Source organism: Corvus cornix, chromosome 2 (genome assembly GCF_000738735.6).
Source record: "Corvus cornix cornix isolate S_Up_H32 chromosome 2, ASM73873v5, whole genome shotgun sequence".
Classification (NCBI taxonomy): Eukaryota; Metazoa; Chordata; class Aves; order Passeriformes; family Corvidae; genus Corvus; species Corvus cornix.
The window spans coordinates 105,388,462-105,449,409 of record NC_046333.1 but is presented as its reverse complement, the minus strand read 5'-3'; the positions used below and the strand labels follow the sequence as shown (position 1 = coordinate 105,449,409).

The window sequence follows — 60,948 nt, the reverse complement described above, 5'->3', positions numbered from 1 at the left end:
GATGATAATTCTTTTGAGACTAACCAGTTCAATACGATCCCTTGGCATGAATGCCATGACTGGTGCACTCTTTTTATCTGTGTTTTGCAAGATAGAGTTGATTTCCATAGAGTAGATACTTGGTCCCTCACGGTGCACAGTTATCAATGAATCAATCCAACTTTGAAAAACACAAGCATCACTTGTTCAAAAATTTTTTCTAAGTGTCACTAGATATGTAAAGCTGAAAAGTGTCATGCTGATAAAATATCTTTATTAGCATATTTTGTCTGAAATGGGTCATGTCCCAGCAGCATGCAAAGTGCCAGAGCAGCAATTGCAAGGGCTCAACAGCATAAGTTCTGTGCACACCTGAAGACTTGACACTTGCCTTCTTCTCTAAGTTTTCTGTGTGCTACCCAGATGTTGTCACCTCTCCATGTCTCTGCATGAAGAACTGCTGAAATTAATGTCAAACGAGGAGTTCTTCAGATAGTAAGGAATGAATTCCATCATATTTCTCTTTATTGCCTGGATAAGTTTTAGGTTGTGTCAGATTTCCTTCAAGGTTTTGCTAGAATCTTTGGGGCAAGCTTTGACAAAGAGACAAGTTTATGTTCCTGAATATCTTCAAACCAAACTTAGAGCCTTACCTGTTTCTTGGCCAAAATGAGGGTCGGTCAACTCAAAACTTATTTGGTTCAATATTTAGCTGAATGAGATTGAATAAGTGAAACTAAACAAATGAGTTTTCCCCTCTGGTGTGAAACAAAGAAGTAAAAACCATGGATTGGAACTGCAAAGCGCGGAGCCACGATTCCTCCTGCCCACTGGTGTGGTGTGAGTCACAGTCCTTCGTTCCCAAATCAAGTGTGGGTTGAAGAAATTCACTCGTGACTACAGACATGCAGCCCCCTGGGTAAAAGCAGAGCCTCTCTCAAAACCTGGTTCTTAAATTTCCAAAGTCACAAATCAAGGTGAGACATGGTATACTGTCATCTGACAATGACAATTTTTTTCTCTTGTGTCTGGCTTTTTTAGTTGAAATGAAGAATGAATTGACTAAACCCCAAACGGACTGCTTATATTTACTTGTAAATAAATATCTTGCCATTAGAGACTATTATATGTCTGCAAAGAAGTCTATTTTTTCCTGATGTCACAAAAGTAATTTACCAGAATATCTTTTTTTTTTTTTTTTCTCGGAATGGTGGTGCTTAATCATTTTACGAAAATGTGGGAAAGAACTGTCATGTGTCCTTTGCCTTGTAAAGAACCATTAAGATTTGGACCTATTAGCTGGTGTTTGGAGGTTTCATTTGTCTCTCTTTGTAGTTATATAATGAAATATTTATTGAAAAAGAAGAAGTAACCATTCCCTTCCATCAGTAAACAAGTGTCTCCACCTTGTGAAAATGTAGGATGGACGACTCTTCAATTAAACTACAGTGGATACATGGATTTGCTGAAGACATTTTATCTGGGAAGTGGAACATCTGTTCTACCTCTCACATTTTTCCTCAAGGAATTCCTCTTTTAAGCTATCACAGTTTTGCATTCTGCCAAGGATTTTATTTATCACTCTGACACATTCAAAACTGCTAACTTGAAGTCCATCCAAACTGTACCAAAGTAACTGTGGTAGCTGAAGGATTTTATACTTGGTTTTCTGTCCTAAAGTTTGTAAGCACCTGTTTTCCTCTAAGTATGTGCACAACTTAAATAATTCATTCTCTTGTGCCCTTTCTCATCAGACACATACAATAGTCACTTGTTAATAGTGTCTAATTTCATCTTAGGCATTTCTGTTTTGTGATCCTTTATATCTTTTTTTAATATGTGTCTTCCATTTCAATATTAACTGACACCACTGTGATGTTTTTTAGGCTTTTATGATGCAATTAAGATAAAACAGTAAAAACAATAGGAATACTAACCCCTGAGAGTTCAGATGCTTAAGAGAGTCACAGATGCTTTTAGTGCATGGCCGTGTCAAATTATTTCTCTAATAAAGTGTTATTACTTATCTTTTCTGGGATACTGTTTCAAACATACTTGTTTTCAACTACTTACTAAGAGACATTGTCAAAGGGACTCAGCATTCACCTGAAAAGGGATAATGATTGTCAAGCCCTTAAACACTCACCTTTGCAGTACTTTAGTCCAGATATTCAATAAACCCAGCACCCACTTCAAAGTGTGTGAACATCTGGAACTTCTTCTGATCTCCAAGTGAGAGATGGGCAGTCATGAAAGTCTATTCACATGCACCTTTTCTTTGACATCAGGCTCCTAAAATACAATGTATAGTCCTGAAAGAAAGTTGACTTGCAGTGTTATTAAACATAGTCAAAGTAAGTCCTGGGTTCCATTAAAAAAATCTGTTGCCATACATGGGAATCACCTAAAGCTCCGACAGTCTGAGCCTGTATTACATCTGACTGATTTCTGACACAGAAGTTAGTAGCACTAACCTTTCACCAGACATGGCAGATGAGTCTATTATGTAAACTCCTACCCAGTCAGCACATCTGAGCCTGACCTTTAAAACACCCAACCTTCAGCTGTTACTCCTTTTCTCATCAATCCCACTATTTGCTAAATTTCTAAATTTCATCATCCATCTTCATGGCAAGCGTTTTTGGCTGGGGAGGAATGGGAACTGAATTGAGCTGGTGGGGTGTTGAAGAGGTATCTCAACAAGAGATACTCATGATCACTTTAGGAAACTATAGTCCAACAGTACCAAGCTACATTCCTTTCTTTGCCTACTTCACTTGCTGCACTTGATGTCTGAGGACTTTGCTGAATTCTTTTTAATTCATACACTTTGGCTAAAATTTCAAGTAATAAAATATGAATAGAAAATTCTGCATATTAAATTTTTTTTATTATTATCTTAGGACCTCAAAGCAGATTCTAAGTGGTGTGAATGTGCGAACTGGGACCTTTTCATTTATGAAGTGGGTAGAGGAAAATATTGAATGCTCATTTCTTGTGTTCAACAGAGAATTTTACAATTCTGCTTGCTTAGCTGTTTTTCTCTTCTCTCAGTATCTTCTGTCAGTAATGAAATTAAATGCAGATTAAAGTGATATGTCTGATCTTTGAAGTACAATGTACAGAGGAAAATGTTCTTTTAAATGAAAAAGTACTGCACTGTCAATTCTTCCTCCTCTTCCATCATGTTTAAGGACATCTGATTTCAAACTGCCTTAGTCTGTAATCTCTAAACAATAATTTTCCCAGGAGAACAGGAAAATGGTGACAAGTATAATGGTATCCATTATTTTGGCAATATTGGTTAAATAGGATTTTGGTAGGCATTCTTATAGATCAGAAATTTGCAATTTGAAAGACTGCAACAGATATTTACAGTTTCATAAAAGTTGTTTCATTTAATGACCTCTCTTTCACTTCTGTGTCTGATCTTTTATTTTGCTTATCACCATTCAGCCACTCAGCTCCCACATCTGGTTTTATATGTCAATTAAACAAAGTGTTTGACTTACCCAAAACACCAGACACTGCAGATCTGAAACGAACCATGAGGAGCAGGATCAAAGCAATTTGAAATAGGATTTAAGTTGTATGGACTTCATCCCCCTGTACTTACCCAGGCACCTCTAAAATCTCCAAAAATAAATGATCAATTTTCAGAATCAAATCAAGCTTTTATGACAGTTCAGACAAGAAAACTGGGAAGGAATTGTTCATGCTTCCATTCATGCATCTGCAAATGTGTTTTCTTCCTAATTTTGCCCATATGCAGCTGCATGTTCTTCCTAATTAATGAATTGCCCTCAGGTTACTCACTCAGACACATCTAATCTATCTCTGTCCAAAATGACTAAACCCTCTATGCTGCATTAAAGATGTAAAAGGCCACAAATTACTTTCTTGATCTTTTCAACTAGATCACTGCTTACTGAATGGTGTTCTCTCCATGTGGCATTCAGGGTGATTTCATCACCTCAGGGCTGAAGCTTTCAGTAGAAGTGAAGTAAAACCTGTGCTTCTAAAAAGCGTCTCAGCTCAGACTCCAGTTCAGCAGAAGAAATGTTCACTTCAGGTTTACTCTTATAATAACATGAATCCAATAAAATGTGTAAGTATGCACTTCTTCCATCTTTAAAGCACTTTAAGCAAAGTTTCTTGAGAAAAATTTCCAACTCAAGTTATGTGATTGAGATGAATTTGCTACAGAAGGGTACTTTTTCCAGACCTTAGAGTAAGGAAATGTGTGCAATTAACATATAAAGCATATAAAGCAAATAAGAATAAGAACATGTCATCTTTAATACCAGCTGACCTCCGCTGCGGCATATGGGTGATACAATAAGGGTGCATGCAATTGTTGTATTTTTTCTTACATTGCTTAAAATTGTTTCCTCCTTAAGGCCTCTGAGAGCTAAAAAACACTTCATGGTCTTCTGCCTGAAATGAAACATCAACAGTACTTGATAGGCTAAGGGATTGGAAATTACAGTGCTGGATGAGAATTCCCTGCAGGAGTCCAGGCAGCAGGCATGCTTGATTATCACATTGAAGGCAAAAAATTGTCCATACAATTTGACCTCTCTTTCAAGTGTGAGCACCACAAAAGAAGCAGTTATCAGCACAGTAGTATCGAGGATTAGGTAGCAAGCACAAATTTGGCCAGAGAGTTACATTTAACAGAATACATTTCCTATGATCTTTAGCTGAAATTTGCCAGTGAGACCAAGCCTTATAATGCCCAAACCATAAGAAAAAGGAAGAGAAAAACCCCAGTTGTGTACTTCTAAGTAGTATGTTGAAAGAGAGCAGCAGATGTAGAGTTTATCTCCCACTTTGGGACCACTTTCCCTGTATAATCACAGGCAAGAAGTCTCTCTTGTGCTTACAGTTTCTTATTCATGCCTGTCCTCTCTTTTCAGATTGTGAAGCCTTTGGGTAAGAACCATTTCCAACAGGTGAAGTAGTGCCTGACAGAGTACACTGCCTGTACTAGCCAGCACACTGAGATTTGACCATAGCGGGAACAAAAATATGAGAGGAACATTGAGGAACTCTCTGTCAGTGTAATAAGCTAATATTGAAAAACATTTTCTGCTCTTTGTTTGGTTTAACGTAAGTTAGAAATGTGAGTGCAACAAATCCATCGCTTATTTAGAATGCTTAAAGGCTTTTGCTGGCTTCAAAAGTTTACTTTTCAAGTATCCTTTGAACAAATCATGCATGCAAGATAAAACTGTAACTTCTTCTTAAAAATAAATTAGAAGAGATTGGGTTCTGGAGAATGGTACCTGAAGCCAATTGTAAGAGATTTAACAAGGCGAAGTGCCAGGTCCTGCACTTGGGTTGCAACAGCCCCCCACAGGCTGGGGACAGAGTGGCTGGGAAGCTGCTCCCTGGAAAAGGAGCTCTGGCTGAACAAGAGTCGGCGTGTGCACAGGTGGCCAAGAAGAGCAATGGCATCCTGGCCTGTATCAGCAACAGTGTGGCCAGCAGGACCAGGGCAGGGATTGTCCCCCTGTACTCGGTACTGGTGAGGCCACACCTGGAATCCGGTGTTCTCTTCTGGGCCCCTCACTGCAAGAAGGACATTGAGGTGCTGGAGCATGTCCAGAGAAGGGCAATGGAGCTGGGGAAGAGTCTTGAGAGTGACTCATATGGGGAGCGGCTGAGGGAGCTCGGGCTGTTCAGTCTGGAGAAAAGGAAGCTCAGGGGAGACCTCATTGCTCTCTCTACAACCACCTGACTGTAGAGGCTGTAGCAAGGTGGGGATTGATCTCTTCTCCCAAGTAACAAGCACCAGGATGAGAGAAAATGCCCTCAAGTTGTTCCAAGGGAGGTTTAGAACAGATATCAGGGAAAAATTCTTCACTGAAAAGACAACTAGACATTGGAAAAGGCTGCCCAGGGAAGTGGTGGAGCCACCACCCTTGAGGTGTTCAAAAGGGGTGTGGATGTTGCACTTGGGGATGTGGTTTAGTGGTGGACTTGAAGGTTCTGGGTTAAGAGCTGGACTCAAACTTAGAGGTCTTTTCCAACTTCAATGAGTCTACAATTCTATGAATTTCTTTATTTTTCATTTAGCTACAAAAATTGTCAGTTTGGGAAAAACAGATGTGATACTGCCATGCTTTCCTGTTTTCTGAGCTACTTTTCTGCTCCTGTTGTAAAAAGTGGCTTGAAAATCATAAAGTCCACAGCTGGTGTGCTATATCCTTGTTTTGGTACCCCTCCTGATTGGCAATTCTGAACTGTTGTTATTCTAATGCTGTATACTGACTACCACTGTATGTTGCTGCTTTTCTAATTGTGTTTGGATTCTTGAGGAATAACTACAGTGTAAAGAATTCTGGACCTCAGGCACTCACCCAATATTTAGGACAGTGTAGTCAACCCCCTGGGAAGATAATACAGGAAAACTTGATTGCTGGTGCCAATAGGGTTTCTTTTCCAGGTCATTGCATGAAGTGAGGCCTGGAAGGTGGTTATTTTCCAATTTGTTTTTTTTTCTAGTCATTAAAGAGGCCAGATTAGTCACCTCCATCTTGTAGACCTTTCTGCAGGATCCAGAATTACTGTTCCTCAGATGCAGAATGTTCCCTATGTATCTTTTATAGTCTTCAAAGTTTAGCACATTTCAGTCTTTGTACGTAGGTGAGGTCAGTTTTGCTTATTCTTTGGAAATGTTGTTTTAATCCTGAAAAAAAAAAAAAAAAGAAAAGAAAAGGAAAAAACCAAACAAGAAAACACCACAGCTGAATTTTGTATTATGCGTTTTGCATTTTTTATAACCATAAAACTATCCTTACCGAAGGATATTCTCCAGTGACTGCCTCTGAGTTCCTGATACATGGTCAAAATATTGAAGCCCTTTTGGGATCTGTTACTGCATAGCACTGCAATGTAACTCTTACTGGCAGGTGTCAGGGTTGGCAGTCAACCTGAGCTCCACAGTCTTCAGGGAATGCATTGATCCTGAATATCTGAAATTTCATTTTTACTAGCTGTCCAACCAGGTTGGCTAATCTCTGCTGGATAAGGCATTGATGCAAGCTGTGGATTGCCATCTTAGAAATTGAAAAAGTTTTGCAAAGCAACAGATGACCAGTGGTTTTATCACTTGCATGATTATTTCTGGAAGCAGGATATTTTGGTGCAGACTGATTAATTTTTAGCTGCTAGCATCTTTGATGCTTCCTATTGAATGAACAAATAAAAACCTTTTAAAATAAAAAATAATTTGCTGTTTGGTACTATTCCAAACAGTGAACTCTTCCTTACTGTAATACTTGTTCCTCTCACCACAAAAAGTGACTGGCACATGATTCCTTCTCAGCAGTACCAACACTAAGATTTTCTAGTTTTTTCTTCCTTAACTGCCTGCTGCAGTGGCCAGAGCTATACGTTGTTTCCCAAATATGGAAGACACATAATTTATAAACTAACTGACTGTTTACTTGCAAATTCTGGTGCTGAAATGGCTCTGTAGGAAGCATTTACACAAGTTTTACAGTAACGAGATTATCAGAATGAAAGCTAAGAAAGAAGTTGCAGGAGACAGAACTCTGAGTGCTCATCCTATTTTATCAAAAATTGCTTCCCTAGTTGCTGAGAGATGAAAGGGTGAAAGTGGTGGCCCATCCATATGTTTTCCAAGAGACAGCAATGGCAGCATTGTACTTGAAGTATGTGAGGTGGGCATAATGCTTTCTGCGTGGCAACTTACTTCTTAATATCATCAGAAGCAGAGGAAAATCTCTGTTAGAAAAATCGGCTTTGTGCATCCTATCATCCAGTGCCAGGGTACCAATACATATGAATGAGGGGTAAAGGAGAAGAGAAAAGAAATACAGCAGAAAACTGTGACCCCTTGGTGACATGACCAGGGCCATGTGCGCCACATGCAAATGGGTCTCATAGTCCTCTCAATATCTCTGACAAAATTCCCTACAACAATTTTATTTTATTACTGAGGCAAAGATCCATGTGTTTTAATATCCATTTTGTGGACAATACGTTTACAAATTGTTTTAATAACTGTTATGTGCATTAATCTCACAATGCATTTTCTTACTCATGCAATTACAGAAAACATTTCTCTGAAGCCTGGTAGTAGACCAAGTCTGGAAAATTAAAAAAAAAAAAAAAAATTAAGAAGCACATTTCAGAGTTTGAAGACTCAAGTACTTTTAAAGGCAACTGCTATCAATGTTGCTTTTGTGTTGACAGAATCCTCTTAAAAGGTTTTGTGGCGTGAAAAGCACCTTTTAGTGGGTTTTCATAATGCACTGGGAGAGAACAAGAAAATGTTTTTCTCACCATGGCCAGTCACAGAGCGCACTTAGAACATCGTGTACCCAAACCGGGAGGCGATTTTCCATTGGGCTCGCAGGCACAGCCTGTGGGATCGGCACTCATGCCTGCCCCTGCTCGCCTTGGAGACTGTTTGCTGCTTCCCAGTGCACCTCAGGATGACTCAGGCCCCTTAATGCGCCTGTAGGAGATAGTCGGGGTGAGGGCTCACACCCGCCCGAAAGTGAGAGATTGACGTCCCCAAAGCTCGCAGGAGGCAAAAGTGCTTTTATTGTAAGAGCGTGGCTTGGAGCAGGAGGGGTGGCATCCCCCTGTGCCAGCTGTAATCCAGCAGCCACAAGGTGGCACGAGGGGTTTGCGCTTCCCCCGCCCAGTGTCTGCCATCAAGGAGCATCTGGCCACGTACTCCCACTGTGCGCTGAATTCCGCCGGCCTGCAGAGCTGTTTGTGGGACAGCATCTAAGGACTGTTGTGTGCAAAAACCAGGGTTGCTATGTCCTTGAGGCTGCTATTTCTCAGTCTGGCTAAATGAAAACCAGCCTGTGTGTACTCCTACTCCTGCACAAATCCTCCCTTCCTGCTGTCTCTCAGATCCCCTCGGGATGGCCGTCCCTTTTTGTCTCGTATGGTCCGTGGCATTGGAAGATGCCTCTCAAACATGTAAGATGTCAAGCCTTGCCTAAGCTGGCCAGACCCCCAGTGTCTGCTGGGACAAGTGTACCCCGTGCCCACAGCACTCCTGTGCCTACAACAGGTCTAAGAAAGTGGGCCATGAGAGAGCAAACAAACAGCAGATATTCCCAATTCGACTCTTCTGGTCTTGCTGCTCCCAGCCTAATCTGTAACAGATCTAACAGCCAGGAAAATGAGAAAATCACACAGGAGTCTGCCACAACCTTCTGCACCAGCACCTCGGTGATGCTAAGGTGGGAATAAAATTGGGTTTTCTCTCACAGATGAACCCCTCCTTGCTTTATTTCTGATAACTTTGTTGTGTATGATGCATCTGTGACACTTACGGCTTTCTGGAGGTGGACAGGACAGGACAGGATGGATGGATGCGTCTCATACTGCTGTAGCTTTTGCCAAAGCAAAACCGAGTGATGAGGATGTGAAATAAAGAGAGAGAATCCGGTGCTGAGTTATTAAAACGTGCACTACAGATCTTCTTTGCAATATGTCTGTGTGAATTTCATTGATTTCTCTGCAGTACTGCTTCATTCACAGACAGGGTTTTCCTTATAACTTACTTTCAGATGCTTTGTGTGAAAAATGTTTAGGATTTTCTATCAGAGGTACAGCTTCTGCTGGTCCTGTTGGGAAAGCAGTGTGAAGGTGTCATCCATAGAAGTTTTCCTTTCAATCTGCCTTAACATTTCGCCTGAAAAACAATCTAAAAGTTTAAGATACTGTGAAATAAACAGTTCCTACAGCCAGTACTATGCAGGTGCCCTTAACAGCCCAGTCCCAAGGAAGGCAAACATTCAGCATTCCTATTTGTTGTATTCATTTATTTAAAACTTGCTGCTTTTCTAAATAGGACTCCAGGCCATATAAGTATATTAGTGACATGGAATAGTTCACTGGGAGTTACACATATGCAGTGCTCAGCAAAAGTAAGGCAGCAGCTGTGAGCTAAAGCAAATATAAGTGCTTTGCTCACAGACCTCTGTGGAATTAAAGAGCTGTACCTGACTTCAATCCACCTTGCTTCTTCTGAAAAAACCATTTGAATGGAGAACTCCACCACCCCCTCACCTTTTCTCCATTTCTTGCGAGCTAAAAAAAATGGATTTTAATATCTCTGTGACCTTTCAGTTTTATAATACCTAACTGGAGCAGAGGAAATGTTTTCTTCTTCAAGCACAGCTTCCCTTTTGTTGCAGGCTCATTTTGGACTAATGTAGCACAGCACAAAATACCTCCAGGATGTACTGTTTTGCAACACTTTTCCCAGTTGACATCTCTGAGTTTTATAACCATGAATCATGCATTCTGGAGTGGTTTGTCTCCCATCCTGTGGAATCTATAGAAATGGTGAGGAGTGATCCTGAAAAAGTACTTACTATAGGTTTAAATACTTAAACTAAATGCAGATGTTGAAAACAAGAGGAATCATTGGGCATTACACTTTTCTTCACATCCTAATACCAAGTTTGTACTTTTTGTCTGTGGATCAATGCTTGGGAACTTTTACCATCTTTCTAATGCACTTCAGTGACTGTGCTGACTTTACCTGTCACTGTTTTCCAGAGAAGTTCTGTGCATTAAGAAAAAACATGAGGAAAACTTGTGATTCAGCTCTCCTTACTGCCTCTTCTTCCCTCATGAAAATCAAGGAAGGACACCAACTCTATTGAGTGTAATGACTAGCAGTATTATTCACTAATCAACACTGGAAGATGGGGAAAGATTTCTTTTGAAGGACAGCTTTTACTCAGTTGCAAAGTCTCCTTTGATTACCTTGTTCTCAGAGGATGAGTAATGTGGTTTTAATTCTTTTTAGTTTAGTTCATGGTTATTAATCATCTTAAAACTAGCAACAAATACATGAATTCACTAGTGTTTCATGTCATTGACTGTACATTTTCTTTTTCTTGGAGATATTTTCTTTGCCATTTTAGCGTTGATGATTTCTACAGGCCCTGGTGGAGACCATCACCTAATGACTACAAGTTTGGGAGCTGAGACAGGAATTTCTTCAACTAAAATCACTCTTCATAGAAGCTAAACACTAGTCTCCCTTGAATTCATGACAGAACTCACTGGCAGATATTTACTTTATAGATTATAGTGGCACTATAGATTAGTGGCACTGAGTACTTGGAGGCACGAGAAGTATTATTCCTGAGTGGTAAACTTTCAACACTTGCAAAAAATTGGAGTCAGATTACCAAAGGTGATCATCTGACCCCACTTAAGTAATCAGGATCTTTGCCTTTGACATCAATGGAGTCAGGTATTTGTTTTGGAACTATTAATGTTTTTTAGCTATGTGCTCCCAAGAAAGTCACTGAGTTTGATGTATTTAATACTTTATTGGATGAAATGGATGTAATATATTAATAAATATATGACTTACAAGAATATTGTAAGATTAGTGATAATGCATTCAGATTAAACTTATTGCATAATTGTAGCATTTTTTATAAGTATGAGGAACCCACATTAAGTATGGGCATATCATCACCAGACCACATGCAGCTCATCTTTCATCTAAAATAAAAGATAATATTTTTTTTCTAAATCTGTGACATGGAGGTTTTAGCAGAATTTTCTCAGTACTGAACAAATATTTTCCCCTTTCATAAACAGAATTTAATCTCCTATTCCAGTATTTATCTTGTAGTAAACAAGGTTTACTTTGTTGTACCTCTGTGATAACAATATAAAAATATTCTGCATTAGGAATGAGAGGAATGAAAGAAAGGCTATGTGGAAATAAACAGTACATCAGAAGCAATCCCTGTCTCAGAACAAAACTGGTAGAACTGATCTAAGGGTTAAGAGCTGTATTAAAACCAGAGTTATTTACTTTCCATAGAGGAGATGTTTGAATAAATAATGTTCTGGACAATGGCTTTCTTTTGAATGTGATAATTTTATCCCAGAAAGGTATGTGAAACATATAAAGGTGTCTCCTTGTGGAGTCCTGTACTAGCTTGAAAACAAACCAATGGAAGGCACCAAGTCAGAATAACAATTTAACAGGGAAATTAAAAAAAAAAAAAAAAAAGGCAGAAACACTGGTTCGAACTGACAGTCAGGATACAACCTGACACCCTGTTAGTCAGGGTGGCAGTAGCAGTCCGATAAAATGGTGGCTGTGGTTCTGTTGAAGAGTGATCCTGTAGAAGAGTCTGTTCTTCCTCAGAAGGTCCAGTGGTGGCTGTGTAGCTTCTGTCCTCCGGGAATCCAATGGAAAGAGTGTATGAGGTGTTTGGAATCTCAGATTATATCCAGGATGGGATGCTTGGTTCCTCCCTCTGGGTGGAGCATCTCACAATGGGGTAATGAGTCATGAGGCCAAGTGTTGATTAGGCTCATTAACAGAAGATAGTCCGGAGGGAGTTATCTCTGAGTCATGCGGCAGGACAATGATGGGCCATTAACAGAAAGATAGTCTGGGGGGAGGAGGCAAGGAAACACTGCCCCACCTGGTTTCAACAGCTCATGAGGATGGTAATAGAATACACTGCAATCCAAGACAAGTTCTTACTAAAAAAATCAAACCAGAACCAAACCCAAAAGCCAAAACACCTTTAAGTGTTAGCATTAGATGATAAGATGTTATTTCTTAATTTCCTTGCTCAAACTTCTTGTCTATTGTGTTTCAGAGCAAATTCATGTCACACTCAGGTATTTCATCAGAGAAACTAGCTAAAGTTATTTATGCAACGGTAAAATATTCTTTACAGACAGCTAAAACCAACATACCTTTTAGAACAATCTCAAGTGTTACTGAGGCTTAGAGGAAAATTGGGTTTGCTGTAGGGTAGCATATGTCAGAGAATCACCCCAAATTATATGCAAATAACTTATTTATTTTTCTTTTCTGAAGGCACATTTCAAAGTCAATAATATGATTGCACTTGGAAGCAAAAAATCCCCAGGAAATATATTTTCATTACAGTGAAAAATACCATATTTAAGTTTCAGGATTTAAAACATATCTACGAAGTATCGTGGTTTATCATTATGTTGCTGCTATTGACATATACAGTTACCTCTGGAGACTGAACACAGATCTGGGAATCAAAAGAGTGAGTTCAGTCTTGCAATGTCCTAGCAATTTCTGGTTTGTTCTGTGCTCTGCAAACTCCTATGAAATTCAAAACTGACTAAAGCCATAAGTATTTACATAATGAGCTCAATAGACATGTACCTGGAGTTATGAAATCGCATAGGAGTTTCTGCAGACAATCTTCATTCCTAATGAGAAGGGTCAATAAATCCAGTGCAGTTCTGTCTGAAATCAGTGAGTGGCATTACAAGGGTCAGAGACCGATTTTTGACATTAGAAGAGGCCATTATGAACATCCAGTCTGACCTTTGCATAAAGCAGGACAAAGAATGGCTCGATAGCTTGAGATCTTTTAGAAAGATAGCAAGCCTGACTTTAAAGATTTTCTAGTAATGGAGATTGTAATCCAATTCTGTTTAAGTGATTAATTGCCTCAGCTGTTACAGAAATACATTTTATTAGAAGATAGAGATGGATCGGACCATAAGGCCACACACAAAGAAATTCTTCGTGCTATCGTTAAATATAAAAACTAAGAACCACACATTTTCCTTTAGGCTAAGTAGGCTAGAGTACTTTATTTAAGTTATGACAACAGACAAAGATTATGTACTGTTTCCTGGCCCCAGTGTCTGGCTGGTGACCCCAGTGTCTGCTGTCCAGCCAGCTCATGGCAAACCCAGGAGGCCAGCAAACCCAGCTCCCCAGTTTCACCCCACACCCCACCCCACATCTCTGGAGCTGTGCATCTGGTGTCACACAGGCCCTTCTGTGCTGCCAGGGGATGTGGGAGCTCTCCCTGTTGCTCACTATGCACAAAACAGGGAGCTAAGCCACGTGAAGGGCTCCCATGCTCAGGGCAATTTTGGCTGTGGCCAGCATGGGCTGCAGCCCCACAAGGCAGAGGCTGCACTGCAGGGTGTACAAGCCACCAAGGACAGGCCTCTACACCCAACCAAACATCTTTTCTCTTTTCCTTAATGAGAAAGACTTTGTTATTCTCTCATCAGAATATGTGGTTCTGATTGATATTTACTGGGCTCTGCGTGACCCGTCTCTGTCATCTTTAGCATGGTTAATTGGAATTATTGAGCGGCGCCCGGCTCTGGCAGGCTGGGATTCACCCCTGTTGGGATGGTCCTCACCTGCCTGCCCTGGACTGCTTCTGTGCAGCCTTGCTCCCGTCAGACTGAATTAAGCTGCACTGTCAGGAGCCAGGGACCCTTCAACAGTTTTCCAGCACAAGCAACACTAAATTAGTGTTTGGTAATAGGCTGCACACTGTTTTGTAATAAGAAAATATGGATGGTTCTATTTATTCCCTCTCGCTCCCTGCGATGATAAGAAATGTTCTAATTCATTATTAATTTGTTCCAACTATTTCTGGTAAATCTAAACTATGAATAACTTTAGCTATGCCATTAGCAATACCTCAGAACTACAGATGGATTTTTGTTTCTGGACACAGGCACGTAGCAGTCCCACTGTTTCTAAAGGTGTACCCAAAATTCTGCCACATTTGGGTACAAAACCAGAACTTGTCATTCACCTGGGGCTACAGCTGCATCTAAAGCAATGTGGAAAACAAAAATATTGTGTCTGCTATTTGTACAGTATAAATTATTGTATCTTGGCAGCACTTGTGAAGCTTTGTATATTCAATCTGCTTAAGGGTTTACCTTCCCCCTGAACACTGGATCAAATGGAAATGAGAGTGGGTATATATCTGCTTCCAGTGCTAAAGCCTTTTTTCTGCCCTGTGGACTAGTGAGGTCTTTTGTGGCATTTTATATGTTGCTGGCTTTAGTGGAATAGGTCTTTGGAATATTAAGTCTTAAAAGAAGTCCTTTATTTGTTGTTGTTGTTTGCCTTTCATAATTTATTTTTCTATTTTTCATATATAAATGATTGATCAAAGAACCACTGTCAGAAAGCATGAAGGACAATTCTTTTCTTCTCTTGGAGCATATGAGTTTATCTGGGATTATAAATAAATCTATCGGTCATCCAAGGAAATTTTCTGTCACAGGCATAGCATGGCGGTACCTCCTTGTGAAACCAAGTCCACTGTTTGGTCATTCATTTATTTAGAAAGTGATTTTCTTGCCTTTGTGTTTGGATGGGAATGATTCTTCCTTTGTGTTGTTGAAGTCATCTGCCTTCATTTACTGCATAGGGGGAGGAGGACACCCACAGGGTAAGATCGAACACTGAGCTTCTGTGTGGGCAATCATGCAAGACACAGGCAGTCCACTGGCCTTGCCTCTCACTGTGAGTTCCAGGCAGAGGCAAGAGCAGAATGACTGGACTGCTGGTGCTCTTATGCTGTTGCCCTGGGAAGTACTGTTCTGCCTCCTCACTTCAGAGAGGGAAAGAAAAAAAAAAAACAGCCCATCTTTTTTAACTGTTTGCTTGGAAGTAAGGTTATAAAAGGAAGCAAGGAATTATCTGGAAGATTCTCACAGAGATTTTGCTAATGCTTGGTGGTCACATGCAAAGAGGCTGGCAAGGGTTCTGGCCACCAGGTGAGGCTTGCCTCTATCATCTCTTGAGAGATTTGTAGTTCCAGTACTGTCCCTGGTTGTCATTCTCTGGCTTTTTTGGAGTTTGTGCATCCTGCCCAGGACATCCCTGGGTAAACAAGCTTGTCTGGATTGCAGCTTTGTCCCTTTGGACATGATAAAGAACACAGATGTTTATGCTGCCGACAGTGTGCCTAAGCATTTTGCTGCTTTTACCTAAAGAAAGCATTAGGGGGAATGGTTTAATAAAAGAAAAACAACTCAGCGAATGAAATGCTTCAGCTGTCTCTGTTACTGAGTGGATTGACATCTAGCCTCCAGGAGGAAAGTGGGACTTTCCCACCTCTGCTGCAGGTGACATGTCTCAGCTGAAAGTGCTGAAATGTCTGCCAAGCTGTGCTTGAGCCATAATAACTTCTGTTGTGCTGCCAGACTATCCCTAATTAGCCTTTTTCAGATGACCACAGCTACAGCTGAATGACTTCATGGATAGGTTAACCTCCCCTCTGACACGTTCATCCTTCCAAGGAGCTGGCCCTTGGGGAGGAGGAGGAGTCAGGAAACCCAAGAAAAGGTGTTTATGAAACTGGTGCAGACAAGTATTCATTGGCATACTGATCAGCAATAGGTTTCCCAAACCACCCCAGTAAGAAAGGAGGCCTGGGCAGAGATAAATAACAAGATAGATTATAAACCCACAGCGTATGTGTGTGTGTGAGAGAGAGAGCTGGTTTGGCAAGATTGCTTGCTTTTGGGAAAGAACAATTCATCCTTTTCTGTATTGGCAGAAATACATGTGCCCTTTCATGATAAAATTATCAGGTACATCAATTCTTCCAGGTTCTTTTTATAATGTGCAGCTGTTTGGGACATACTGAGAAAATATGAATATAGTGGCTGGACATCCACCCACTGTGTATGAGATATCAGGCTTTATGGATCAACAGAGTTTCTGGCAGTTTGATAAATTGCTCATAGTATTTTTTATAAAATATGCATAAATATAGAAAGGGGGTTTCTGAGGAGTCAAAAAGATGCCCATCATGGTACACGATGAAATATGTTCCTTTGAATTAGAATTATAGCAGCAAGGTTTCCAGCAGTCTGTTGCAGTCAGCCACAGTCAGGCTTGACAAGGCTCACAGGATGTAAGCTCCCCTAGAAACTTCTATAGAATTATAATGCTCTAGTTAATAAAATAGATATTTAAAATAGAATAGTGTGGCAGAATAGAATAGTAGAATAGTCAGATAACTTAAAAGGTCTAATTTAAAATGGTAGGAGGAAGATGAAAGAAATTCTGCCAATAAAAAATCCTCTGCTTTTCTTCAGATGCTGCCTTAGGAATTTGCCCTAGAGGCCAGTATTATATACCTTAAATCTCTGTCAGCCTTGAAATGACAGAGTTATCAAGAAATTTACTTGTACTCAGAGACCAGATTTAAACCTTTACTTCCTCAGCCTAAACTGCATTCATGTCATAATCACATTCACCTTGCACACACACCCCTGTGACACAGAATGAGATGCTATGAAACTTCTGTTGGCATGAACTGTGAGTTACTCACCATAAATGAGAGCTTAGAAGATGCATTTTTTGCAAACCATCCTGACATTGCTCCTGCATGCACAGTACCACCAGGGTGGCACTGGGTCTCTGTGTGGGGTCTGTAGCTTCAAGTTTGTTTTATGGGAATCTCTAGCTCTGTGCTGTTGATGACTGTTATTTCAAGCATCCTAGTACTTTCTGTAAGGATCTAGGGGAGTGGGGAGAGAGGAAAGGAAATGTGGCTATTTATGTCAAAAGTAGCTGAAAGTAGCTCTCCTAAAGTGAAAACAGACACAGCTTTAAAACGTATTGCCTGTGTGTGTCTAGTCTCTTCGGAAAGAAGGAATGCTTTTTCTTGTTCTTTAGGCGGAGTGTGTGTTCAGGCCTCCATACTGACATGATTCATGCAATCCTTGCCACACCGGTTTCTAGAAAAGGCCGTGTTTACACCTGCTACCGCAGAGTCATTAAAAAGGAAACCAAAAAAACCCCACCACAAACCCCACCAGCCCCCAAAGCCCGGCGAAGGGGAGCAGCGGACAGCCCTTTCCCGCTGGTCTCGCTCACAGCCGGGCCCGGGAGCTCGGCGGGATGGCGGGGGTTTCTCCGCAGCCCGCCCCAGCCGGGGCACGGAGCAGCGCCGCTCGGGCCCGGCAGCGGCTCCGCGGCGGCGGCCGCAGGTGCGCAGCTGCCCGCGCGGTGGCGCCCTCCGCTCACGGACCGTGCGCGCCCGCGGGGCGCGGGGAGAGGCGGGGAAGCCCCAGCGCGGTGCCGGCCCGGCGCGGGGAGCCGCGGGCTGCCCCTGCCCCAGCGGGCGCGGTGGGATACCCCTGCCCCAGCGGGAGCGGTGGGGTGCCCCCTTCCACAGCGGGAGACGCGGGATGCCCTTCTCCAGCAGGAGCAGTGGGGTGACCCTTTTCCCAGCGGGAGCGGTGGGGTGACCTCTTCCTAGCGGGAGCGGTGGGGTGACCGCTTCCCCAGCGGCCCCGCCGGGCGCCCTGCCCTGCCCCGTCCCTTCTCCTGCCGGCGGTCCTTCCCGACCCGACACGCCCGGCACAGAGTGACAACGGGGACAGTGTCCCGCTCCGTCCCTAGCCCTGCGTCCCTGCCCGGGTTCGCGTCGTTGGCCATTTCTACGGGAATCATTCATTCACATCAAATTTCCTTTATCTCCGGAAAATATTGCAACCTTAAATGACCGTAATAGGAATGTAATTGTATGGTGTGTTTTTTGTTGTTTTTGAGAAATCGATTTGGGCTCAAATAACTCATCCAAGCATGTTACACCAAACCCATTCAAATAGGAAACAGGAGAACTATATTATTGCTGCTTCCTGAACGCTCTGCTTATGATCCCAATAATTAAAATGTCTAGTAATGGCTCTTCCAGCCTGGATTTCTCTGGGTAATTCTCGGAAATGAAGGGCACATTTTCGGTCGCGGAGGGAGGGGAGTGTGGAGACGAGCAGCAATTGCAGCGGCTGGGAGCCCGCCGGTGGCCCGCGCCCGGCGCATCACTTCGGGGGAAAATTATTCCGGCGGCGGGGAAGTCCCCAGAGAAGGGATTTCCTTCCCGGTCCCTCCGGCAAATCAACTTTTTTTTTTTTTTTTTCCCTCATGGCGATGCTCTTCCCTCCCGCTCTGCCAAGCGCTGCGAGCCGCACATCTGTCTCTGCACGAGGCGGAGAGACGAGAGGGTCGGGCCGGGGGAGTGGGGGGAAAAGCCGCCGCCCCCATCGCCGGGCAGCGCCGGCCGCGGGTGGGACCCTCCTTGCGCGGCCGTGGGGCTTGTCCTCTACGCCGGGCGGCTTCAATACACGCAGAGCGGTCACAGCGCTGCTCGTTTCCCCGGGGGGAGCCTTGTGTAATGGGAACAATATTAACAATCCTTAAAAAAAAAAAAAAAAAGTAAAAGAAAAAAAAAAATAAAAGAGGGTGTTGCAGTGGGGATCCTGCAACACGCATATATCAAACCAGGAGTCCCGTGGAAAGGAAATACATATGGACAGACAGATTCTTGCTAGCTGTTTCAGAGAGATGTTTATTTCTCCAGCCGCATGGCCGGGGCTCTGCCGAGGAACTGTTCCAGTCCCCGGCCCAAGGGTCCTTCTGCCCGCGCAGGGAACACAAACCAACCCATGGGAACGAGGCTGAGCAGGGGCAGGGAAACCCCGTGTCTGTGCCCTCAGGGCCCCTCTCCCAGGGCTACACGGCGGGGGAGGGACCCCAACACCTCACCCGTTTTATTTTAATAAAAGGAGAATGAAAACAACTGGATAAACATAACAAGAACAGTTTCAAAACAAAACAAGCCACCCTCCTGAGTCTTTAAATGTCCAAACAGGTTCTGTGGAACATCTTAGGGCTGACAGAAGGGAGACAGGACTCTCTGAGCATGCTTTGTGGGGAAACTGAGGCAGGAGAGGGTTTAACTTCTTCCCTCCCCTTTTTCATCCTCCACTCGGCATTGGAAAGGGATTTTTGGGGAAACAATTTGCAAAAGCATGGTTTTGTGAGGGAAACCATGGATGAAAAAACGGATTGGGAATACACTGGGGGTAATAAGACATAGGGTAAAAGGGAAAGGTGGGATTAGGAAAGGGAGACTGTAGGGGGGGTTTACAATGGAGATATTGTCTAACATGACTACGATTTTTAGCATATATACTGCCTTTTACAGGAACACCATCAGGCCCAGTGACCTGCGATGCTTGTAACCGTTTTCTACCTTGTATAATTTTGAATTCCACCACCTCTCCATCTCCCAAGCTTGGGATGCATTTTTCAGGGTTATTCTTTTTAATAGCAGTTCTATGCACGAATATGTCTTGCTGGTTGTCACACCTTGTTATAAAACCATAATTTTCCTTAACATTATACCATTTTACTATCCCTAAGATCTTAGTTACTATGATCTTTTCCTTTTTCCTAGTGGCTGCTGTTTTCTGTCTCGCTGCGTCTTTGCTCTCTCCTTTGGTCGCTCCCGTGTTGGAATTGTCGGGGCTGCTCGTGCCTGCGCGCTCTTCCCGGGGTCGCGTTCGGGGCTGTGCGGGCCGGGCCGGGCCGTGCCGCTCAGTTCTCCGTGCGTCGCCTCCTCTGGTCGCAGCTCCGCTGCCGCTGCCGGGCGCTGCACCCACATCTCGGCCGGGCCCCCGAGCGACGACTCCCCCGCGCCCTGCTCCAGCGCACGTCTCGGCTGGGCGCGGCTCCGCTCCACCGCTACCGCCGTCCGCACGCCGCCCTTCTCGCGGGTTGCACCGCGCCTCGCTCCGCCACCGACACTGCGGCTCGCGTGGCTCCGCCCGCGCACAGGAACTGCCTCGCCGCTGCTCGCAGAGCGCTCGGTGCACGTGGCCTGGGCCGCACGGTCCCTGCGCCAGGCTTCCCTTCGCCAAGACACAGCTGACATTGCTCAACAGTCTCGGTAATTAAATAATATTCACGAAAATATTCTTCCATCGGTATATATTTTGACTCCAATATTAACTGTGTCCAAACGGTTTTCCAAAAGCCCTTGGTAAGAATTAAATCCCAAGAAACATAGAAAAAGTTCTTAAACAACCATGCCAGGAAGTGTTTCAGTTCTTTATGAGCTTGAATCAAGCTAAAATTTACAAATCGTTGTTCAAGAATCATTTTAAGATAAATGTCCATATGCGGCTCTGAGAGCCAAGAGTCTTCCCACGGTTCCTCCATGGTTTAGATATGGAATAGCAAAGCAAAACCAAGAAGAGGAATCCAAAGTTTCCAGGGTTTACTCACACAAATCAGTCGCTTAGGGATCGGGGATCGTTCTGCTCACAATTCTCCACCATTACGTTGCAGTGGGGATACTGCAACATGCATATGTCAAACCAGGAGTCCCGTGGAAAGGAAATACATATGGACAGACAGATTCTTGCTAGATGTTTCAGAGATGTTTATTTCTCCAGCCGCATGGCCGGGGCTCTGCCGAGGAACTGTTCCAGTCCCCGGCCCAAGGGTCCTTCTGCCCGCGCAGGGAACACAAACCAACCAATGGGAACGAGGCTGAGCAGGGACAGGGAAGCCCCGTGTCTGTGCCCTCAGGGCCCCTCTCCCAGGGCTACACGGCGGGGGAGGGACCCCAACAAGAGGGGGCTTCGGAAGAAAAAAAAAAAGGCACTTAGATTCTCAAATCTCCGCGGAAGTGGGGGCTTCCGCCCCGGGGCTGCTCCGCCTGCGGTCTCAGAGCCGGGTGGCTCCGAGGGGGCCTGCGCCCAGCGGCGGCCCCGGGCTGCGTGGGGGGTGAGCTGGCCCCGCGGAAAGACAGGCAGCAAAGACGTGGGAGAGTCCAACAAGCCCGGGGACCCCCACCCCACCCCTAACTGCTCTCCTCCGCTTCCCTTCCCACGTCAGGTAAAACTTTACCGTGGCGAACATCCTTTTATGTTTGTGCGGTGGGGGGTTTCTGCGTGTTTGTTTGGTTGTTAGGTTTTCTTTTTCTATTTTTCTTTTTTTTTTTTTTTTTTTTTTGGGGGGGGAAGTGTGAGTTGGTGTTTATGAAGAAGCTTTATGACTCCTGATAAGCTCATCTTTGAGGACGACACAGAACTGTGTTCCTTGAGGAATTGGGGTGGTGACGTCTTTTCTGATACCCGATTATTACGTGACTGAGGAAAAAAAAAAAAAGGCATTTGATTCATGAATAAAAATCCGGACACCGCTACGGGGGCAACAAACAATATTGCCCGTCCTCTAAGGTAACAAGCAGGCAAATGTTTACGAAGAGGGCTCTTGCTGAAGCGGGGTGTTTGCAAAGATTTACTTGCTAATTGCGTATCAGACGGAAGGCTGCGGAAGGCTGGTCAAGTTTGGAGCCACCGAGCAGGAAAAGAAGAGAAGAAGGCTGAAGGCGCTCAGTGAGGGGAGAGATCTGGGGAAGACAACATCGCACGCAGCAAGCCCGCGGCTCCCGCCTCCGCTCCCTCCCGGGCTCGCTCGCTCTCTTCCCTCTTCCCTAGCGCTCCGTTCTCCAGCGACATCTCGCTCCATCCCTCCTTCTCCATTCCCTTGTAGACTCCACTCCAGATCTGTGCTGCTACCTGCAAACTTTTTTTCTTTATCTTTTTTTCCCCCCCTCCTTTCTTTTTCTTTTTGGAGTGGATTGCCCTAAAACCAGCAAACAACTAACTGCTGTCGCTTCTGCATCTTCTGCATCCTGCGGGTCCTTCGCCCATCGGAGAGGTGATGTCACGAGGGTTTTAACTCCTTTTGGACGCAACTTGGGAGAGAGCTCGATTTCTCCCCCTCCCTATTTTGGGTCTTTATTTTTTTTCCCCCAAGACCTGCCGTTTTAGTTTCGCAGCCAAACGCTCTCAGTGCCGGGTGTCTAGAGTTTAATGGTAAGGACACGAGGTGGCTCGCCGGGCCTTCCCGCAGCGGTCCCGGGGCGAGCGGGCGGGCGGGCGGGCAGGCGGGCACCGACGGGGCGGGCGGCGGCCGCAGCTCTTTGCGCCGGGCACCGCTCTGCTCCGTGCCGCTCCGCGCCGGCACCCGGCTGCCCAGGGCGCTTGTCCCCCGGGGCCGCGCTGCCTGCCTCCTTTTCCGGCAGGGGGTTGGTGAGCCGTGGGGCGGTTTGTTTGGGTTTTTGTTCGTGAAATATTCTTGTTTGTTTGTTTTTGGGGGGTTTTTTCCTTTTTTTTTTTTTTTTGACAGCAGTTTCCTTTCCCTCCCGCACAGAGTGGCAATGTGTAGCAAAGCGATCTTAGCACTCCTGGTCTATGGCATAATAATGCACTGCAGTGTCTACTGCTCACCTGCGGCCGGACTTCAGTACCCGGCGCTCAGGTAGGTCTGTCCCCCGTCCGGGAGCTCCGCCGGGACCACTCCAGCCCCCTGCTGCCCCAGCTTAGCTAAGGGCAGCGGAATCTTACTGGGGAGGAAAATGAAAGGGGATGTGGAGGGGAGTCATCAAAGGAAATCCCCTCCGCTTGGGCTATGTGCCCACCCCTTCCACCGCAGCATGGGACCCCCTCCGCCTGCAGCACTGGCACCCCCCAGGTCCGCTCCTCGGTACCCCGGTACTGTGACCCACGGCCTCTTTTCCCCGGGAGTGGGGGACCTGCTCTTCTGCGTGTTGGCGGGAGCGGGCCGAGGTCCCGGCTGCATGTCGACGGGGCCCAAAGCTCCTCCCCCGCCTGCCCCCTGTCCTGCGGGGCCCTTGGCAGCCTCCGGTTGCCCGCAGCTCGCCCAGGGTGAGCGCCGAGCATTGCCTGTCCGGCTCAGGGGGAGCGGGGCGCGGGGACGGGTGCGCCGTTGTCTGCAAGCATGTGGGAGCTGTCATGGTTCGTGTAGCGGCATTGGAACTGGTGGGGATCCAGTCTCTTCCCCTGTTAACCTGTTTGTGTATGACAGCCCTTCCCAAGAGAGAAGGGCCTGGCACAAGGTTGTTTAGTTTTCTGTGTTCGGAGTGTTCTCGCTGGGCTGCAGCACAGACTGATGCCTGCGCTGTCCCACAGTGAGCGTTTGAACCCCGCTGTGTTTGGGGCAGAAGTGGGGGACACCCAGGAGCACCAGCACAAAGGAGTTTCCTACGCTGGGCTGCGGCTGGGGGCTCAGGGCACCTGTTCCGGGACGGCCGATGGTAGCCTGTTCTCACTCTGCTTGTCGCCTGCTCGGGCGACCGGTGTTGCTTGGCTTGGGGGGAGTTTTGGACTCGGTGCTGTCGTCCTGCTCCACCGGCTCTTGGCTCTGTTCCGGGGTGCTCTGCGGGGGACACTGCCGTGCGGTGAGCGCAGATGGGTGGGGGGAGGGGGAGAGATGCCGGGCGCGCAAGGTTGTCCGACGTGGGTGTCCTTTTTGGGGCTCCGAGGTGTCCTTACAGTAACCGGGAGCCTGTCGAAGCTGGCTCGGAGCAGCCCCCGTCATCTTCCTGGGCAGTGCGACTAGGGGGCAGCGGGCTCAGTGGCCTGAGGGGCCATTAGCCGGCAGCAAGCTGGCTTTCTTCATTCAAGCGCCTGAATTAGCAGGAGTGAAACACTTTAGCGGCATCTATTATTAATACCTCCGCTAAAGCTCACAGACAAAAATAGCTGCCTGTAACGTGCAATGACCTACATCGTACTGCAGAGAGGGAGGCAGAGAGCGGGGGCTGGGGGGGCTGGGACACACACAAAACTGGCGAGATCTCAAAGGGCAGAGGCACCGTTCAACGAAAAACAACAGGCGAAGCCCCCCCGTCCCGGAGGGCGCTGCGGGGAGGAGCGGGGCGCGGTCCCCGGCCCCGGCGGCGGGGCTGCCGCTCACCGCCCCGTCTCCGCCGCGGAGGCTGCTCGGCTCCCGCCCAGCCCCTGGCACACAAACGCGTGTCAGCGCGGCAGCCTGCGCGCCTGGGCGTGCGCTCCGCTCGGGAAGCACCAGCCATGGCTGTGGCAGAGAGGGGATGTTTCTCGGGCCGGGGCGTGGGTCGCAGAGGGCGGGGGGAGGGGGGGGGCATGTTTGGGGGGTTTCTTGGAGCACGTCTGACGGAGGGTGTGTTCCCTCCTCCGCGGTCCTGCCCCGCAGAGGAGAGGGCGGGGATGGGGAGCGGGCGGGTGTAGGGAGGGGATGGGGGCAGTCGGACGGGGCTCCCGGGTCTCCCGGGTCGGCTCCGCCGAGGGGTGGCCACTGAGGCAGCCGGAAGCCGGCAGCGGGGAGTGGAGCGGAGCGCCCCACGGAGCCCGGCTGACTCCTTCTCCTTGCTGCTCTCGTTGCCAGGCTGGAGGATGAAGTCTACGACGAGGACGGGAACACCCTGCAGGACTTCGCGTACGACCACGAGCCCCTCGGTATAGCGAATCCGTCCTCCATGATCGGCGAGATGTACACCTTGTATTACCCACCGGAAAAGAGGTGACTGCAACTCGCGGGGTATCAGGCGTGAATTTGGAGTAGGGAGAAAAACGGGTCTGGCAGAACCGATTGGGGGAAAAATAATAATGATACCTAACAAGCAAAGAGCAACAACATCAAAATAAAAATCCCGAGCCCAAACAAACGACAATACTGCCCAGGTCCCGGTGCCCAGCGTAAAGCTCAGAAGAAATGGAAAAGCCTCCTTACCTCCAGCAGCGCGGGGGAGGGAGCGGGGAGCCGCCCGCGCCGGGGAGGGCTAGCGATGCTCCCGCAAACGGAGCAGAAATGCCCAGCCGGCGCGGAACCGAGCGGGCGCGGCGGGGAGGGATCTGGGTGGGGACGAGGGGTCCCGGGGGACGCGGGGAGATGCCGCCCTCCGCTCGCCGGCGGAGGGGAATGGTCACCGCTACCGCCCGGGCTCCCGCAACCTGCCGCAGCCGGCTCCCGGGCCTCGCCGCTCACCCGCGGGCTCTTCCCTCTGCCCAGGCACGCCGATGGGATCTTCAACAAAGCCTACAGGAAACTCCTGGGCCAGTTATCCGCCAGGAAATATCTACACTCCCTGATGGCCAAGCGGGTCGGGTAAGGCTCTCTGCTTGTTCTTTTCCGCGGTGGGCGTTGGTACTACTGGAGCGGAGACACTGGAAGGGCCGCGGCTGGGGGGAACAAAGCTGCCCCGGCGGGGTCGGGAATGTGTTGCGCCCTCGATGAGTCTGGTGGAGTCCGGCTCCCCAGGCATCAGCCTCCCATGGCTGCTCCCGGCGCAGCGTGACCCTGGTTGTCAGCGCGGGTGTGCGCGGAGGTTTGGTTGGGTTACTACAGCCGGGCATAAAGATATACACACATGCATGTATATATATATATATATATTCATGTCTATATATCTATATATCTATATCTATATGTCTATAAATTTTTATAATCAACCGATTTAAAATTTAGAAGTTGGGCAGCCCTTACGGTTTGCCGGGGGGAGCAGCTTATGGAGAGCGATGATCGAGGGCTCAGCTGCAGCCTTGGCGGCTCGGTTGCAGCCCCTGCGCACCCCCAGCCGCCGGGCGGGGCTCCCCGGGGCTCTCCGCCGCCGGCGGGGCAGGGGCGAGCCCGGTGCCACCCGCTGCCCTTCGGCAGAAGGTAACACGTTAATGAAGCCCCAGGGAGAGCAGCTTTCCCGGCCGCAATGAATAATTCATGGCGGGGAGATGTTGTCTCTCCCTCCGCCGCCGCTTGCGCGCACCGCGTCGGGAGCGGGTTTCGGCGCGGCCTTTGTCTGCCCGCGCATCTTCCGCGCAACGTGTTGCGCCGGGGGCAGAGGCCGGCGCGGGGCTGCGCAGGGCAGGGGGCGGTGCGGAGGGGCGCGGAGGGGGGCGGAGCGGCCCCGCCTGATGCAGCTGTGCTTCTCGGTGCTTGCAGCGGTGCCAGCGGCGGCCTGGGGGACGATGCGGAACCGCTGACCAAGCGGCACATAGACGGCATCTTCACGGACAGCTACAGCCGCTACCGGAAACAAATGGCTGTCAAGAAATACTTAGCAGCAGTCCTGGGGAAAAGGTATAAACAAAGAGTTAAAAACAAAGGACGCCGAGTAGCGTATTTGTAGCGATGTGAGTAACCAGCCACTCCTGTGTATACAAAGTCCTAAGAGAGAGAGAGAGAGAGAGAGAGAGAGAGAGAGAGATAAACCCAATAACAACAACAAAATCTAAACAAAAACAAAAGTCATTTCCAAACTGACTGAACAATCACCGCTCCTGTGTTATCTAAACATGTATTTATGTATGAAGTAAAGCCATTAAATGAATATTTTGATAATAATATTGTTTTTCTTTTGTACAAAAAGCACTAGAGAAACGCACAGATCTACTTTGTGGACCAATCATTAAGTTATATATAATATATAAATATATATATATAAATACTACTAAGAATAGTAAAGAACAATTCTTCATGAAAAGCCTGCACAAGAACAAGAATTCGCCTGAGCTGTTTATGTTTTTATATAAAATAAATAGAAAAAAAAGACAATCATTGTTTTGAATATTACTCCTATTTTTGTAACAGAAATTAAAAGGATAGTATTTTTATCCACGACAGGGTCAAAGACATTAATTTTCACCATTTGCTACTGTACATAGAGAAGGATGACCTGCTCCCAGGGGGATTATGAGGAAATTGATTTGGGAGAATTGGTGAAGCAGATTCTTCCCCTGGTGAGTCTCAAGGCAGGCTCCTTTGCCACTAGCATCTCTGAAGGGGCAGCGTCCCCTTTCTTCTAGATTTCGATTATTTTTTTTCTCTCCTGCTTTCTTTGATTCCAGTTGTATCTCTATTAGTGAATCCTCAAACAGTGAGCTTAGAGGATAATTATCTTGTGAAAACAACAGCTCGATCCAAATTGTGAATCTCTGTTGCCTATTGGAGGGAGAAATAGTTAAAAAACCAAAACTAAAATAACAATAACAACAAAAAAAAAATCAAAATAAAACCAAAAAAAGCCAAACTCAAAACCCCAACCCCCAAATCCCGAACCAGCAGCAAGGGTAGTAAGTACTAAGCCCCGTGCACTGCTCTTCTGGCTGGCTGGGCAGAGTTGCAGAACAAAGCCAAAGCAGAGACAGGATCCGTTTGGAAAGAGTGGGGAAGTGAGCGGGGGTGGCTGCCGGCGCGCCCCGGGGCCGGAGCCGGTACCGGAGCCGGTGCCGCAGGGTCGAGGTAAGACGAGGCGATCCCACCTCCGATCCGCTACCCAACTGCCCCGGGCAGCTCGGTACTGGACCTGGATGCAAAGTACAGTGTGTTACTCTCCAGTGCTGTCCATGCTTCTCATCATGTGTAATAATGAGCAGGGCTCTCGCCTTTGCATTTTTCGGTCGGAGTTGCTCTTTTCTTTGATTGCTTTTTCTTGTAGGACCTCCCGCCTCTCATCCTCTCTTCGAACTTTTCCGAGCGCTGTTTAACCCACCTGAGTCACCCTTTTGGGTTATGTTCTTTTTGGGGAAAAAAAAAAAAAAAAGATTGTGAACGCTCTCTCACTCCTTTGTTCTGTTTTATGCAAGCTCTTATTGTACAAGTTTAGGAACCCCTGTTGTAGCTACCACTAAAGAATTATGCACTACTACGAAAGTTTTTGTTCCTTGTTTATTGAGTTTGGAGGTAAAATGTATTTTTCTACATTCTGGCTTATTGCTTAGTAAAATTTATTTCATAAAACAAACTTTTGTCATAAAAGAATGTGTAGTGTTCACCTGTGGTCCGGTTTCTAACGAGATAAACCATTTTCACCTCATCTCTCTATGTACGGACTCCTATCTTACCGTCTGCCCGGGGGCTGGTTCCGTCCCCCGCCCGGGCCGGGAGCGAAGGAGGACACGTAGGTACCCGCTTCCTTCCAGCTCACCACACAAACCTTACAGGAGTCTTTCCAAAGACACAAAACGAGCCCCGCATTCAAGACGTCGGAAAGCAACCCCCCAACCCCCCAACAAGCCCTCGCGGGTAAAACCTTCCCTCCCCGGCCGGGAGGAGCGGAGCGGGCCGGGCAGAGCCCGTGGGGGCGGGCAGGCGTTGCCGGCACTGCCTGTCCGGGCTGTCCGGGCTGTCCGGGCTGTCCGGGCTGTCCGGGCTGCCCGCACTGCCGGCACCGCCCGCCCGCGCTGCCCCGGCCGCCCCGCCCGCGCTGCCGGCCCGCCCGAGCGCGCTCCCGGGGCGCAGGGACGCGGGGCGCAGTGTGCAGCTTTCGTGCCTTCTCTTCACCTTGTAAATCGCCACGAGTTCACGGATGGCTATTTAGTGGCCCTACGATGCTGCAACACATCGGCTTGCGTTTTAGTCGTCCTTCTGTTCTTTGGCCATGGGCAGAGTGCGCTGTGTTTGTGTCGGCTGTGGTATAATGACATAGGGCTCTCTTGACGTTTTGTTTATGACCTTATCAGTTAGAGTTCACTGGCTAGTCGCAAGCATTATGAAGTGATCACCTAGGTTATTATCCGTTGTACGAGTTCTTTTTTTTAGAAACGCCAACAGCCTTACCAAAATTTGAGCAGATTTGAGATACAGTCATAGTAGGTAGATGTTAGTCTTGGAGATCTTATTTTGTGTGCAAATGAATATAAAAAGAACTTAAACAAAGTATTATTACACACATGATATCTATAACTAGGACTTTGATAACTGTTATATAAAGTGTGTAAAATTTGTATTAATAAATTTTTGTAACCAATGCAATTTCGTCTAATGTTTGGGGGAGAGAAATCTAGAACCTAACAGTGAAAGCTGCATTTCATTTAATTTGTTTTTTTTAATTAGTTCATTATTAAGCAGTGTTCTTCTGCAGTGTTTCATGTCTGGGATATCTTTTTATTGAGTCTCCGCATTTCATCACCTCTAATGTTTTTTACCGATGGTTACTACTCTGTTCGAGTAAACTGAACAGAACTGCCAGAGTAAAGAGCCCAGTCCCACACACAACAAGCTCAAAACACTCTCTAAATATGCAAACCAAACTAGTCGGTGCATATGATCCATTCCTCTAACAATTTCTGTGCTTAGAAGCCGTTTATTTCAAGAGGAATTGGTATGTTTGATGAGATCTCCTAATCCACTTTTAATGAGCATTCTGTATGCAGTAATGTGCTTCCAAGTGTCACCCGCCTTGGGCAATGGCAGCATCTTTGTTCGGATTAAAGATGCACTAGCTATCCTAAAAAATTGTACTGTGACATGACCAAGAGTTCCTTAAGTTTTACAGGGTGGTAGGCGGCCACAGCAAAAAAGCACAGGGTAATTTGTTGGCAAATGTGGAGGTCAGGATACCCAAACTTAAATCTTCACTTTAGCTTAGCAATAGCTGCTTATGTTAATTATTTTTATTGTAGCTCTGGGACTTTACTCAAGTATGTTGAAAAGTAACAGCAATTTAGTTTGAACTAAACTCTATTTCTTTCTAAGATCATACAATTAAAAAACAAAGCACAGGAATTAAATGACAATTTTCTAGCAGTTTATTTTTCAAAACTCTAAGTCTGGGATTTGAGACAGCTGGTCATATCCTCTCTGCCATGAATTCACCTTCTAAACTGGTTTCAACAACAGTATTTTACTGTCTAACTGAAAAACACTGAGATAACTTGGCTGGTGATGCCAGTGGTACATGCTAGGCGTTACTACAAAGTGAGATAAAAGTGCTGATTAAATGCAGACCAGGTCAGAGGCCAACCCCACACGCGATTAAACGCAGACCAGGTCAGAGGCCAGCCCCCCATGCTCACCAAAACATACCTGTTGAGGGGAGGGAGAGATGTCAGTGATTTCCCAGACTTACAACATAACAAAATCCAGCCACTGTTTCCCAAGGACAGCATGCAGCAAACACCTACTCTTAAGCTTATTCAGGGCTCACACATATAACTACACTACTTTTCCTGCCCATCAAAACTGAAAATGTGATTAAGACATCCAAGCTGAATACCTTCTTGTTATTGGTAACTAGAAGGTGAAATTTAGGATTGGCCCACCTGAAAATAAGGTCTTCATCAAGTCCTGGTATGTGTTGAAGATCTGTAAAAGATGGAAATTCTGCTGTAAATCACACAGAGATAGTCCTAGCCTCACTCTACTGAAATTCCTCTTTACCAAATCAAATACAATTTCATGGAAAAGCTCAGCTCGGTTCCCAGTGATTTAAAGTGCCATCTTAAATGATACTCTTGGAAAATGTGCAATACCAAGTCTTACAGTATGAGTTTGGTGGGGATTTCTGGAGTTCTGTATGCTGCTGTACAACTAGGAGCAGAAATGGATAAAGCTGGCTGAGGAAACAACACTGACTAGGCACGACATGGTTTTGGAGCCTCACATTGTAAAAACCTCCTGACATTCAGTCAAAGTGATAAAATCCAGTTAGCTAGTAAAAGAGGCTGCTATGGATTCCACCCCTTGGAAATGTGGTGCAACACCACATCTGTCACAGAGCTACTTAGGTCATCAAAACCAGAAAAGCCAATTCCTATAGAGCCCTGTTATAAACCCAGTATCTCCCTTGTACAAGATTTGCTTGTGGCGGTGCTGACATGCTCTCCACAAACCTTCAGAACCTTTCAGTCTTCTTCTAAATACACAGTTTGTCTATTGTCTGTATACGTTTTCACCTAGAATTAAGGAAAATAGGAAAACAGGAGGAAATTTTATCTTTTGGGGGCTTGTTACTTCATATCTATGCAGCTTACTTTTCAGTTATAGGGTAAATAATTTAGTATTTCTTCAGGCAAAACCTTCAGGGAAAACTCCTCCTGAAAAATATAAGGACCTCATACTTACCCTCTAGGAGTACATGTCCTCTGAACTACACTCATGGATTTTTAAGACCCAAATGGACTCTTACGATCATCCACTCTGTTTTAGTTAATACAGGGCATAGGATTTCATGGATTTCTTTCATTCAACATTTCATTTCTGAGTGAGCTATTCTGTATTGATTGCAAGGCTAGCAGGGATGGCAAATTTACTGGATAAGTTGTTCCAAATGTGGCAGTTTAGCACTCTGTTCTCTGTCTCAGTTTGTCTCATTTTTGAGTCCAAGAGATTTGTAGCCTGCTGAAGAATCTCTAATGCCTGTAGATTTCCCTCTCCGCATAGGTAGTCTTAGGCAGTGATTTACTCTTCTCTGTGCCCTTTCTTTGAGGTAGCGAGGTTGATTGTTAAGTGCTCAGCACAAGGGAGATTTTCCTCAGGTGGCACTATTTCTGAACCATTTGTATTTTTTAACATCCTTGCTAAAGTGTTGAGACTAGAAATGGTTACTATACCTAGCAACGACCACCTTGAAGATGTGGCAAAAAGTAGTACCTTCTTCTTGGAATCCTTCTTTTTCTTCAGATGCTGGTCATTGTTAACAAGGGTTGCATTTGCTCTCTTGGCCATTTTGTCATGCTGTGAGATCACAACATGTTCATAATCCTCTTGCACAACTAGCATCTTTTCCAGATGATTACTTCACATGCACAGAAGCCATGGCCTGGGAGTGACACCATGGTTCTTGATTCCTATTTTGTACTATTATTTTATGTTGTATTAAAGCCTTTTTTTCCCCCAGATATTTTACCTTACTGAGCTACTACTTTGGAAAACATTCATTTTTTTTTTTGCACAAAGACCATTCTGTGTCATCTCAGCTGCCACCTGGTGCCCATTTCTACATAAAGTAGACTTTTCCAGCAATGCTGCTTGTGTATTTGTGCATTGTGGTACATGGGCTCAATCCCGCTGCAGTGCAGATTTGTATAACTGTTCCAGATAAGGATTTGACCCAGTTGTAAGTGCAAATCCTGGGACAGAGCAAGTCAGAGTGACTCATAGCAGGTTCCTGGCCAGATCTCCCTTTGAGCTTGAGTTCCTAGAGGCAATCCCATACCGGCATAGCTGAAGTCCCATTCGCTCTAAACCTATGTGGAACATCTGGAAGTGCTTTTTGCTACAACCATGGCTCAGTTACTCACCTGGAATACACAGAATGAACTACTTTCATGATGCATTCATGGTAATGCGGTGGAACTGCTAAGGCAGAGTAAGTGTAAAACCTAATTCATCTTTTGAAATAATTAGTTACCTGTCTGCTGATAAGATTTATCCAAATGTAAAAATGGAATTTAGTTTTGAACAAGGATATTTGAGCACCAGAAATATGACAGTTTACAAGCAGTGTAAACTACGTTTACAATTTATGCAATAGTATTTGCTTTGAAACTTCAATAATGAAATATCTACAAGAGATAGAGGTATTGTTCTCTGAAACAGCATAATACCTTTATGAGGACCACAGCAAGAATATTTCTTTCTCTTCAGGCTCTGAGATGAATTTCAGACATTCCACGTCAAAAAGAACTTCTTGGAGATTCACGGTAGTATGAAATAGAGGAGTGGGACAGAAAAATGACAGCCACTTCTGGTTCTTCTCTGGTGTCGTCCAGTGCCTCAGTATCAGGGTATCATAGAACCATGGAATCATAGAATATACTGTGTTGGAAGGGACCCATCAGGATCATCGAGTCCAACTCCTGGCCTTGTGCAGGACACCCCAAAAATCACACTATGTGCCTGAGAGCATTGTCCAAACACTTCTTGAACTCTCTCAGGTTTGGTGCTGTGACCACTTCCCGGGGGAACCTGTTCTAGTGCCTGACCACTCTAAGTAAAGAACCTTTTCTTGATATCCAACCTAAATCTCCCCTGACTCAGCTCCGTATCATTTCCTTGTGTCTTGAAACTGGTCACCAGAGAAAAGAGATCAATACCTGCCCCTCCACTTCCCCTAATAAGGATATTAAAGACTGCAAAGAGGTCTCTCCTCAGCCTCCTCCTCTCCAGGCTAGACAAGCAAAGTGACCTAAGCTACTCCTTTTATGGCTTTTCCTCCAAATCCTTCACCATCCTTGTGGCCCTCTTTTGGACACTTTCTAAAAGCTTAATGTTAGTTTTATCTTGTAGTGCCCAAAACTGCCCCCAGGACCCGAGGTGAGGCCACCCCAGTGCAGAGCAGAGCGGGACAATCTCCTCCCTCGCCCAGCTGGTGATGCTGTGCCTGATGTCCCCCAGGACACACTTGGCCTTCCTGGCTGGCAGGGCACTGCTGACTCAGATTCAACTTGCCATCGACCAGGAGCCCCAGGTCCCTTTCCTCAGCACTGCTTTCCAGCATCTCATTCACCGTCTATACACGCAACCAGGGTTGCCCACCCCAGGTGCAGAATCTGGCACTTTCTCTTGTTAAACTTCACATGGCTGGTGATTCCCCATGTCTCTAATTTGCTGATGTCTCTCTGCAGGGCCTCCCTGCCTTCAATGGAGTCAACAACTCCTCCCAGTTTAGTGGCATTGGCAAACTTAGTATTTCTTCCAGTCCCGCTTCCAAGTAATTTATGAAGATGTTGAAGAGCACGGGGCTGAGGATGGAGCCCTGCAGAACTCCACTAGTGACAGGTCGCCAGTCTGATGTCACTCCAGTCACTGTAACCCTTTGTGCCCAACCTGTGAACCAGTTACTCACCCATCACATAACATTGTTATCCAATTGTGCGCTGGACATTTTATCTAGAAGGATACTGTGTCAGACAATATAAAAATCTTTGCTGAGGTCCAAAAACATTACATCTACTGGCTTCCCTAGATCAGCTTGGTGGGTTACCCCGTCATAGAAGGAAGTCAGATTTGACAAGCAGGACTTTCCCCTCGTGAAGCCGTGCTGGCTATGACTGATGATTGTGCTGTCCTCCAGGTGTTTTTCCATACATTCCAGAATAACCTTTTCCATAACTTTACAGGGCACTAAAGTGAGACTGACAGGCCTGTAGTTTCTGGAGTCATCCTTCTCGTTCTTAAAAATTGTGACAACCATTTTCAAGAGGATATGAGGAACTCCATAGGTACAATTTGATGGGAAAGGATGTAGCATAAATAAACACCTCCCAGCTGACATCCCCAAAATGGACATATGAACTGGAGGAAGGAGAGGGCAATGACAATTAACAGTTTTACGGGAAAGGGAATTTCCATTGCCATCTTCCACGTACATCCAGGTAGGACCCTGTTTTTCTCATTTGTTGGACCAGACACTTGGGAGTGGAAGGCCTGCTGATTTCAGGTGTGTGTCGAATGATAGAGATATTTTAACAAAAATTAATATATTTTTTACCTCTCTGTTACACACTTCTGGAAGTCTTGTGCTTTCTTGTCTGAATCTTTGCTCATATCAGAAAGATTAGTCAGCATCATATCCTGTCCAGGTTAGCAGGATTAATATGCTTCTCTGATAGCATATATCCATTCTGATATGCATATTTATAGATGGAGAGGGCAGACTGAGGAAATAGTTGCCCAGGCTAAAGGGTTTACTATTCAAGATTTGACAACAGATCTAAATATATATCCATTTTGGACAGATTAGATTAGACTCAGCCTATGGATGGTCTCTGTTTTGACATTTATCTCCATGGTGAGAAGACTGGTTACTTTTGAGTGGTAGAGTTACGAATAAATGACTGCCTTTTCCCCAGGAGTGACGATTAGTGTCACAAGAAATCAGCCATCATGTATGTTATATGCCGAATGTGTACTCTCTCAGCCCCCACTGCCTGGATGGGATTGAAACTTTCCTGACAGTTTGAGAGAATGAAGAGTGCTTGGGTGTTGTGGCAATCAGGCTGCTCCAAAAATGGTTAAACTTCTAATCAGCTGTGAGCTCTTATGTCACCAGCAAAATAACAATATATGTAAATGAAACTGTAAAAATAGCGTAAAGAAGTCTTTCTCTCCCTTGCTATGTATATATATGCATATGTGCATGTATATACACATCTTTCTTAAGCAGACAAGAATGAGAACACATTAAAGTTCTGATATTTATGTATCGGCCATAGCTAAACTTAGACACAACATCTAATTTACACTGACGTCTTTCTTTAACAAGTTTTGTAAGAGGAATGATTTAAGTTCAAGGAAGTGCACTGAGTCATCTGCACGGTGGGCCAGTGGCTGAGCTAAGTTTAGAATCAAGGGGAATTTTGGATCTTCTGGCTCCAAGTTTTTCCCTTTACATTTCTGCTTTTCTCATTCTCAGTGCTTAAAAATAAAAGAAACTTTCTTCCCAATTTCTATCCTTTTCTTTCTTGATTTTTTAATGTGTCCTTGGTTCTCTAGTCTTTTATGGTAAATCAGAGAGTTTAACTTAATGAGCTATCTGAGATTTTAAAGTCAGGTTAGCTGATGACCTTGCAAATAGCACCTTGAGACATCTGTTTCAAGAGTGCTGAGATTAAAAAGCATAAATGAAAAACGTGAGGTCTGCCCAAGTGATACCTGAGCAAAACAGCATTCCCCAGTCTCAAGGAAAAAAAAACAGATGAAGCTGAGCAAAGTCAGTCCAACCTAGCCCACTCAGCACAACCTCTGTTGCTATCTGCCTGATATAAAATTACACATCGTCACTCTCTTCTGCCCTCTTTTCTCCTAAGACTTTCTGTGGCCCAACGAGTTTCCTGCCAGCCCAGGGGTTATGGCACACCAAAGCCTGCAGGTTATCCAGCTCATTCCTCCTCTGAGAGACACCTCTGAAAACAGACTTATGGCCAGAACAAGGGAAGACCAGTGCACTCTCTCCATAAATAAACTGCAACTAGGCTGTTCTCAGCAGGTTATGAGTCTGTTTCCTCTGTGTCAGACCCTGGATGCACTTCTTGTGCCAGATGGTAGAGCTTCATGAGTTCCCCTCCACTCCTGTGGCACCTCTCCCCAGCACAGCACAACTGATAGATATTACAAGGCACAACTCATCTCTGATACAAACTGAATGGTTAATCTGCTTTTGTGCAACTTCTGTAAATTTTATCTATTTTTTTTTTCCTGGGCCAATGAATACAGAAAAACTAAGAAAGACTGGCCTGACTCTTTAAGGCTATGTATGTTTAATAATTTCTGGTGTCTCTAGTTGATTTGGTGCATTGCTGTGTTTTGCATCAGGAAAGAGCCATGACATGGCTAAGAGGTGATTAAGCCCAGGACTTTGTGTAGGATGCTGCATGCAGGCAGGTGAGACAATTAGACTGAAAGGAAACAGTTTTCTGATTGTGTTTCACTTAGTACAATAAAATGTAGGTATACCAGTCTCATTTTATTCGTTATACTTCAATGACAGCCTTATTACACCACTGTTTATGCTTTTTTGAAGCTTAGTCATTGCTTAATCTTATAAAAAGAGAGTCAACTTCATGCCTGGTAGTTGTTGCACCTCATTCTATTAGGCCCTAACACAGCTGGAGGTACCATGGGATGAGGATGTAAAACTAATTACATAACCTGGTCATTATAAGAGTCCTACCAGGGCAACCCCCATACTGTGGTTACTTGCCAGTAGAGCTGGTCACTCAGAAAAAATAAAAATATTGGAATCTATTGAATCTCTCGGATTATTATCATTTTATTAATGTCTATTATCAATTATTAGTACACAGCAGGATCTCAATTGCATTCGCATTGTATTCAGTTTTATTTTACTAATTATGATAGTGTTAATGTCAGTGGGGCCAAAAGAAGAGGAAAAATGCCACTCAATCTGAGTGAGCTTCATCACAATCTGACCCTGTCTCATTAAAAAAGAGTTTTTCAGCATGTGCAGTCTTTTCATATGCCAGATCAGTGGTTCCTAAAGGGTGGGCTTCAGAGTCAGAAAATCACAATACTCCCTTGTAACTTCACAGTGAGCAGCTGTCACTCTGTTAAGATAAATGCCACCTTATATAAGCTGCAGTTACTGTTCACTTTTCTCCACACTCCTTATATTGCTGCTTTGACCTAGTCTGAGTCATTCCCTGCATGGGAAACGTTTCTTCCTGTGGGCATACATTATGACTGGGGTTGTGTACTGATAAAAGAGGGATAATGCGTCCTCTGACTCCTCAGTCAAATGCTTCTGCCTGGAATTAGGATGCACGCACAGCAAAGACAAAAGCCAGCAGGAGTTTGTTAGATTCCCCTGCTATAGGTAGATGACAGGAGGAAAAGTAGTTTTTAATTAATAAAATGAATTCCATGCAATGAATACCATGCCTGTGCACGGCGACAGGCAGGCGCAAGCTGGGAGTATGAGGCAGGAGCAGGGGGCATCCAAAGGCTCTTCTGCATCTGTGTGCAGAGGCCTTGAGAAGGCACCAAACGAGAAGAACTTTGTTCCTCCACCTTTGAATTGTGAGAAATAAGAACTGATTGCTTTCCTGCCCAGCTCTAGTAGCAAGACCATAAGAGCTTCCATATGGACCAAACCAAAGGCTAGTCCAGGAGCCCGTTTCTGATGGTCATCAACAGTTTAAGAAATGCCTCCAAATTTGCATCCAGAAGGGTCATCTTTGCCAAAATGAGCATCTGGCCATGAGTAAATTAAGTAGCTGCTACTCATAAGCTGCCTTTATGAGTGTTTAACAAACCAGGTGGACCTCCCTTGATTTAGTGTCTCCCTTTTGAAATCCATTTTTATTATAAACTTTATTTTAGCAATGAACGTCCCATTTTAATTATGCTCTATACCTTCTCGTGTTTTGATAAATTAGATCGTTACATGCATAACCACCCCCTGAAGACACCTCTGAGTACCTATATTCAAAGTATCATTACTTGTATATTCTAAGATAGAATACATGTCAGCTGTTGAAGTTTATGGAAAAAATCACAGCTCATTAAAATACACAAACCTTGTATGAATTATTATTTTTGGTCCATTCTTCCTGCCCTTTTTACAATTTAGGGATTTTTAAAATTTCTTGCTACAACTTTCAAGCTATTTATAAACTTTGTATTTACATGCAGTACAGCTTTTTATGTCTCAGAAGCATTCTGACTTCTGTTTCTCTAACAATGCCTTTAGAATGAGCACCATGAGAAGGCACTGTATGGTAGCTTTGTTATGCTTTCCATATAGCTCCAAAGCCTGAGTTTGAAACCCAGGAGTGAGTTTTTGCAACTGAACCACAAGTAAACCCACCAGTGCTTCAGTATATTTTTGTAATACAAAGACACATGTTTGAACACCAGCTTCAGGTGATTCCACATCTTGGCCAACAACTTGTAGTGATTAGAGTGAAACATTGAAGAAATCACATATTTTTTTGCCCAGTCTGAGACTTTCACCAGCTTGGTCAAAAACTGGAATTGTTTTTCTTTTGAAATTTTATCTTTTTCATATATATACACATCCAATTGTACAGTGACTATAGTGTAGTCATACAGGCAAAAAGAGATATCCCTAAAATACCTGTCAAGATTCACAATTCGCAAAGAATGACATATTCCTTTGAATCTCACAGAGAGCTGCTGCTGGTGCTCGCTGCATTTCATGGCTGAAACCCTTTCAAGTACAGATTCCCTCTGGCTTTCAATGACTTTCTGCATGCAGAGAAATCAGCCCAAGCTCAATGCTGTAGGAATATGAAAGGGGCAGGAAGTGCTGCTGCCTTTCTCTGACCACTTGAAATTAAGATACTCTGCATCACAGTGAAAGACATAAGCCAGCAGGACTTTGTTAGAGTCTGGTTGCCATAATCAGAAAAAAAATCTGGTGAGCTGAAGATGTCCAGATGGGTTTACAAAGATAAAAATAACAGACTGTGTTCTTTCCCCCCATGAAAAAGAAATAATTCCAAGCTGGTGATGCTGCCGCAACATACCACCTCTGCTGCCACCAGGGCAGGTTGCACAGCAAAGAGCCTCTCATGGTCATGTGCAAAGGCAAGTGGGATTCCATTAATTCAGAAGGAGATCTGCATGTTGCTCAAAAAGGGGAATAGTGCTGCAGAATAAGAGGATACCTCCAGGAAAGAGGACTCGACTCAACCAGCAAAGTTCATTGGTGCCAGCACATGGTCAGGGAAAACTTCAGGTAATGGTTTGTACTGGCAAGGAGTTGAGCTTCAGCACTGGGGTCCATTCTGATAGGGATGCACACATATCAGATTGTCTTTTGTTGATAGATCCAGCACTTTGTTGAGTAACTTATGCCAACCACATGGGAAGAGCCAAGATGATCACAAACTGGAGATAGTGTTATAGTGGGTGTTTCATCTTGGTGGAAAAGAGGGTAGAATTCATATCAGATGATTCAAAAGTGACATTTACACTGAGGTTAGGTTGGGTGCTGGGGTTTTGTTATGTTTTCAAGCCAGCAGAAGGTCATCAGGTTGATTTTTAAAGAGCATTTTCTCAAGAGTTTTAGTAGAGGGAAGAGAGAGTTATGAATTCCAGTTCTGCTAGAAGTAATTGTGGTAATGACTGTGAGCTCCAAATCAGACACCTTTCCTCAGTGTCCACTGTTATTTGTATGCCTCCATCAGCCTTGGAGCAGCCAGGCCCTCTGTTTTCCTCACTCTGCACATGGCAGAATCTGTGAAGGAAATCTGTCTTTCCAGCTGCAGTAAAGTTTCAACAAATCTTTTCACAAACCCTCATTTTTGCATAACTTATTGTTCGTGGTCAGTAAAAGAGAGGGGGAAGCTCAGTGGGGCTTCCCTCTTGTGCTGCTTCCTGGAGGGGGCTGGAAGCCACTTGCAAATGCAGCAGATGAGCACTTTCACACAGTGCTTTAATGTGGACATTGATGTAGAATGATACTGAACACAAATGCTATTCTCTTTAATGAAGACTCAACAGGGAAACCTGGAAATGTTCTTGGTGGATCAGTTCTGCAGGGGTGGCCCCAAGGTCTTTGCCAAAGGTGTAGGGGGAGGGTGGGTGGCCTTTTGGTAAGCCATGCTCTGCTCGACCAGAAAGATGAAGAATAACCCAAGTTAGCCTTACAGTTCAGGTTATGCTCTATGTAAAGCTAATGCAGGAACCCACTTGTATTGATTATTCTAACTCTGAACAGACTGTGCAGAACCTATTTTGAGTGTAATTTTTTAGGTTTGAGTGTTCAAATGACACATGTTTGAACATAAAATTTGCCACCACTTACCGTCTCAAAATTTGACTGCCTAACCAACAGCACTGTCTTTGCACCTTTAGGAGTCTAAAGATATGGAAATGATATATTAGGCTTCTCTTTCACCACACTGTATTCCTTTATTTCCCCCTCCCCCCCCCCCCCCCCCCTTGATTCTGGATTTTCAATACACAGGAAGACTCTCTATTTTGGCCAAAAGTTGGCATTAAAAGTGTGTATCAGGTTACTGCTGCTAACAAAAAGCTTGTCTCTTTGATCTGAGGTAAAGCATGGACTAGATGCTCCCGGATCATTGTGCTTGTCATGATAAATTTACTTTGTAGGTTGGTGGTTGATATACCCTACGGTTTGACTTTGAGGGCTGGAGACACCAGGAGGAAGAGACAGCCTGGTGCCTGAGAGAAAACTGTGTTCCTGTACCTCCCACCCAGCTGTACAGATGTTTGAAGTTCACTGGTGTATCTCTTCATCCTGGCAACACACACCAGTTTTCTGTGGGCAAACATTTTCTGTGGGCAGAGATTTCCACTTGATCGCCCAAAGTCCTGACATGAACAAATGTTGGGCTGTTTGGCAGGATCCACAAACCAGATGTTGCCTCACCTACTTACTGTTCAGGGTCCTGTCTGTTAGATGTGCCTGTGAGAGATGTCACCCCACTAGGGAACAGAGTCAGGCAGAAGCCAGTGATTAAGCTGTGAGCTGGAGGAATGGGGGTCGCATCCCACTGCTCTCCCCCGTTGCATCTTTGGCCACTCGTTTTCCCATGACAAAGTCAGAGTGATCTTTCATAACCTGCTGTCTTCAAAAGAGTGGAATGTTGCTTTGGCTGTGGTTGAACTGCAATTTAACTTTTCTCTCAAGTAATGTCTTCTTTCAAAGAATGTTCGTTATGATACAAAGTCACATTATTCTCTGCTGTTCTGCTGTTAAGAAGACATGAGTTGGAGGAGCGTCTTCTGTAAGCAGAGGATTTGGGAAAAGGTAGGATTTTTTTTAAATTTCCCATTTTTCCCTGCTGAGACCTGCTTTAAAAAAAATAATATAAATTGTTACTGTTGTACTTAAATTCTTCAGAAATGCTTTTTGTAACTAAGCTATTTCAGAAGAAGTCACTTTTTTTGTTTTAAACTTGCAGTAGTAAGCAACTGCAATTCCCATATGTCCATGTTACTGCTGGTCCTTAGTCCTGTGCAGTGCAGTATATTGCAATGAAGATGCAATGCATTATCAACTTAATTTTTCAAGATTTGTCTTTAAAAACATGAGCTTCTTTTATATATGTACAGGATCCTCAGGTCCTTTTACCATCTCTGAGCACTCTGGATTTAACCTTCTCTCTTTGCAAGCCAGCAATGTTTATACTTTCTATTTTTAACATTTAATTTTTCGTCTATTTTAGAAAGGTGTCAATAGGCAAAAATGTACTTAAATATTTCAATGACCACTGGAGCTACTGGATATTATAAGATTTATCTGTCACTGTTCAAGAATTAAGGTTTATACTTCCTTATTATCTAAATACACCTAGCAGCAGTTTGTATGTGATCAATACACATGTATATGAATATAGCTATTTATCGCTGTATGAACTTAATGTATCGTGCTTATAGGATTAAATACAACTTTGTTTCAATAAAGAAACAACACTGCAGGCAGAGGTTTTAGATTTTACCTACATTTGTTGTTTTCCTCTGCAAAACAGGAGGAAAACCATCTGTTTTTCTGCATGGCTTTGATTTCTAAAACTCATGTCCATCTACAATGGAAACGCATGTTATTACACGATCAGAAAAAAAGGCAGTGAAGAATCTCAAAATTTTTAGATTATTCAGGAAGCATCAACTCTGCTGTGCTTTCAAATATAACTCTTGATCTAGAGCTTTGTGTTTCATCTTGGCTACATGAGTTTAATTATTGTTATATAGTAAATAAAAATATTCTTTAAAGGGAGTATAAATTAGAGGTATTTTGTGGCTTTTCCTGCACAGCTGGAGAAGCGTGAAAGGTTTTTCATCTGAATGAGAGTGGGCATGTCATGGTATTGTAGAGAAAGAGAAGCCCATTAAGTTGCTGCTTGTCCTTCATATGTGCAAACTCACAGGTTTGGACATGCCTGGCTCTGGCACGTGCACTCACATGTCCACACACACACACACCTCTCCTCCCAGGCAGAGCTCTGGCAACATGGAATCTAAGTCATGACCAGCACTGCCAAGATGCTGTAGCATTACATGGTAGAGCTACATTACCATTTTCTGTCAAGTACAAGGCACAATAGTTAACAAGTGTTTTGGGGCACCCCAGTCACTCAGAAATGTTGCCCAGAAATGTTAAACTGTAGTAAGTGCAGTTATTATAATTCAAGAGACCATGCTTACAAAATCAGAATATTTTATTCCAATGTATTATTTTTACTATTTATTTATTACTTGTATTGCCATAGCAACTAGGAGCTCAGCCACAGTCAAACCCCCACTCTGCTAGGAACTGCACAAACAGGAAAAACAGATGAGGAGCTCACATTCACGTTAATAAGGTGTTCTTAATTTTAAAAGGTCTCTGAGGTCATGTATGCAGCTCCAGACAATAGATGTAAAGCAAGTTCCAATATAAAGGATAAATAAAACCACAATCAGACTCTCAGTGATAACTTGGCTGTCTGCTAAAACTCCTCAGAGAAATGCTGGCATTATCAGCAGACCTTGAACCATGCCCTTAAGGAAATAAATTCAGGCTCTGTCAAGCCAAGAAGGGAGGGCCAACTAAGAACCTCATGCTGCAGCATCTCCACATTTACTGTGTGGACGGCGAGTGGGAACATCTCTGCTGATCCATCTGAGCACAATCTCCTCACATGAGGAAAGCTACGCAACAGTCTTTGCTACAGATTTCAGGCTTTAATGAACCTGGGACCTGGAAATATTCCTTTCCCCATTATCTTGCCATTGACCTGAGGAAACCTCCATGTTTGTTAAGAAGAAACGTCAACCCTCCATAAGAAATTATTGCCCTATGAATCCCAACAGGGACACTACCTAAAGGACCATGATTGCACAAAACAATGACCTTAAATTCTACTACATTTCAGAGCATATTGATTCCTGGCATGGTATTGAGCTGTGTAATAGGAATGCTATTTTACATTCCAGAAATGCTAGCCCTGTTAATGCCTTGAAATCTTCCTTTAGTCTTTTGTGCCCTATAAAGACTCCCGTTATCTCCTTCTCCTCCTTCAGTATCTCTTTATTTTTGTTTCCTATTTATTTTTCTCTCTCTTGTTCTTGACCTTTTTTTCCTGCAACATGCTACCCTCACAAATTGCTGCCTGAAAGAAGACACAATTTATTATGTCATTTTAATGCAGGGATTTTGCACAACGCATGTAGTTTTGGATTATTCCAAAAGAAAGACAACACACGTGTGTGCTAATTAAACACACCATACAAATGATGTGGCAGTGTGTGGCCCTCATAACTCTGGCAGCCATAAGGAGAGTCCTGAGGGAGGCATATTCCTTCAGACTAAATTGCTGTAGGGATCTTTGCAGGGAAGCTCTCCATTTTATTTCTGAAGGCACTGTGCTGGTGGGGGAAGTGCTCTTGTCTAACATTGACAGCCCACTGCCCCTGCCCTTTTTCTCTCTGTATTAAACTGCTGATAAATCTTCCTGGTTATCCTGTAAAGTAGAAGAGAGAACTAAAACCACAGTGTTTCAAACCAGCAAGAGTTCAGAAAACAGGAGTGTGCGTGATATTGTTGCAGAAGGGGGATTCAGCTGGTGTGAAGTCCCACTGTTTGCAGGCGGCCTCACTTATCACCCGGCAGAAATGGGGAGGCAGGGTCTGGTCTCGTCCACCCTGCGGGAGCCGAGGTGCCTGGAGCCTGGCTTTGTTCATGGGCACAGCTGGCCAGAGCTGCAGGCTGCACCCCAGATTTTGGGAGTAGTCAACAGGGTGCACCTTTTGAAGCTGCAAAGCAGCCTTAGCTTTCTGTGAAGGCGTAGTCAGGGACATTTGTTCACGTTCTTCTTTTTAACAAGTATGAATTTATAAGCATCTTGATCTGACTTTCTGATTGCACCTAGGGTTTACAGGAGTAGAGTGGCTTGAAAAGCATGGCCCTTTGGATACCATAAGGACAATCCTAGTTTTCGTCTATTCTCTCATATGGCAAAATTATACATAGCAGAAAGAAATAAACTTAATGAAAACCATTCCCATTACAACAGAAGCAGGGCAAAACTTTGTCCTTATTTGGACAAAATGCCTGCTTCTGAGTATAAGACTTTCTAAGCCAAATGCCTAGACAATTCGCTATTAATAGGCAAATGAATGGGAAATCAATTCAGAATTGCTGCTAGAAAATTTTCAAGGTCAAATGAGAGAATTTAGCTCTCATAATTTTTTGTATCTGCATGCATCTACAGATTAAGTCCCTTAAGTCTCAAATGCTGTCATTTATCAGTATAAAAGGTTCATGTTCAGATGAGGGAAAGGTGCTCTCAAAACTGGACCCTAAAGTTGCCCCAGATGTGCCGCAGAGATTGAAGCCCAGGCAGGTGAGCAGCACTGATCTGAGAAAGTAGGGATGAATGAATGGACAAACTGCATGCACAGCACAGTTTGGCTCTAATGGGTTGGGATGTAAAGAGCCTTTTTCTTTCAGCTGCCTCATGCATGGTGGCTGCCTTTTGTGAATACTTTCAGGAGGACAGTTCGAAAGAAAGACTAGGAAGCTCACATACTAACTGCTTTGGAGAATATTTTTTGCAAGACCTTTTCTGTTGTAGGCATTGACTCAGCTCTGACTCTGTATAAAAATTGCCTGCTAGCTGTACAGAGGTGATGCATTCAAATATTTGGAGATTGTTTGGCATAGTCCATCATGGAGCCCTGCACCTGAGCTCTCTGCTACCAACACATCTTTGAGTGTCAGTCATATTAATCTTTAGATTTTTAGGGATTCTTCTGATGGGTATTTTATCACTGGGCACAGAACAAGGCTGCCAAAGTCAGCCCAGTGGCTCTTTGCATCTGGCTCCTGAACTCAGTCTTCACCACTCACTACTGCCTTCTGAGGGGCTGATTCAGAAGGGTTGCCTTGTCCTGCTTTATTCTATATGAATTAAACTTCCTTTTGCTCCCCAGGCTACAGATGAGTAAATTCCCTTCCTTACCAGAAAAGACAGGATAAGTAGCTCTCTTGGCGCTTGCGCACATCCCACTGGCTTCACGCAGAGGATGTTAATTCACCTCTCCTCTGCTTTTGGCCCTGAATGCCTGTTCCTGCCAAGTGTGCTGTGGGAACGTGTGTTAAATGTTACTGTCACTTTTAGTACATGAAAGATGATAAATACTGCGGAGACAAGCTGTGAAGAATGAAGACAAGAAGCTGATGTTTGGTGTGAATGAAAAGGGGGAAGGCTGTGAAAAGTGAAATCACATGCTCGGAGCAAAAGGCTAGGAAAGTTTTCTTCACTGTAATGTTATGAATGGAAATAGGTAGCAATGTTATATTTGACAAATTTGTAGAAAATGATGTTAGTCGAGAGGGGAGATGGTGAGAGCCTGGAGGAGTGTTTTACGTTATGAATGAGAATAAAAGCGTATCACTTATAACTGTAAAGTAAAAAGATGGAGTAAGGCTCAATTGGAAATTCAGCTAAATGCAGTGCCAAGGCCATGGACCTGAGGAGCTGCAGAAGAGGTAAGATAGTGGTATTTCCATAGTGACAGAAAAAGGGGAACATGTCAGAGGGAAAGATGAAGAGCCCTACACTGACTGTGCCACTCTTAAGCAGATGGCTGAAGCACGGAGCAGGTACTTTATTTATTTATTTTGCAGATGAGATTATCTGGAATTTGATTATTTGCATAATTATCTGTAAATGAATTATCTGGAGACAACATGAAAAGAAACAGAAACAGAGCCCAGGTGTAGAAGGCTTCTGTGGAAAACTGAAGGGGAGAATGAGAAAAATCCTTTGAAATGTACACTGGTGTGTGGTTAGAGGGAAAAGGGGAGAATCAAGACATATGAATCAAAGTCCATGGACAGCAGCTTTGCAAGAAGAACAGTCTTGCAGGCAGATTGGAGAGGGTGACAAGGGGTGTCAGTTCTGGGCTTTCGGAGGAATGATTTATGAGCTACTTTGGTGAAAATGTGTCTTCTTCACTGGAGGGCAAAGGGAAGAAGTTAGAAAAAAAAAGAAGAAGGCTTAAGACTGAGCTTGATTGGAAGAGCGCCAGAATACATTTGCAGACAAAAAAGGTGGGCGGGATGATTGGTAGAGAGGAGAGTGGAGTCAAAGATGGTTTATTTTTAAAAGGACATTTATATTGTGAGGTGGAGCATCTTGAGGAAATTGAGAAATAGAGATACTAAAGAGAGAGTGGAAGAGTGCCAGTGAGATTAAAAGACAAGCTTGAAAGAAGCAGATAAGATACTTGTCTGCTTAGAATGAATATTGCAGAATATATGTCCTGCACATCCTCCAGAAGGGAAAGAGTTTTGAAAACCCTGACAATTCTCTTGACAGGGAGAAATGTACAGTTGGGAAAGGGGAAAAGGAAAAAAGGAAAAGGAAAAAAGGAAAAGGAAAAAAGGAAAAGGAAAAGGAAAAGGAAAAGGAAAAGGAAAAGGAAAAGGAAAAGGAAAAGGAAAAGGAAAAGGAAAAGGAAAAGATGACTGAAGGACTAATTGAGGGTGGTGGTAAGCTCAGGAAACATGGAATTAGGTTGAAGTATAGAAGCATAGAGGTTTTTGTGAGTAGGGATGTAGCAGAACTGAGGAACTGAAGGAGAAAGGGAAGAGAAAGGAAGCAATTCAGAGTGGAGGGCGTTGCCCAGGCTGGGAAGAGGAGGAAGAGAGGAAACAGGAGGGAGACATACCTTGCAGTGGGAAGGTGGGAAAAATATGTGTGACTGGGGAGACACAAGGTCTGGAGAACTTCATGAGCATATGATAAGAGAGGAGAGAGAAAGAGGGAGCAGAGCAGAAGAGCAGAAGAAGGGGGTATCTGTGCTTGTGATCTGGACATAGGAACAAGGTAAACTGAGGAGACAGATGATTGATGGTCATTTGTCAAGCCAGAGAGATAAATCTTCAAAGCTGTCCAGCAAATCAAATGGAAATGCAAAGCTGATTTATGGCAAAAGGAATTAGGTGCACTATTAACACAGTACTCCAAGATATGGAGCATAGGTGAGGAAAAATGTTCTATGATTCTATGACAGCTGGAAAGAGAGAGCTCCTTAGAACTTAAAAATATTAAGCTTACTAAACAATGTATTAGCTTAAATAATGAGTCAATGAGTAAGAAATTACTAAGTGCTTCCTGCATCAATAGCTACTGTGAATTAATAGGAAAATGTGTACTGAAGAAAACTCTGAATAGAGTTCTTATGAATGCTGGAGCAAAAATGATGAAGGTCAACACTGAACTAGGTATATATTTTTTAAAAAATTTTTGTTCATTGAGCTGCATGTAGACGATAAAGCAGAATAAATATTTAGCACCTCAGATACACATGCACATCTATATTGCCTACATGTAGTATATATCTCTATCTCTATCTCTGTATCTATCTATATGCAATCATCTCAAATATACCTAGCTAAAAGTAGGAGTTACATGATTTCTCAGCAGGTTAGAAATTTTTGCTGTGATCCTGGAAAAGCCTGAAGTACATTTTTGTTTTGAATCTATTGATCTGATGATGCAGGAGCAACAAATTACTTGCTAAGCCAGACACTTTATCTATAACGAGTGTCACTGTCATTTTCTAATTAAAAGAGGTTTATTTCCTCCATTAAAAGCATGAGATTTCACTTCCATTGGAAAGGATGTCCTTAGTCATCTAATGCTTTCTCATAATCTAGACATTTCTTTCCAAAACTGCTTTTCAGCTTTATTAGAGGTTTAAATAAGGTGCCTTACTTTGATGTTTATTTTTCCAGCTTTCTCACAACAGTTGTTAAGACTTCTTGTGGGAGTGATCCTTATTTCTGGAGGGTTGTTTGATAATTCAATATTACTGCAGCTGAGAAATAAATCCCATGTATAGCACTGCTCGCCCCTTTTTCATGGGCAGAAAGCTGTGTAAACTGGAAGCATGGTGTCAGATCTGTGAACTGTGATGTCTCTTTTTCAGTGTTGTTCTTATTCAAAAAATCCTTAATAACTTTTAAACTTAGGGAGTGTCAGCAGAAGCACAAAGAGATGAAGGTACTGTAGAGTACAGAGTTAGCTGTCGGAAAACTTCTCTGATTTTCAGAGGCATGAAAAGATGATGAACTTGGGCAATGCTGGACTGAGGCAAATGGCTACATCTATGCCAGGAAATTAAGTGGTGACAGGGAAGGCTCCAGGGCACAGGCACCTGGTTGTCTGTACTGTTATTACTGCAACAGCCCACGAATGGCACACTTGTGACACACAGAAAAGAAAAGCTCGCAGCCAGCTCAGGGTGATTCAGGAGCTAGTAACTCCCCAAAGGCAGTTTGGCCTCTTGGAGACTAGGAGTTTAAAAGCATGGACAGGGCTAGTCCATGCCTGTAGGTCTCAGTGCCAGACTGTAGACCAAGGAAAATTTAATTAACCTATGTGAAGAAGCCTTACAACACTATACATTACATGTGTCAGGAAAATTTGGAAAAAGAGCGAGTGGTCTGTTGATTGCTCAGAGTGAAAAGGTGAGCTGAGTCAGTTGGTGATGGAGGTAGGGACAGTACTCTTCACAAAAGAATCTATATTAAGGCAGGCATCATTTCTTGAATCTTCCTTTTTTTTTTCTCTTAATGTCCAAATATTTGCTCTAGAGATGAATCATCATTCTTATTGAGCTTCATACAAGCCATAAACTTCTTGATTTTACAGCTCCTGCAGTAAGAAAATATTAGAGTAAATAAGCTTGTGGGTAAAATATAGCAACAGATTAATTCCATTTTTTCTATTTATTTCCTATGGCTAGCCATCTCTAGGAAACAAGCTAAGAGGAGCAGAGAGTCTGTGATTCCCTATGTGATGTTTTACAGATTTATTAGCTTATAAGGGCACTTTTGTCCTTTCTAAGTGATGGTTATATCTATTAGAAGGTTATTTTTTTCAATTTTAATGAACTCTAAGGAGTGCTTGAGAGATAGGCGAATTGACCTGAATTTTCTCCTCACACTTGGACAAACATTCAATGGAGACTTAAAAAGCTCAGTTTATATTTAGTTTTTCTTCTGTCTGAATAGGCTGGAAGAAGAACTTCTACGTGATCCTCCCTGATAAGTGCTTTACCATGGCCAATACCATCACTGCATTGATCGATAGTCTCATGGTATAAAAAAGACCCTCAGGCAATGACTTGAAGCGAAGTGACCAACTGTCTAAGTACATGAGAAAAAGCATTTCTAAAATACAAAGAGCAAGGCTGTTCTAACTGTTCTCATGGAATTATTACTTGGTATATGCTGATTAGACTGAACAGAATTGGGCATTATATCCAAACACAAATCTGTCCACGCACGCACACAAAAAGAGATACAGTTCTCAGGCTTAAGAAGAGAACCGAGCAAGAAGTTATATTGTGACCAAGACATTTGGAAATTATTTTGATTTTGGGATCTTCCATCTGTGAATTTTGATGTAGATGTTTTTATTCATAAGAGAGGAACTCATCATTCTCTGGAGCTCTGGACACGTCTCAGTCTGGACAAAACATTACCACTTGAGAACCTCAGCCTTGTAATTTTTCCAGCCTATAAAGCTTGTTGGCCTTACACTTTCATATCCACTGCATCACAGGAGAGTTCATCTGCAACTGCATTGCGATCCATTTCTGAGGGTTACTAGAGAAAGGGACAGGTCTAAGTCTGGACTCACATTGATTTTGCACCTCTGTCACCCCACTGATAGGAGCAAGAACAGTGACACCAGGTGTAATGAGATTGCTCCTGATTTGCAACTCTGAAGCGATTGCAAGCCAGTCTTCCTTCTGGTAGCAAAACTTCAAGCATCTTTTACTAACACTTGGGAAAGCATATCTGAAATTCTTGCCTGCTTTTTGTCAAAGCCGCACCCGCTAGGAGAGCTTTATCTATGAAAAAATGAATGAGGTTTCAGATAATCTTTGTGACAGACTCTTAAACTATATGTAGGCTCCCAGAGTTAGGAGGTTGTGAGGTAAATTTAGATTAGTGTGGACTAAATATAAATACACCGCTCACTTCCCTGAGCAGTTGATGTGAAGGGGTTAGACTCCTGCCAGAAATAGGACCCTAAGTCCCTGCTCTGTACTGTTTTTCTGTGACGGCTGGGGTAAATCATTGAGACATCCAGTTCATTGAATGGGATCCTTGGCCTTCACTTCCCATTTGTAAAGTAGCACAACAATACCTAATTACTGAATAGGGACAGTTCAAAGATGTCTGAATCAGTTTGATATCTAGAAATGTTTTAGCAGTTACCTTGACATGCAGAGACAAGTTTTAGTGGCAGGACCTTTGCTCCATTACATGTCTGTTGTGCTTAAAAGATAAAAATGTATTTGTTCAGACATTTGGAATTCAACAGGACACAAATATAAAAATAAGAAGGAAAATTAATAATTATAGAATTCACAATTTTTAAAGGGGAATCAAAGGAGGCCTTGGGTGAAAGATATGTTTTATGCTTTCCCAGAGTATAACATAAAGGTGAATGCTTTATATCAGCAGAGTTAAACACCACTTCTTTTTTTCTTCAACATTTGTGAGGATTTTACAGGACAGGGAATTCTTAAAAACTGATGCTGCTGTTTGGTTCACAGAGGCTGCTGACTGAGCTGACAGTGTTCATTCAAACCCTCTCTCAGCCAATGCTTTTAAACACAAATGAAATTCACACCTGTTCAGGAAAGCACTGAGTCACATACCCACAGGCCGAAATAATTTGAGTGCTGTTGACTTCAGTGGGATCTGAGTGTTTGTGGCTGCACCCTACTGAAACAGGGGTGTTACTCAGACCAGGACCTGAAGGCTGATTTTCCCTGAAGATGACAAGACTGTGTAGCATTTGTTAGTACATGAACAACTCTGAGTTTGGGTGGCTCTCCTAAGACTGTGTTTCTTGAAATAATGTGTTTTGTTGCATTTGTGTATTCCCAAAGATTTTCTGGTAAGTCCCCAGTCATTAAAGACTATTTTGGAAGTATTTTTCCACACTAACTAGATTTTATTTGATTAAATTCAGTATCTAAAGGTATATAAGAATTGCAGTGCTGCTATTTAAATTACCTAGGGAAGCAATTTTTGTGTAGTGTTGATTAAAGGATGGCTTGAACAACTATGCTTTTCCTTTCATATTATTTTTTTTAATTTTGAAGCCAGGGAGAAACCAAACAAACATCCCAAGATATTCATAATGGAAAGTGACATAGGGAACAATTTGTTCAGAACTCAAAGGCAAGTCAGGCAAGTCAGACTTCATATATCTGTCCAAAGAAATTGCAAGCACATAAAATAATTTTCCTTGACGTTAGCTTTGGCAATGCAAGTATAGAAAAAGAAGAAAAGATCCTTCCTTCCCCACACCTCTGGGAAGAAATCTGGAAGATGTTTTTCCTAGTTTTAAGACAGGGGCTCACAGGAAGGTGAGGATGAGTATTCCTGAGTTTTGATGAGAGCAAATACCTCATTCATCTGACAAAACCAAGTACAGGTTTCCAGGCTATTTTTTGCCCCCTGCTATTCAGGCGATAAACGAAAGAAAATAGCTCTTTTTTGGCTTTTTGTGTGGAAAACAGGAAAAGCAAAGGAGAAGCCTTAAGGGTCTCTCTCAGTGGGCTAAAGTTTTCAGCGCAACTATAAAATACAGCACAGCTGTTCCTGTGAATATGGATGCAGAACCTGAAAACATGGAGCAGCACTGATCTGTATCCCAGTCGTTACTTACCTTGAGGCTCTGCCCTATCAAGCTGTTCTCCTTGTGATGGCCCCAGAGATGTGGGGGGTGTGATCCCACAGCTCTCCTGCTCTCCAGGGCACGGCTCCCCACCATCTCCCAGCCCCACAGGAGCTGGACCATGCCTCAGTTGTGGGGATTGTAGGCACAGCCTCAGGAGGGCTGCAGAGCTGGGAGCAGGGCAGTCGCAGGTGTCGAGGGAGGGATGGGAAAGAGCACAGGAGGAGGATGCACCTCTCTGAGGCTGCCTCGCTGGAGGGAAATGAAGTGTAGGCAAAGGGGGTAAGTGCTTGGTCACAGTTTAATTTACCAGTACTGATACAGACACAGAGACGTTGGGACATCCCAATCTACAGCTACTTATTTCTTGTTGCTCCTTTAGCAAGGAGTAAGCTGGTTTCTGGTTTCTTTTGTCTTTGCGACTGATTTAATCACGACAGCTCCTGAATCTGCTGCTGCTAGTTTGGCTATGGCCTTTGAAGTGAATTGTGGATCACGAATATATGCTTGACTGCAAGACAAACCAAACCTAATTTTGTGCCTCAGGCAACAAAGCTGCCTGTGCAGAACGTTGATGAATATTAGAATCTCTGTTATGGACTGGGAGCATCGAAAGGGCAGCTTGATCATGGAAAGGGGGAATGTGCTGCCAACTCCCTCCACTGGCCACCTTGAAAGATAGGGAGATGTTAAAAGAAAACACCATCATAAAAATTAGAGAAGATAAGGTTGTCCTCCCAGCAAAATGTGAGGGAATTTCTGCTGCTTATTCACAACCATTGTAGATTGCCTGTATATTGCTCATTTTGTGTGGCAAAATGTGTTTAAGGAAAAGCACCTTGTTTATCTGCAGCCTGTCTGAAGAAGAACAGGATGTGTTATGTGGCTAACACGGACAAGATATTAAGCACTGCCTTTAAACTCCCACTTGCATTTTGTTATCAAAGTAAAATGTAAGCAACATTATGGTAAGACAAATAGTTAAGTAAGCAAAAAACAGCTTACAGGCATGGTCAGTGCTGTCCAATGTAAAATTTCCTGCTGTTAGTGGAGTTTTATATTCTGTGCTGAGTGTCCCTCCGTTAATAGAAACATCCAATACCAGGACAAAAATCAATGGGCTAAAGCTTCGGCAGATTGTAAAGAGGACAGTTTGTGCACCCAGCTCTACCTTCCCTAATTTTCTTCATGCCTCCCTCTCTCCAGTTTTTGTTGGTATAGAACCAGACAGTAGTCAATCTTTTCCAGCTGAGTGTTGGGTGATACAGACCTACATGTCTATACCCAGGAGAGCTCACCCACAAGGCTTAGCTCAGTTGCCTGTTGCAGGTAAATTTTTTCAATTGCTGCCAGTGAATTTCAATGTATGTTGTGCATCTCACATGACAGAAATGATTTCTTACCCATGTATTCTAATGTAAATTCAAAGATACAAGAGAGAGGTCACTGCTCAGAGACAAACAAACCTGGACTCTTTGTGCAGGAGCCTGTTTGGATTCAAAGAATTTTAGGAGATGAGAAGCTGACTGCTGGGCCTCATTATACGGTGCAAGAATGGCAAATGTCTCTCCACTTTGTCTAGTGCGGCAGCTTTACTCAGACACTTGTGCTACCAGAGCTTCAGCTGATATGAATCAAGGAGTATTGATTTGCCATGGCTGAGGATTTTGCCCTGTGCCTCCTCACTTGCCAAATGCTCAATAGTATGAGCAGGGTGGTCATTTTTCATAGAGTCCAATTGTTTGGCTAAATTGTGTGGGCACAGTAACATGACAGAACTTTCAAGTTTTAAAGCCCACTATATTTAGTGAAACAGCAAAAGGTGCATGTACAGCTTGAGTCAATCTTTTGTGGTGTGGAGACTGGCTCCTGCTCCATGTGCTGAAGTTGTGTAAACATCCTTTTCCAAAAAGATCATGGTAGCTCTCACAATGGATATCCTTCATCATTTCTAGCCCAGGACATCAGCTTTAAGATGGATCAAAGCCTTCAATATAGAACAAACATTTGGTGCCTTCCAAACTCAGCCAAACTGTTGTGTGATCCAGTAGCAAGAAGTCTATCCCTACTGTCTAAGGAATTAAAATTGTACTGCTTGAAAACTAATACTTACAAAACAGGACTTCATGTTTCCAAATTTGACTATAAAAGTTAGTTAGTTGGATCAAACATTTCTCACAGCTAAAATATGAAATTGTTGCTGTACTTTAGATGTATAATTGTTTATTTCTAATTTCTACTGATGGTTGTTCATGCAGCATGTAAGAGTGGGAGAGCCTGAGCTTACACGTCCCACAGTCTGTCCTAGAGCAGTTTGGAGAGGGCTGCAGGCAGCATTGCTGCACCTGAAACTCATACAACCAAGATTCAGGGATGATCATTGCAGAGAATTTCTCTTATGATTCTTGTATGAGATAGAGGACCATAGACACCATTATGGGGCTATGAGCCTGACATTTATTATGCTGATAAAGTAATGTGATTGTTAAATTATTCTGTGGATTTTCTACAACAGGATGGCCATATTCATGTTTTTGTGTTATGATGCCTCCAATAAAAGACAGTTGCAGTGTTACAGAGCTCGGAGTTGCATTGCTAAGGATCGTCTGCAAACTGCGTATATCAAAAGGGCAAATTACATGATAGAGAGAAGTGTGAAAAGAACAAAGCAAAACCTAACTTTAAAAGCTTTAATTTGTACAACTATGACTCAACTTGAACAAATGATTTTTTTTTCAATTAAATAGGAATGAAGCAAATGTACTGTTCAGAAAAGGATGCGGATAGAGCACAGCATTTCAAAATAAACAGCTGTTCAAGTATAAATTTCCTGTTTATTGAGATTTCAGTTGTATCAGAGTAAAGGTCTCAGAGTGGCTGAGCACGTCAATCATCATATACCTTGTTAGTGTGACAGCCCCCTGTGTATTGTTTAACTGGAAATAAAACACAAATACTCCAGACCCCTGCTGTGTCTGCTTCATGGTGCATAAATCTATTGTGTATCATGTCACTTAGAGTTTTGATGGCAGGCTACCAAATGGTGGAGGAAAATACACAATCAAGCCTTCATTTTCATAAATGAAATTAAAGTACACACAGGAAATATAGAACAGAAGTGTTTTCATTAGTGCTATTCCAAGGGTCCATCACTCAAAAAGGAGACTTTGCAAGCCCCACTCAACATCTGAATACATATGCAAATGAGTGGTTTTTCCAAGTATATATTATTTTTTTTCCAAATTTGATGGTCTTTTTGTAATAAAGAACCTGTGCCAAATAATTTTCACTAGTATGTCTTGTACCTGGTTGTACTGAGGATAGAGCCTTTGGTCACTGGTGTGCTCCAAGGGCTTCCTTCACACAAGCCTTGAAGGTATTAGAGGTGTTTAAACACCAAAATACATGGCCTCCAAGGTCAACAATATGATTAGAATAAATGACAAAATGAAGTTTAGGTTAGCTGCTATCTTCAAGCCCTGAGTTTTCTTTACCTAGATACTGGGTCTTAGGAAACACCTACAAATAATTGACAATTTTGTTGAGCATTGAATGGAGGAAAACCAAAAAGAAGGATCTTACTCTTAAACCTCATGATCTAAACTGGCATGTATGTTGTGCTAGGCAAAGAGTCAGTTTTGAGTAAAAGTATAAATATAGATGTGCCCTAAAGATATTTGTTCACCCAGCATCATTTTGGGTTCTAAAAAATAAAACAGATAAATTTGAGAATTAGATTTTTCAACTAGACTTTGAGAAAAATGATCTGGTAATATGTAGTATGAAAAGCTGACTAGTAATATTTAGATTAAGCTAGATTTTTTCAGTGTTATTACTCTCTTATTTATGCTGTTACACTCCTTTCAAAACTTGAAACATCTGTTTGTTTTATTTCATTGAGCCCTAGCAGTCCCACGACTGAAATCATGCCTAACTCTGGAAAGTTGGTCTCCAAAGAGGGTTCTCTGCAACACTGCCCAAAACAAGAGGAAAAGAAAACAACCAAACCAAAGAAACAGTGTGTGGGATCCAGTCTGCTGAACCTGAGCACTGACTTTGTTTTGAAATGCCAGGTGCACAGTGAAGCAATCTTGGAGCAAGTGACAAGTTTCCTGCCTTGTCTGTGACAAGAATTCCTGTGAAGGTCTCCAAGGGAATCTACTGTCTGCGTAATGTAGATGCTCCCCAGCTTCAGAAATCTGGTCTGACTACAGGCATTTTCCCCCTTTGCTGCAGATGATCAGCCCTAAAAAAGGAGCAACTGGGACAAGCACGGACAATGGAGGCATATGTTCAGCCTCTGTGCTAAATAATGGGCGACATCTTGAGATGTCCTCTCCTAAGGCTCCAGCATTACTGTAGTAGAGTCAACAGAAGCTAATGGGACTTTTGGAGTTACCTGGATAATGCAGAGATCCACATCATGCTGCTGTCTAACAGGAATGTAGACCTTAATTCCTTTAAATGTCTTGAGGAAAATCTTAGCTGTAATTCTCATTTTAGATAGAAGGCAAAAATGCTCAAACTCAGCCACAGAAAGTGCACAAATGAAAGTTGCTGGTGGTGTGATTTTATATGTACATTCTGACTGTAAAATGGAAAAAATAGCTTTCTATTGATTAAAATGAATTCTGCACTGATTAAAGCATTTCCCCCTGTGTCATATTGTGTTCTCTCAACTGTCTCATTAGAGGTGGAAATTTCAGGTGGTCGCACAATGATTTTGACTCCAAATTTTGTGGCAAGATTGGACATTTTTCATTGCTTTTCCTTGGCAGCATCTTATGGTTTGCATTTATTTCTTACAGATTTAGGCTGAATCACTCATGTCTAAGAATTAGACATGCATTGGAATACTTTCTTTTTTTCTGGGAAAAAAAGATGTGTTACCTAGAACTTTAAGGGCTGTAACAGGCACAGGCACAAGTTATTCATCCTCTTGAAGGTAAGAAACCTAACAGAGGAAAAAAAATGCTTCCTTAAAAGAGAAATTCCTACTGCGTGTTTCTGGTCTTTATACTTTGAAGTGTTATTTTAGTTTAAAACAGTATCAAGAGTAAATGGATATGGATAGTAGTTTGTCTTGCTGAATGCTTATTCTGGTCAGATGAATGTTTTCTGCTGCACCTTACTGTTTTACCTGCTTTAGGCAGGCTTTAGTACTTATTACCAATAACCTTTTTCTAGTCAACTGTTCCTATTTTATAGCCTGGACCTCCTTCACTGACAAACAGGCAATGGTCCAGACTTCCAGGAGGCATAAACCTCCAGCAACAGTGCTGCACTGACTGTACTGAGCATTACCCATCCAAATCAGTTAACCCAGCTTATGATTACAGCTTAAGCTCAGCACATTCCCAAAGGCTACAGATGTGATATGCCTAAATCCTTCATGGTGTTGCTGACAGAAGGTCCCGACAGAGGGAGTTTGAATTTTCAGCTATTTGTTCTTGCCTCCATTTCTGTTTTCCACAATTTGAAAGCAAATGAAAAGGGTAACAGAGTCTGTTTCTGGTTGACTTTACTGATGAATTTGATCCCATTTAACTTGAGGAGAGACACAATTTGGTCTAGCAAGGACATGCGAATTCTTAAGATAGAAAAAAGTGATCTGTGAAAAAGATCAGATTGACAGCTCTGTGAACATAAAGCTTGTACTCATTCAGTCAATTGAACCTGAGCTATAACTGTGCAGTTCTCCCTCTCTTTACTCCATTGAGGTGCTCCAGATTTTTATTAGAGAAATCCCTACTGGTCAGGATTTGTGCCAGGTCAGCGCTTGGCTTCTCTGAGGAGCAGCTGAACAGGGGACCTGTATCTTGTGGTTGAGAAAAGCAAATAATTGGAGAGAGTTGGACCAGGCACCATGGATTTGGTGCATGGACTGAGCTTTTCTGGACAAGCAGGGGCTGGGGGCTTGTACTTCCCTGTGGATCTCAAGCTACCATCACTGAGTCTTTTCAAAATCCTCCTCCTCCTCCTCCCTCTCACCACACCATGCCATGTGAAAGTGCTTAAGATTCACATATGGAGGAACACCGAATTCTTAAGAACTTCGAATTAAGATCACTGACAAATTATATGCATATTTTGAGGGAATATCAGTCCTCCAGAAGTTCCTTTTGAACAAATCCATTGCCTTCAATAAAAATGCCACTGACCAAAAGTGTGACACTGGGATTTATTATTTTGTAAGATTTGAAACACTAAAGCACTCCAGCCATTTTTTAGTTGCTATAAATAGAAAATTACACTTAATTTCAGTTAGGTCAGTAATAGCAGGAAACTATCAACACTTCTGCCCTCAAAATAATCAGTGATAATTTTCAGCTAGGAAGACCAATCAATATGCAGGAACTGGCTTCATTTTGGGTAAATTGAAATCTTTGACCTGGCAAAAACTGATGCCTTGCTCTAAATAAGACTAGAGTTTCCTGTGGTAGAAGAGGTAGTCCAAATTCTTATATTAATTTACCTAAGAGTAGTAAATATAAGGACATATCAGTTCACTGACATCAAGTCACACTTGCAAGCCAGAGAAGAGGTTTAGTATTAAAAAGTCCTTTAACAGTGAAGAGGTATATACTAAGATGATCTTAAAGTTTATATAATTTCTTTGCCTTAATTTTTTGTTTGTACTTGGCACATAATTTGTAATGGTACTGGATTTTAATATAGCAAATATATCTTAAACTGACAGAGTAATTTCTTGACAATCCATGATAGTGAAATAGTATTTTGAGGGCCTCCAGTTCTGTCTTGAAGTACCCTAATTTTAGTTGACATTCAGTCTTCCATGTTTCAGAAATCCTTTCTTTGTTTCATTTGTACGGTAAAAAATCACAGTCTCCCAGCAAAACACCTTATATAGCTTGTCATGCACTTAGTTCCCGTAGGTAGGCTCTTGCTGTGTCAGGGCCTCTGGTCTAATAATAATCCTGCAAATCTGTTCTGTAAATTTTCTGGCTTGATAGGGGCTTTGCTGATTAATGCTGTCAGAATGGGATGTGCTGAAAAACACCTTCTGATGCATTACATGAAAGGCTCAGCCTAACAGATGTATGAGATCAGTTTATTGTCATGCTCTTTTGCCAGGAAAACTCAAGACTTTGGGCTAAATCAATGGTACAATTTGTTTAATGTGAAGTTTGATTTTGCTTGAGTCAGAACTCAGTGGTCTTTGAGGCAGAATAAGTTTCTTTTTAAAGTGTCTGATTTCCTTTATTTTTTTTCTAGATTTGCTTCTCCTGCTGAGAGTGAGTTATTTGAAGAATATTTATTCATCAAGTAGGTTCTTTCCTGCCTGAACTGAATGAAAATATCTTGTGGATTCTCCTGACTTTTTCAGAAGTATTTTGATCCTAACACTCTGTGTACAGCAAAAGTCTCACAACCACTGAGCTGGTGCATTTGCTTTGATGAAACTTCTAAATCTTGTGTTATGAAATATGGAAATGCTCTGCCATCCAGGTGGAAAATAGAAAGAAACTTAGATTTAATATGCAAGAATGAAATCTGCAAAACTAACACTACATCTCTGAGGAAAGCAGAGCTTTATCTGGAAACATCATATTTAAAGGATCTATTTCTGAATATAGATAAAAGAGGTGTCTATGATAATTTGTGTAGAATTCCTGGTTATTAAGAAATGATATATGTAATTGTATATTCTGGAATGAAAGCTGTGGCTCTAACTATTCCCTTTTTGCAGCTCCTGCCTGGTTACCCCTATGCTGTTTACAACCAGTTGGAAGGGGCTCTTCATGCTCTGCAATGTTTTACATGGTGTGTTTGGTGTAGGTGCTGGCACTGGTGGCTGGAGGGGTGACCTTTGGGATGAAAGGCTGTGGCTGCCCCCTACTATACACAAACAATTTCAGATGGTTCCAATCTATTTACTGCAGGGCACAACTGAGCGCCTCAACCAAAATGGTGGCATCTTGGGGTTATTTTTTATCACTCTACGTTTAATCGGCAAAAAATGAAATTAATTTTCCCTAAGCTGAGACTCATTTGCCCATGAAATAACAGTTAAATTCTCTCCTCATCTTTTTCTTGACCCAGGAGCTATTTAAGCTCATTTATTTCCCTGATGGTCTGTTGAGGGGGGAGAGTGAGTGAGTGACTGAGCAGGCATTTAGCTACTGGCTAGCCTAACCCACCACATCTGGACATGTGGGATCCAGAATTTATTTGAATTGACCTTCAATTATTTTGGTTTCACCCCTTTCATTTTAAAGTCTGAATCATTATTTTCTGGCAAAGCTGGATCTATAGATGTTTCTTCTTCTCTGTGTCTGGCTATCATTCAGAGAAATGCTTGCTATTTAAATACACTCAGAAATAAAAAAGAGGAGGAACACTACGACAAGTCTTATCTCCAGTTTGGGAGATGCATGTTTCCCAGCTTTTCTAGGACTAAACCTCTCCTATGGGGGATAGAAACTCACTCTTTATTTACTGCAGCAATGATGTCACTGTAAAGACAATGACCAGTGACAGATAGGTAAGTCAAAGGCATCTCTGAGGTGTGTGAGTTTTAATGAGGGAAGCCCACTCGCCCTTGGCTCCAGAAGGACCCTG

The 60,948-nt window shown here is 43.4% G+C and overlaps 1 protein-coding gene and 1 long non-coding RNA gene across 4 annotated transcripts; one reads left to right on the top strand and one right to left on the bottom strand.

The window, feature by feature from the left end:
- The first annotated feature begins 21,199 nt into the window (after nucleotides 1-21,199).
- Nucleotides 21,200-26,773, top strand: ADCYAP1 (adenylate cyclase activating polypeptide 1). Of its 3 annotated transcripts, none has more exons than XM_039549880.1 (5): nucleotides 21,200-21,481; nucleotides 22,805-22,912; nucleotides 24,821-24,955; nucleotides 25,445-25,540; nucleotides 26,372-26,773. In XM_039549880.1, exons 2-5 carry the CDS (start codon nucleotides 22,812-22,814, stop codon nucleotides 26,556-26,558), a joined length of 519 nt encoding a protein of 172 aa, XP_039405814.1. In that variant the 5' UTR covers nucleotides 21,200-21,481; nucleotides 22,805-22,811; the 3' UTR covers nucleotides 26,559-26,773. The 3 variants fall into 3 exon arrangements, with proteins under 3 accessions (XP_039405814.1, XP_039405815.1, XP_039405813.1); XM_039549881.1 differs by lacking the exon at nucleotides 21,200-21,481 and adding an exon at nucleotides 21,641-22,309; XM_039549879.1 differs by lacking the exon at nucleotides 21,200-21,481 and adding an exon at nucleotides 21,642-22,467.
- LOC120409759 lies at nucleotides 22,741-25,438 on the bottom strand. Its single transcript, XR_005601545.1, has 2 exons — nucleotides 25,166-25,438; nucleotides 22,741-24,081 (listed from the first exon to the last, which is right to left on the bottom strand). It is a non-coding gene; the product is annotated as an uncharacterized LOC120409759 (long non-coding RNA).
- Nucleotides 26,774-60,948: the final 34,175 nt, after the last annotated feature.

Bases quoted from the DNA above. Each gene is read 5' to 3' on its own strand.
- ADCYAP1 (XM_039549880.1), top strand. From the start codon at position 22,812: ATGTGTAGCAAAGCGATCTTAGCACTCCTGGTCTATGGCATAATAATG. The intron at 22,913-24,820 runs GTAGGTCTGTCC...TCTCGTTGCCAG, and splicing joins CTTCAGTACCCGGCGCTCAG to GCTGGAGGATGAAGTCTACG. The intron at 25,541-26,371 runs GTAAGGCTCTCT...CGGTGCTTGCAG, and splicing joins CTGATGGCCAAGCGGGTCGG to CGGTGCCAGCGGCGGCCTGG.